Source organism: Bidens hawaiensis, unplaced genomic scaffold, assembly GCF_021521415.1.
Source record: "Bidens hawaiensis isolate Kalapana, Puna unplaced genomic scaffold, B.hawaiensis_p1.1 tig00002924_1, whole genome shotgun sequence".
In the NCBI taxonomy this organism is placed as follows: Eukaryota; Viridiplantae; Streptophyta; class Magnoliopsida; order Asterales; family Asteraceae; genus Bidens; species Bidens hawaiensis.
The window spans coordinates 1367437-1439525 of NW_027491157.1; the positions used below are offsets into that span (position 1 = coordinate 1367437).

Genomic DNA, 72089 nt, shown 5'->3' on the forward strand with positions numbered 1-72089 from the left:
ATGCAACATCTATATGTGCCCAAGATCTAGCAGATTTCTTTGATCTCTCATTATGAGCAACCATACGAACAATACTCGACAGCTTTCACGACTTCCTAGCAACGCCTATGCAAGATACATCAATGGTAGTCGGGTCAATTTCGACTTCATACCTCCATCATCGCTTCCTTTTCTTCCTATGCTGGTTAGTACTATTTTCCCTTTTTTTTTTTTTTGGTACAAATCTGTGAAACTATCACTCAACTTTACACTTTGAGATCTAACTATACTTTTATTTGAAGTTATTGCTAACCTAAATTATTTCCAATATTTTGCAGAACGAAAGTGCTGGGGTTGATCCATGGTTATGGTCACTTCCGGAAAGAAATTTGACTTTACCTTCGACCATGATAAGGTGATCTCTCACTATGCCCAGTTTCTCTCTTCAAAAACACATGCCTTATTGTTCCATATTAAGACGTTTTGGTCCATATTTTACCAGAGTATTGGATCAAAATTAGTTCCATATTTATTTGTCCAATTAGTCTATTTACAAACTGCTAGTTTACTTATCAGCTTAGAATTATAGAATTGATAATAGGAGCAAGTTATCAAAAAAATTGACTCTAGCTTAGGTATACAGAACCGGATTTTTCCCAAAGGGGTTCCGGTTTTGATCAACAAATGTCAAACCCGGTTCTTGTTCAAAACTGGTTTTTAAGTGGTCAAGGATCAGTTGGTGCCAAAGCGGTTCTGGTTCAGTTTTAACCGGTTCAATGGATGGGTCATGGGTTGCCCAATGGTATTAACTCTATAATTTCTTGTCAAACTAGTCATTTTTCCATGCACCTCTATAAAAGCATTGGCAAACTTTGTTAAAAAATATATAATTATAATTATAAATTATACTATAGTTAACTATAAGTTGGATGTTGGTGTCGCAATTGGTTTTTAAGAATATTTTATTTGTTTGTTTTTTGAATATGTTTCTTAAGTATGTTTGTTTTACGAATTTAATTTTTGATTTGATTTTACAACCGTAACGAATCTAACAAATATCAACCGAATTCGTGTCGACTAGCCGCCATAACATCTGGGTCTCACCGTTTTTTGTGGTTTTTTTTAGATGTGTTCGATTTACGAATTTACCTTTGGGTTTAGTTCCGGTATCGAAATGAACCTAATCGATACCGACTGAACTTGCATCGACTAGTCGTTGCAATTGGTTTCACCGATTTTTGTTTTAAACATGTTCATTTTTTTGATTTATTTTTTAGAATTAGTTCCAATACCGAAACAAATCTAATCGATACTGACTGGATTCGCATCGACTAGCCGCCACACCTTTCAAGTTTTACCAACGTTTGGGTATTATCATTTCAGTGCAACGCGACGGGTTCTACCTAGTTAGTATAATTGAGAACTTTGTTTCTACAAAAGGTTTTTAGGGTTATGACTTTGACTATTTATATATTTACTTTCAAGATTTATTCAAACTGTTAAGTTGGTTTAATGGTTAATGAAATGCTTCTTAATTCTTGATATAATAATCGTATCCCAAGTTCAAGTCCCCATTGTAGTAGCCTTTTTTTCGCTTTTGTTATCCATCTATGTATTGATTGTTGTATTAGGTTTTCTTAATTAGGATTTTAGTTACGTTTTATTTTTGTAGTTATTTTAAATATAACGAAATTGTTTTTTAGGTTTAGTTCTCGTACATGTAATGAACCTAATTGATACTGATGATTTCGCATCGAGTTTTCGTAACGCAAATGTTTTTATTACAATGTTAACTTGACGGAACTATTTTTTAGGTTTAGTTCCGAAACGTAACAAACATAGTTGATGCCGACCAAATACTACAACTGTCTTTTACCGACAGAATAAGCGTTGTTTTAAATAATTAGTAAAATTTTGTATCATATGTTATATGGTATCACTACTATTCTAGGTGTTTACTAATTCGTGTTTTGGGTTTAATATATGTACGGGTACGAATATAGTTAATACCAGCAGAATCTGTGTTCATCACCGCAACGTGATGGGTTGCTCCCTAGTTATATATAATACTAGGTTATAAATCCTCATATATTACATGGGTTGGATAATGAAAATGATATGATTTATAAATTTGTAAATGTTATAAAAATGATATAAATCATATTACATGGGTTGTATAATGAAAGAAATGTAAATTTGTGAAGATGTTTTATGATCAACTTAACTTAAAAAAAATGTTTTATAAAAAGAATTGTAGATAGTCATTATTTATATAGAGTAAAATATAATGTTGGTGTCGCAAGTAATCCTATTGGACCAAGTGGCGCACCACCATTGAGCCATGTTAATTTTTTTTTCTGGTTTAGTTTCGATATCGTAACGAATATAACGAAAATCGACTGCTCGCCGCCTAAACACAGAAACCGATAACGCTCGAGTTTTACCAACGTACGAGCTTTACCTATTGACGTCACCTCATTGGTCAAGCTCATTTTTTAAATATTTTTTTGTTTTGGTTCCATAATCATAAAAAACGTAATCAAAACATCGAATTTGCGTGACTCATTACCTCAACGTCCAGGACTAACAACGCTTGGGTTTTATTGACGTCCACGTTTTACCGGCATTGCTTTCGACAGAACCCCCTTCCGATAGGAGAAAAACTTGGACCTTAATAAAACCCAATCGGTGTTGGTCCCGGGCGTTGAGGTAGTAAGTCCTGCAAATTCGGTGTTTCAATTACGTTCGTTACGATACTAGAACTAAAACAAAAAATATATCAAAAAAATTGAGGTGGGCCAGTGAGGTGATATCGAACGGTAAAAGTTGGACATTAGTAAAACCAAGCGTTGTCAGTCCCCACGTTGCGGCGGCAAGTAGTCGATTTTCGTTCTTCTCGTTATAATACTGCAACTAAAACGTAAGAAAAAAAAAGATGGCTCAATGGTGGTGTGCCACTTGGGCCAATAGGATTGCTTGTGTCACCAACATTGTATTTTACTCTATATAGATTTCGTTACTACACTGGAACTAAAACAAAAAAAATACCAAAAAAGTGAGGTGGACCAGTGAAGTGACGTTGATCGGTAAAACTTAGACATTGGTAAAACCTGAGTGTTGTCGGTCCCGGCGTTCAAGCGGCGAACAATTGATTTCCATTACGTTAGTTAATGGTAGCGAAACTAAAACAGAAAAAAGAACCCCAATAACATGGCATAGTGGCGGTGCGCCACTTGGCCCTATCGGATTGCTTGCGACACCAACATTATATTTTACTCTGTAGATAATAAATGTTGTTTTAAATATTTTATTTTTATATGTTAATTCGACAAATTTATATTTTGGGTTTGTTTTGAGACAGTTACAAACGTAACCAATACCTACCAAATACGCGCCAACGCACCACCGCAAAACAACGCTCAGGTGTTATCGACTGAATAATCATTGTTTTAAATATGTCAATTTTTTATATAATACGCTATGCGAGTGCCACTATCTTTTTTTTCAGTTTTCTTTTAAGTATGTTAATTTGGCAAATATATTTTTAGATTTACTTCCGGTATCGCAACGAACGTTACCAATACTGACTGAACTTACATTGACTTGCCACTGTAATGTTCGGGTTTTACGGACCGAATCGTCACGCAGCGCGTGAGTAAATTACTAGTTATTATTTAATAGAAGATAAATGGGGAACAAAAACTTATAAAAACAATTAAAGAAATATGTACATGTATATTAATATTAGAAAGACACGGGAAAAAACGGGTTAGGATGCACCAGCAATGACACGTAGCTTAATACACTCTTTTATTATGCAGAGAATAGAGGGAAATATAGATGGATATACATGTTTTAAACTATGATATCCGTTTTAGTAGGGATGCCAATAGGATGGGTATTGGTAATAAATGTCCATAACCGATAGAAAAAGCGTGTTATATACGCTGGTTAATAACGAAGGATACTTTTCACATAATGTCAGCTCAACCTTTTTGTTTGCCTAAAACGATGTCTGAAAATGAGGTATTGTTGGGAAAAAGTTATCTTGTTTTCATGCTAAATAAATCAAGATGTTATTTTCACTGTTTGCAAATACATAAGTAATGTATTTTCTCACACCTTCCCAGTTCTAATTCAGACATCGCTCAAATCACACACATTAATCCAACTCTCAAAATACAAATGCATAATTATTAAATTTTGTTTTGGAAATTAGGGGTGTTAGAATAATAAGGGCCTAAAACCCTAGCTTCATTTCGCAATCCCTAGAGGCGGCCCTGCTGTCACATTTCAGGCATACCCTCGAGGAACATTGAGTATATATTTTAGTTTTTAAAAAACGAATATGGATAGACATTGAGTTTTTCATATACATTTTATCTACATTAGTGTTTTAAAAGAAAAACCATATGTGGATTTGCAGTTTCCCACGACCACGTATGCAACTTGTAGTGTTCCGCAACAATGTGGCAAACAACAATAACATGCGGCCAAGACCATCGGAACAACGGCAACAACATTCTGAGTTAACCCCGAACGAACAAAGAAAAGCTTTAAAGAAACTTAGGAGAGAGATTTTCAATCCAACTCCCAAAAAGATAATCCAAAGATTAGGTAGGTTTTATAGACAAAATGATGCTACAAAACCGTACGAGGAAGACAATAATGATGATGACGACGACGACGAAAAAAGGTGTGTTATTTGCTTAGAAGACTTTGAACCAAAAGAAGTGGTAATGGTGACACCATGTAATCATATGTTTCATGAGGATTGCATCTTCCCATGGGTTAAAAGCAACGGCAAATGTCCGGTTTGTAGGTTCTCATTTTGTGGAGACGAGAGTGGAGCGTCTTCTACAAACAATGATTACGGGTCAATGATCGGTTAACAAATGGCTTGGTTTCTTTAGTGATGTCAAGGGGTGGTTCTAGCACTATTGAACCCTCTTGGCTTTGACACTATCTTGAGGTTCATATAGCTAAAAGTATGTAAGTGATGGCGTAAACAATTAGAAGTTATCCAGAAATGAGCTTCAAATAAAGTTGTAGGGGTTAACTGAAAAGTTTGGTTTATTTTAGTTATTTTGTTTGAGTTTGAGTTTTAGTAGGATTAGATTTGATTCACTTATTTATCAAAGTCTTGATTAGTATAAATAGAGAGTCTAGGCAGTGGTGGATCTAAACCATAATCTCAGGGGTAACGTTAAAAAAAAAAAAAAAATTACCGTATTTCATACAGTGTAAATGAATTTTTTTTACTGTATTTCATACAATAACCGAATTTTTTTTTTTACAATATTTCATACAATAGTTTTTTGTTTTTTTTTAACTTGTCTTTGGACTGAAATTATCATTTCTTGTAATTTTCGTTTAAAAAGATTGCTAATAAGAATTTGTTGTTTCATCTTCCAAATTCCCTAATTTTATAAGGGAGAAAATTTAAACCATAAATCTATAATCAATTTCAATTTATAAACCCTAAATCCCTAATCAATTACAATTTCCAATTTATATTATCCGAATATCCAACAAACCATAATCATCATTCAATTGCTACCAATGAAGTGGTGCTCTATTGCCAAAGGCAAAGTCTTTAAAACACCTGGGTTTGGAGGGAAGATCTTGCGTTCAAATCCTAGAGACGAAAGAAATAAAAGTTCATTGTTAAAAAAATCATTTAATTGCCCATAAACAATTGCAAATCAACAATTTATACAAACAAATAAACAATTACAATTTTAAGTAGAAGTAGAAGAATATCTAATTGAACAAGTAGAATTCAAACCATTGACGAGGGAGTGAGGGACTGAAGGAGCACCGACCGTTGGCTACTCGGCTGTAGCATGCAGGTGTTTGGGGCAGTGTGGGGTGGAAACCACGACTGAATGAAACTTTGGTTTGTTGAATGTTGATGTCCGACCTAAACCAAACATTTAAGCATAAAGAAAAAAACAAATAAATGGTTTTATTTAGTTTGTGTTTAAATTTGGTTGGGCTTTATTTGGTTTCGGCTTTTAATTTGGTTGAGCTTTAAACAAACAGGGGCAACGTTATATTTTTTTAGGGGTAGTGAAATACGAAAACCGACCAAAACATATAAAATTTGTACTACCTGCGAAAAGTTGAGTGGTAGCCTTATATACTAGGTCTAGGGTTAATTGTAATTTATGGTTTTAATTCTTAATAATATTGAAAGAGTCGCAAGGAGTTCTCACAAACTATCGTGTTCTTGATCCAATTATTCCAGCAATTGGTATCAATGCTCGATCGAAAGCCTGTTGAATTACCAACGAAAAAAACTGAACCTGCGACGGGGTCAAGGAGAAGTTGTCACCGAACCTGCGACCGGTTTGAAGGCTGCTGGTTTGTTACAAATTTGCTGAGATTCGACTTAATAATTCTGATTTATCGGAAACAAAAGTCAAAAAACTATTGCTGAGTTAATTCTTGCGCACGGAAGTGGAGGTAAGAGGCCAAATAAAGAAAATAATGTAGTTTCAATGTGTCGTTGTTACTTCATAGGTTTTTAGCAAAATAGTAGTTTATTAATTAGTTTTGGAGGCTTTGATTTATTTTATTTTATTTTATTTGTTGCTGCAATCGAAAGTTTTTTTGGGGAATATGTTATAGCTTGGAACAAAAGGCAAAGCAAAGTTAAAAATCGTGTGATACGAATTGTGTTCGGTTGTGTGACACAATAAAATACCGAGGAGGGTTGTGTGAGGCAATTGCGGAACAACGATTTGAGCAATTCAGGTTATTTGGAAAAATTGATCACTTGTGACCGGAGTGAAGTTTACCTGAGTGATTCAGGGTGGTACGGTGTGATACCAGTGTTTACCTAAATAATTCAGGTGGTGCGGTGTGATACCGATGAAGAAGAAAATTGTCAATTGGTGATAGATTGATTAGAAATTGAGACCGATTGTGTGAAGCAATCAAAGAACGAGGCGAGAAGTCGGTGTTGCGAAACAACCAGGTACGTTGTGAAAGCGGGTTATAGAAGATCTGATCTGTGCCGAATCAAAGTGAGAAATTAGATGATCCATAAGAAGAAATCAAGGCGCGAAGCTGACCGGTGAGAGATTGATCAAAACTTGTTTGAAACAAGTTGTGGAAGAAGGCATCAAGGATTAACCATGTGAAGTGGATCAATAGAATCGAGGAAAACATGGCAGACGGGGCGATGATGGTAATGCGATTGTACCAATCAAAGAAACGAGCAATGTAACGTTGCAATGCTCAAAATTGACATCGACTAACTACACTGCTTGGTCGATTATGAAGGAGACGATTTTGGCTGTTCACGGTTTGCAAGAGGCCATAGATCCCGTGAAGGGAGGCGCGGTAGAGGAGAGAAAAAGTTTATGGCAAAGGCGTTAATTTATCAATCGATACCCAAAGTCGTACTTCTTCAAGTATCAAAGCATAAAGATCCAAAGGACCTGTGGGATGCACTACGAGTTAGATATTTGGGAGCCCAAAGGGCTCACTTGCAAACACTTCGAAGCAAGATGGAAGTGTTGAAGATGGGGGAGACCAGAACTATTGATGAGTCCGTGGGTAAGTTAAGCGGATTACAATCGAAGTACTCCTTTGGATCTTTACTTGAGGATGAGGTTCTGGCGAGAAAATTTCTAAACTCGATGCCAAAGAAATATTTGCCAGTTGTTCCTTTAGTTGAGCAATACTCCGAGATAGAGAATCTGATGTTTGAAGAAATGGTGGGTCGGTTGAAAGCGTATGAGGATCGGTAAAATCCTAAGATGAAATTGAAGATGCACAAAACAAGTTATTGTTTACACGTGATGGTGAACAAAGAAAACCAATAAATGATAGTGATTATCGTCAGCAAGGTCGTGAAGGTCGTGGATGGGTTAACCTTGATGGTAGAGGTTGTGGTAGAGGCCGAAGTTGGGGAAGAGGAACTGGTCATGAGAATCGACTAGGTTCAAGTTCAAGTAATATCTAAAGGTAACCAAAAGAAGGACTTGACAAGTCATGGGTTCAATGTTATTGATGTGGAGAGTATGGCCATTTTGCATATGAACGCACGAGCTGACAACTAGAAGAGGAGGAGGTAAATTTGGCTCGTGAATATCCGGTATTACATTGAAGATTAAGGATTCGGTTTTATGATTACAGGGGAATATTTGAAGTTAATCCTGAAATGAGCTTAAAATAAAGTTGAAGGGGGTTAAGTGAAAAGTTTGGTTTATTTTTATTATTTTATTTGAGGTTGAGTTTTAGTAGGATTAGATTTGGTTTACTTGTTTATCAAGTTTTGATTAGTATAAATAGAGGGTATAAGGCTAATTGTAATTTTTGGTTTTAGTTCTTTATAATATTGAAAGAGTCGCAAGAAGTTCTTACAAAATATCGTGTTCTTGATCCAATTGTTCCAACATAAACTGACTTATGGTAAATTTTCTCTTTGGTATAAGAGGTGCAAAATGTAGTCAAGTGGTACATAGAATAGCACAATATGGTTCATAAACTCTTAAAAAATGATACTAGGAATCGAATGTACTTAGACCACTCTTATTAGCAAACCCATAGGTTTGTCCTACTATTTGAATTAAAAATAATAATAAAAAAAACAAGAATATATGGCAAACGGTTTGGTACACCAAACTAGTTTGTAATCTTTGGGATTGCCACATGTCACCATCTTATTGATGTTTTTAGTTTATTTTCTTTTTTCTTTTCACACTAATTAGTTTTATCTCTAATCTTGATTTTTTTAATAACTTTTAATGAGTAAGTTTTTAAAAAAATAAAAAATTATAGTCTTGTTCAACTTTTTTTTGTGAACACACAAGTATAAATTTTATAAAAAACAGAGTTTGTTTAAAAATATACTTTTTAATATAAAATAAATATTAATCTTTACCGAACTTTTTAATTTTTTTAAATAATTTCAAATTAAATATATATTGTTTATTTTACATAAAGAAATTATTTTTTTATATTTCTACTCACTTTTAATAAAAAAAAACAACAATTATAAATTTTTATTTATTTAATAAAAAGTAGTGAATGTTAAGTTGTTAATGAGTGTGAAAAGTTTGGTTGGATTGGGTTGGATAGGTGAAAGAGAGAGAAATTAGTTTTATAATAAAGATTGGTTTGCGTTGATTTGTGAATAGGGATAGTCTTACTAAATGGATGAATCTTCACTCAATACACTAAGGGCATGCTCGTTCTAAAGAATGGAATGGAATTAGAATTAGAATTGGAATTTGCATAGTATTTGGAATTGCTAGGAATAGGATTTGGAATCTGAACATTATAACATGAATTGGAATTGGAAGCAATTAAAATCAAATTCCATTCTTGATACGCATGCTTGACAAATGAATTGAAATCTATCACCACAATTGAATTGAAATCAGCTTTTTTTTCCCACGATGATAACGGCGAAAACATTTTTAGTTTTTTTAAATTTTTTGTTTTTTATTTATATTTTGCGTTATGATCTTTTTTTGAATTTTTTAGGGGTTTTCTATTAATATCAAAAACCCCTCAAAAAAATATTTAAAAATAATAATAAAAAATTCATAACACAATATATAAATCAAAAACAAAAAAAAGTAAAAAAAACTAAATGTTTTATTTGTTGTCCCCGTTCATAAAAAAAAAGATCCCAATGAATGTACTTGAAATCCTCCATATTTTGAAACGATTTGGAATCCCTTTGTTTAAAGGAATTTGAAGAAAATTGAATTTCAATTCCAATTCTAATTCTTTGACAACCGAACACAACATAATGGAATTAAGATTCCAATTACAACGAAACGAACACGCTATGTCATGGGATTTGAATTCCAATTTTCTTTGAATTCCCACGAATTCTATGAAACGAACGCACCATAAATTTTGCATGAAATTGTTGGGATTTGTATTGAGTTTTTAAATGCTTGAAAATGAAAGCGACAAGTGTGAACGATTGCAAACACACTAAAAATCCCCCACCATGGATCAAGTTTAAGAAACTCAAACCAAAACAACTAGAAAATATTTTGAGATTGCAGCCTATATATATATAGATAGTGTTAGGAATAAAGCGGCACGGCGGAACAACACACGAACAAGCACACACGATTATACACGCAGTACATAGAAAATATAAACAATAAACACGACATAAGAATTTTACGTGGTTCGGTCCCAGCGAGGGACCTACATCCATGGGCTGCAACTAGGTTATTTCATTGATTAGGTGCACCGATTACAATTACATAGCGAGGGTATATATAGATATAAAACTAGGGTTAAAGGCTTAACTAACAAGAAACAATAACTGACCAAGCTTTTGTTCTCCTTGTCACCAATTTGAGCCTAAGCCCAAAGCCTTCATAAACCCAACAATCTCCCACTTGAAGGCTTTGCACGAACCGCAATAGCCACCCAAAAAAAATCTTGTACCTAGTAACTCCAGTAATCTTTAATAACAGAAATTCACCAAGCCTACAGTTCTAAAAACAAGCTAAAACTTCAACAATGGAAATTCTCCAAGCCTTCAGTTCCCCATGAACAAGCTAAGATTTCAACAATCCAATCCACCTAGTTTGTAAGTCCCGTGACGGATCTTCAATGTGATATTAAGAAACTCAGTGATTAGGCGGAAACTAATCATTAAGATGATTCTATAGAAACAACCAATAATACTAGTAAAACAACGAAGAAGCTACAAAAACACACGTATATTATACGTTGGGTGCTTAAGCCCTTAACAACTTACACGGTCAAAAGATAATGAATGAACAACCCTAAACCGTTAACATATGTTCTATATATCTTACCAACAAGGCCCAACGAAAACTAAAAGCCCATCAAGATCAACAGATCTCGGTTTACAAACGAAGCCCAAATCAGCCAAAACTAAGCCCAAAACTACAAGCATAAACCACAAAATACGACCAACATTCTCTCCCTTGGTTTATTGCTTGACTTTAGCCTTTCTCAAAAATGCCAACCAGAAACGTTTAACATGCTTATATATCTTTATTTCAGCCTTCGGACGTATATAATGTGGCTTGTAAAAAGACACTTGGAGGTTGAGTATTTGGCTTTCCCCAGATCACCCCAATTTGACTCCAACCCCCTAGTGCTTCACCAAAGAAATTTTCTACAAAATAAATTTTAGGCTTTAAGGTTGAACGTTGGACTTACATGCCATCCGGACTTATAAGCCTTACATTCAGGGTGTTTAGGACTTACTTGTATGCCCCACCCCTGTAGTTCCCTGGGTTTGTCAAACCAATAGTACTATTCACAAGCCACCGGCCCGAAGTTAATCACTGTGTTAGTGGGGACACCCAGAAAGTGGCAGTAGGCTTAGGTTGTGATGTTGTTCAAAGTCTAATACTTAAAACCGAACTTGGCTCAGTTTCCCGTTTTTCCAGCAGGGCCAAGTTGCTCGTTTACGCGTTCTGAAAACAGTTTGGGGAAATAAGCTTGGGTAAATGTGTTGGTTAATAAAAATGATTAACTTATAAAGAAAGATCACATATTGGGGTCTCAGATTAGCTACGAGGCCCGTTTCCGTTTATTCAGTATGATTTGAGAAGAAACGTGCACAATCTATCCAGATTGTCCAGGTTTCTTATAAAAAGGTTCGTTTTTACTTATTTAATTCAAAAATATAATTTTTGATCACTCTTGGTGTTCTTATATTCCCGCAGGTTTGTTAATCACGAACTTTTCGGTTTTTATCAGAATTGAATTTGTTTAATTTTTAAATTAGCATAATTAATTAACCTTTAATCATTAAATTATGAAAATTTAGCCACTTATCAATTCAATTATGAAAAATTTCATAATTTTTGAAGTATATTAACTATTTCTCCCAATTAAACTTCCTGATTCGGTAATAAATTCGCGAAATATTCCCGGATGGTTGAAAAATTACCAAATTTGAAAAGGGACTCAATGACCTGGTCCCTAATGTCGCTGCAAAATTTCAAGGCCTAATAATATGCAAATCACAACCTTAACCTAAACAGCCCGTAATCGAGTGATTCGGTATTACCTTAGCGGTTTTGGTTCGTTTTCGCCCTTCTAATCAATTTTTCGGGTTCTTGTGCTTCAACGTAAGCTAGATACAGGTCCTGTATCACAAACCAAGCAAGTTTCATCAACACAACAGCCCCTTAACTTAGGGTTTCGGCTAGGGTATAAAACCGAACTTTTGAACCGTAAAAACGCCATTTAAACCCTCTAATCCGTGTTTATGGCCAAAAAACTTATCAATTCAGATTCTTAACCATGTGTAAGATCAAAAAAAGTTTTTTTTAATCATTTTAAGGGTTTTTACATGGTTAATCATGGTTTTTACTAATCAAATCATAATTTGTGTATTTAAACATGTTATATCAAGTTAAAAATCATCAAAAATTTCATAATTACCTTAAGTTTGGAGTTGAAAGGAAGCATATCAGATTCTAGCAGCTGAAACGAGATATGATTTGGTGAAAATATCTAGTTTAAGTTGGTATAAGTGTGTATATATCAAAAGGAGATAACCTTTTTTTTCTAGAGGCCGCCATTTAAAAGGGGGTCCCTTTGGCCCCTCTTTGACCATTTACCTCGTTTTGCGTGCCCACATGTGAAATCCCGTGTCCAAATTTATTTTGGGTTTGGTTTTTAGCGAAAAAAATATATCGGGTACGACAAACAGTGCGAAAACGAGCGTTTTTCGGCCATTTTAGTGTAAATTTATAAAAACAAACTATTTGTTTGTAGAAATCGAAAATATATTCACGGGTCGCTTAAAACATTTCAAATAAATGTTTTGTAAATCTTTTTCGGCTTAACGGAAGATACAATGCTTGGTTTGTAACTATCTTTCGCGTTTAAATCTATAGCGGGTAGTTAAACGAGCATGTTTTCGTTTAACTTGTTTGCTATCAAACTAAGGTCATAATACTAATATATTAGCTTATTTTAATAGCATATCACTTGTAGATGGCCCCCCGGGATATCTGGGTCATAATCAGACCCGTTCGGTTAATCGTTCGATCGTTACGTAATAAGCGTTTAATCGTTAAATCGGTAACTGTATATTAGGGTGTACATGGTTTTGTCTCAATTCTCCCCCGTTAGAAAATTTTGTCCCCGAAATTCAACATACCAGTTAAAAGCTTCTTAGGAACGAATAAGAATATTTGATTTTGTTTTCAAATGTATATAATTCCCTGTTTTAAGGCATTTTACCGAACTTTGACCATTGAAATTCTGTTGAGTCATAACTGTATGACTTTCCCACCTAATATTTATACGGGTTCTTTACAAAGTTTAGTTATGTGTGAGTTTCTTAGTGGTGCTATCACCGCCTCGTCAATAAGGCATTGTTTCTGTATATAGGAAATTACTAGTAGGACTAAAACTCGACACTAAATATGGTTTTAGTCAATTTGCTATGAGATTAAATTTCAGGATAACTTCGTACGGTTCCGTATATGTTGCTATCAACTTATCAGTTTCCTCAATTCGAATAACACTTTTCAAAGGTCAACAAGTCATTACGTACATCAATATAGTTTTATTTGTGGTTTCCATAATAAAATTGGATTTCAAATTTCGAGTGTTGTCAACTCTCAGTCTAATGAAGTATTAGTTCATGTACTTTCTTGTATTGTATCGGTTACAATGCCGTTTGTATAGTTTGTCAAAATCGATCGTTTGTTTGGGAACCACAGGTCTTGGTTAAATCGATTCGGTTTCTTAAGTTTGTCAGAACATAAACATAAGAGGCGAAACGACTATCTTAGTTCGAAGTAATCGAAATAGACATACGATGTCCCATACTCCAGGTTAAGGATATTATAATTTTTCTTGTGCGTTTTTAATTGTTAGGAAGCGTGTGTTACATCCTAAATCCTTTCGGGATGTATCACCATATATTACAAGATTATCAGCCCCTTCTAGGAGACTTAGCATAGGAGTTTAACAAGGTTTCTGTTTTAACGATTAAAAACCATTTCTTGTTCTCCTTCCTAGTCATAAATTCAATTTTCTTGGGTCGAAAGGGCTTAAAGTTGGGCGATACTAGAAAGTTTACAATGAAGCGCCGATAATACTTAGCTGATTCCAAAATTTGGCGAATTTCTTTTGTTGACTCTGGTGTTTATCCGTTTTGCTCTGGTGTATGTAAACTCTGTGTCAACAAATAACGTGTTCGAAAAATCATATTTATTGTAGCTAGAGTTCATTCTTGAACAATTCCTCTTGCCTTAACGCCTCCAAGATTGATCATAATTGTTGTTCAGGTTTCTTTTCAGTTTTCGAATACATTAAGAGATCATTATTAGTGTTATAATGAATTTGTTGCAGTACAGTTTACAACTCGGTTCGGGTGATTCATGAAAACGGCGGGTGTGTTAATCGGTCCGAAGGCATAACTAAGGGTTAATAGTGATCATACCGAGCTCGAAATGCTGTTTTAGAAACACATTCCTCTTGGATCTTATCTTGAAGATAGCCGGATCGGAGGTCGATTTTCGAGAAGTAATTCGCTCCCTGTAGTTGATTGATCAAATCGTCGCATCATGAGAGGTGATATTATTATCTATTTATTTTTTTAAAGCAATTTTGTGTATTTCCCAGTAATCAACAAACCTCATAAAACTTCCATCATTCTTCTTTACAAACAACGCCGGTGCTCCCGAATGAGGATAGCTAGATCCTATGACATCTTTATCTAATAATTCTTGTAGCTAGCTAAATAATTATTACATTTCGGAGAATGTCAGACGATAAAGTGTCCTGGGTAATAGGAGTTGTTCCTGGGATTGGGTCAGTTCGGAATTCGACTTGTTGGATAGTGGTGTTCCGGGTAGTTCATCAGAAAGACATTGGAGTATTCAAGTACCATAGGGATATCCCATATATGTTTCATCGCGGTTTTTATGGTTACATTTTCCAGAAATGACATACACCCTTGGCGTAAGCGCTTTAATACTTTAAGATGAGACACGAGAGGTGATATTGCACCAAACTTCTCTGCTTGTACCATAATTGCTTCATCATCCAAAAGAGGAATTTTAACTATTTAGTCATCACACACGATATCAGGCTTGTATTTAGCTAACCAATCCATACTGAAAATTACATTGATGCTTCCCAACTAGACCGGGAATAGGTCAATAAAATTGGTTGGTTGTTTAGGATAACAAGATAGTTTTGGAGTATTTGGTTAACAGTTCTAGGTTCACCGTTAGTGAAGTCCATAGTATAAGGATCTATTAGTTCACTAACCGGTACATTCTCTGGGGATAAGAAGTTAGTGGGGAAAGACTTCTATCGGTACATATATCAAGTGAATTCGAAACATATTAATTAGGAATTACAGATGTACCATTCACTACATCTAAGTCTTGCTGTGTTTTATCGGGTCCGATCACTAATCATGGCCTCTCACCGAGTTAGACGTTGATGTTCGTTCTTGGTTTAAATTGGGATAGTTCCTTTTGAAGCGTTTTGTACTTCCACACTCAAAGCGAGCATGAGGGTTTGTCATAGGTTGTGCGCGAATTGATTGCGATTGGGTTAATTGGGAAGGGTGAAGTTAGAATAGTCTGTTTACAGCACTTATAATGGTTCCACAGCTACAGGTATAGTATTCAATCTTCAAGATTTTGTAACATATCTTTATTCAACATTCCTTTATAATGATTACATAACCACACCTTGGCAAAGGTCCATTGTATATTTTTCGTTCAAAAATAAATTTAATTACCGTATCATTTTGAGTTGTAGTGCGCGCACGTTTAATTTGTTGTAGTTATTGTACCCCTGTTTCGTGATTAGTTCTTTTTAAACTAAATGATTCCTCGGGCATTCTCAACGTACCATTTCTGCCCAATTCAAAAGCTACCATACCGGCTTGTGTCACAGCATACTCAAACATTAAGTGGGTACTGATTTAACTAAAGTCTCTATTTCCGGGTTACTAACTAGCGTATTAATCGAACCAGATCGTTTGAACGTTTTGTGTTTTCCAGTTGATCCACACTTACTACTTTCAATTTCTCGGATTCGTGTTCTAATTTCTGGATTTCATTTTTTTTTATTTTGACGAAAATATTTCAATATAAAGGTTTTATGTTTTGCCCAGGTCATACTGTTGGTTGCCTCTTGTTCTCGAATTCGTACAATCGTTATCTGTTACATATGTGATGATCAAATTCTGATATTAATAACAGATTTTATCGCTCCCATTCATTTTACTAAACCATTTGATTCTTTAATACCACTAAAATTTACATGTTTGTATGACTTAAATCGTTAAAACGAGTATTCTCGTCGTGAAGGATCACGGTTGTTACGACTAGTATTCATGTTCGGTAAAAGATTTTTGTTGCCAATGGCATCTAGTGAGGGAAATTATCATTATCGGTAGTAGCATTAGTGCTCGATGGGGGAGTATTACTCGTGACAATGTTCGTATTTATCATCAAAATAACATTTTAATCGTATTAGTATTGGGCAGCGAAATAATATTCACGGCCTTATAAGTGTTTGGCATTTAATTTGTATTCATTGTCGTATTAATGCCGGCAGTGAGTCGCGCTACGATTGTCAGAGTTACTATCTGCAGTTGCCGAACAATCATTTTGGCCACAACTGCCTCAATTCACGTGTTTGTTTTCTTCGGGGCCATCCTATAATGATAAACAACTACACTTCACATAATAGTAATTTTCCCTACAACTCACTACACAGGAAATCACATTAGCTAACATTCAGGTAATTAAAATACTAGACACGTATTACACATACCAAATCATGTATCCATATACTCAGTATAGCACATAGATTTAGCCTAAGAAGTCATTGTTTGAATATATACATCGAAAATTGTCATCCCGTGACAAGTAATTTTAACCCGATAAGGGTCAATGTTTGTACTATTAGATTCAGATCATCCTTCGTATAAGCATAGCATACTATAAAATGCTTTCGTAGAGTAACGGAATTATACACAACAGTGTCATACTATCCTTGTGTATCCGAGCCCACATTATAATAATCATGCATAATTCACAACTTGTATAACAATCATTCCGATATAGTCTCATCATTGGGTAACTGTTTTATCCTGCCTCTTCCGTAAGTAAAGATTTGTTCGTTATAAGTTTAAGCAAGATGTTATAGTCGGGAGGCGTTTGTATACTTCCTTTGACCCTTGGATGTTATTAATTATAATTAGAAAATATTCTTTCACCAGGTCATTCAGTATTCGTAAGCATTCTAGGTTTAGTAAAAGTGGTAATTTACTGGTTGGGGTAAATATGTCCCATTCAGTCCACGTATGTCTTCGATTCGTGATCATGGGGTTTTTCTTCTATAATAAACCGATTGGAATAGCAAAATATAGGAGAGGTTGGAGGTTCTCGTACATAGATAATTCGTAGAGTTTGCTAGTTCAGAAGGTTCATCCGAGTCAATTGTTCTAGTGATATGTAAAGGGAATTATTATTATTAGTATTCCTTTTTGAAATATCTTTAGTACATTATATGTACCGGTAGTCACCGTCTGTTATAGAACTGGGGACTCAATAAGGTAATTATTATATTTATAATTTAAGAGTTCGGGCTCATCACGAGGCATTCTCATAGGAATATTATTTGTTTTTGAAAAACGAAAGCGAAGAAACGAATCGAAAACTGTTTAGTTTACTATTTGAAACAAGTATATATGATAAGATTAGATCCACGTTGAGAAGTGTTGTGCCCTCTAGATATGATTGTATGTAGGTCACACCTCCCACAGTTCTTTCCTGTGCCTAGAATTTAAGCTCGGTCTGTGATTCAATCATACAATAAGGTTTAGTTTGGACTTGATAGAACGTCCCCAAATTCTCGTTCACAGGCAACATCAGTTCTTCATCCGATATGGGGCTACCGATTTCGACATCTTTCAGCTCAACGATTTGTCATAAAAATAGTATTTTTCGATAGTATGAATCAGAGTAAGGGATATTATTACTTAAGGCCAAATAAAATATTTTATTTGTTATGGTCAAGTACCATATTAATTACAATAAAATATAATATTATTTTTAATAAAATAAAATTTTATGTTAATATTTATTATAATCGAATATAATATTCGTTACACGGAGACTTAGTATTAACAATAGCACAATACGTACACGTGTTTGTACACCTTGTTCCAGATAAGCACGTATGTGTGTTACATACAATGGACTTCATCACGGGGTTACCTAAGACACCGACGGGATGCGATACCATCTGGGTGATCGTTGACCGGTTGACTAAGTCGGCACACTTTTTAGCGATTAAGGAATCGGACAAAATGGAAAGACTGACTCGCGTCTACATGAAAGAAGTGGTGTTTAGACACGGAGTGCTTGTCTCAATCATTTCCGATCGAGATTCTCGTTTCACTTCGCACTTTTGGAAGTCACTACAGAGCGCACTAGGCACCCGTCTTGATATGAGCACAGCATACCATCCTCAGACGGATGGGCAAAGTGAACGAACTATTCAGACCTTAGAGGACATGTTGCGTGCCTGTGTGTTGGATTTCGGAAAAAGTTAGGAACCCCACTTACCTTTGGTAGAGTTTTCGTATAATAACAGCTACCACGCAAGTATTAAAGCAGCACCGTTTGAAGCACTGTACGGACGGAAGTGTCGATCACCACTCTGCTGGGCAGAGGTGGGTGACAGCCAAATCACTGGTCCAGAACTGGTACTCGAAACTTCGGAAAAGATTGTTCAAATCCGAAATCGCATGGCAGCAGCACGAGATCGCCAAAAGAGTTACGCCGACAAGCGCCGAAAACCTCTCGAATTTCAAGTGAACGATCGAGTGTTACTCAAAGTCTCACCTTGGAAAGGTGTGGTTCGCTTTGGAAAGCGAAACAAACTCAACCCACGATATGTTGGTCCTTACCGGATAACGGAACGCGTTGGTCCAGTGGCGTACCGGCTGGACTTACCAGCGGAACTCAGCAGTGTATACAATGTTTTTCACGTATCGAATTTAAAGAAATGCCTATCCGATGAAACTCAAGTAGTCCCTTTGGATGAACTGCAAGTTGATGAACAGTTACGCTTCATTGAAGAACCAGTTGAGGTTTTGGATTGGGAAACCAAAACGCTCAAGCACAGCAAAATTCCAATTGTTAAGGTTCGTTGGAACTCGAGATGTGGACCAGAGTTCACGTGGGAACGCGAGGATCAAATGATGAAAAAGTATCCTCACCTTTTTGAAGGGCTGACCAAACACAGAAAATCGCGAAACTAGGCAAACCGTCAGAAATCACCGGAGGTATGAATTAAATTTCGGGACGAAATTTCTTTCTACTAGGGGATGATATGACAAACTGAAAATTTTTCTTACTTTTTCAGACACTCATCACGACTTGTCTCAAATTTTCGGGACGAAAATTCTTTAACATGGGAATGATGTGACAATCGTCAATTTCAGTTAACTCCGTTAACTCAACTCCGTCAATTCAAACTTTAGATCACTGAATCTATAACGCACACCTCATTACATTTAAACTAGGGTTTAAATGACGCTTGACACTTACTACATGTGTAGTCTTTCGGGAATTGCACCGAAACGCAAACGATTAGTGAATAAAAAAAAAACGTCAAAACAATAATTATGTGATAATTATGTGTTAGACATATGTGTTACTTGATTATGTTATGTGGAATGCTAAACATGAAACAAGAACCCAATTAATTAAGCTAGAGATGTAACATTTGGAAGTTTAGGGACTAAAGTGTAACATGTTATTATTATTAATATTATAAAACCCTAACCTCTCCTCCCTCTCCCTCTTCCCAAAACCGACGGCCAAACCCCCCCCCCCCTCTCCTCACAATCGGTTCACACACACACACATACCTCTTGGATTTTGATCTTGTCTTTCACAATTGAAGCATCCTATATCCGTTTCTAGCCATCTCCTACCTTCCTATTGCTTGTATTGGTGCTTTTGAAGGTATAAATTACAAACCATAGGTCCGATTTTTCCTATGTATGGTGTTCATATGATTGTTGTTGATTTGATGGTGTATTGATGATGATTTGATAACTAGTTTTGATATTATTGCATGTTAATTGTTGTGTCTTTGAGTTTGAGATCAAATAAAACCCTAACTATGTATGTATTGTGTAATTGATATACATGGATAGTAGTTATGGTGTCTAGAATGTTATATGAATGATTTGTGGTCCATAGATAGTTAAATTGTTGAGTTTGGATGCAAACAGTTTCTGGACAGATTGTGTTGTTGATGTTTGATTGACTGTAACAGGGTGTAAAATTGAAAATTGATTGAGATAATTGATACTAATGTAAACTAGGTTGAGTCTAGTTTCAAAAGAATATAAATTTGCAATTTTTGGACTTGTAAAAGTTAACTTTTATGATTTTACAAAAACGTTGTGCAAAGCTGAGTTGTTAGACCTACTGTTAGGTTGTTTTGTAAATGTTATATCTCATGAACTACGAGACCAATTAGGTTGGTTCCACTTCTGAAAGTTGACTTGTTGAGTTAGGAACCTAACCCAAGTGGTCTTGCATTTATTGGATTTTTCGTTTAACGGGAATTTCAAATAAAATTCTGTTGCGCATGAATTTGACTGTTATGACTTTGCTGTAATGATTTGATTATTGTGAGAAACCTATGTGGAATAAAAATATAATAAAATATGTTCTGGAAACCTAGGACATATATGCTTTTGTGATAATTTTTGGTAAATTATTTGTGATGCTATGATCGGTGGGATAGACTAGTTTTTCAAGTAGAAATTCTGTCGTTAAGAAACTAGTTGCTGAATTTTGTGAAAGTTGCATGAAACAACGTGATTGCTAATTTATTATCGTGTTTTGACCAAATTGCCCTTGAGGGGAATGATTGCATTAATTGTCGTGTTTTGACCAAATTGCCCTTGAGGGGAATGATTGCTAATTAATTGTTTTGTTTCGACCAAAATGCCCTTGCGGGGAATAATTGCTAAATGATTATCATGATTTGACCAAATTGCCCTCGTGGGGAATAATTGCTAGTTAATTGTTATGTGTTGACCAAATTGCCCTTACGGGGAGTAATTGCTAGTGATGTACATTATGAATACATGACACGTAAATAATTGCTCACACATGTAACGTATCACAAATACACTTGTTAAAGTCACACACGATTCACAAACGAAACACGAAACATGTTGTGTGCATAGGTATTATGTGCCGGGTCTAGAGACTCGATAATATTCCGACACTTAGAAAAATCTCTTTGTTGTTTTAGAACGCTAGAGAGAGTTTTTCCGTGACGCGCATCTTGGTGAATTATTTTGGGAATACTTCGCAAACAGTGAGTTCACTTACCCCTTTTAAACTATTTTCAAACGCTTTTCACTTGGGGGAGATAACATACTCCGAAAACGCATTTAAGATTTGTTAATATAGATTATATATCACTTGTAAAGACTAAGTGGCAAACGCGATAACTAAAGTCCTTCATTTACATCGAACCGTTTAATATTGGATAATAGCGAGTCATTGTTGAGTAGTACTACTGGGTTTGACAAACCCCACCCAACGCTAAACTCGACTGGAGGTCGAGTGGGTGTAATCTTGGCTAAACACATACCATGGTCGGGATAGACCTGGTGGCAAGGCAAATGATAAACAGTCAGCTTCGGTGTCGAACACTTAGTAATACTTGTTTTATAGGCTAGCTACCTATAGATATATAATTGACTTAACACTATCTGGTAACGCAAAACGCTTAACGCAAAACGCTGAACACAAAACGCTGAACGCAAACGCTAAACGCTAAACGCTTTATTTTATATAAACTTGTGAACTCACCAACCCCGTGTTGACACTTTTAGTATGTTATTCTCAGGTAGCCGAGGCGGGCACGCGGTTTAGGATCATGCAATGCTTGAAACACTTTTAATTATGCAAACTTATTTTAAACTGTTATCATTGGGTTTTAAGTCGTCCTGCGTGACGCAACATTGGTTTCTATGGTTTTACGCTTCCGCATTTAATTACTCGTAAACGTTTTCTTGGTTTTAAAACTTTGTTTTATGGTTTGTTTATAACTAATGATTCTGATCCTGTTAGTTCACACCCTCTGACGGTAAAACTCCGTTAGTGGATTTTGAGGGTGTGACAGCTTGGTTTTAGAGTGCCTAAATGGGTCAAACAATGGCAGTATCAGCATCAAAATCACAAAAAATGGAAGTATCAAGAAATTCCTAACCGTAATCCAGCAATTGATGTTACAACCAGATAACCTGTGAACAACATTCTCTTACACCTTTCTATGAAATCTTTCCTTTCTCTCCTCCTGCAAAGGAAACGTACCCTCCATTAAAATTTGAGTGTCGTGTAACTGAGAGATGTCTCCTGTCATGTGCCTGGAACAGCCACTATCAACATACCACGGTCTGATGACATTCCTCCATAGCTGTTCCAGCACATTATGCAAGATTAGTTAGTTTTGGGTACCTAGTCCATAGTAGTTCTGGGTAAGCCTGACTTGGATAATCGTGTTACGGGTTGCCATGACATATCCTCATTATTATCAAAAATCGAACTTGAAGACATTGAGGACTTTGCTACCGGAGACTTGAGCAACCATTTGTATTTCGGTTTGAAGACTTTGTGATTTATACAAGTGATTGTCTTAGTCTATGGTTTGCGGACAGAAAACTCGGTCGGCTTTGTCCTTTTAAACGTTTTCGGTTCAGAGACCCACTTCGGTGTTGGAACCGTAATCAAGTTTCCAGTCCACCTTGGTGTTATAGTGGGCTTGGTCTTATGAAAGCTTTACCCTTCAACCTTGATTCTTCTCCAATTGCCTTCAGAGCGCCTTGTTTCGTAACGCCTTGAATTATTTGAATGAAAATTTTTGTTGGCATGATGAGACATGGTCCTCTGATGGCGTTTATAATATGGAACATATGGGAGACGAGAGCAATTTCTAGTAATGTGACCGGGAATGCCATAGTTGAAACAAGTTTGTTTCTTTACGTAAAAATCATTGTGGCCGATTCCTCGTCTTGCATTGTTGTGTGAGCTTGCCTTTACAACTTTGGACTTTTCATTAGAGACCTCACATTTAATATTACATGAACCTCTTTCTTTCACAAACTTAAGTGACGAATGTTTATTTTGTTTTTTAAGTTCATCAATTTTATTAGAGGACAGAAAACTGTCTTTTGAAGTTCTAGAAAGAGTAACCGAACGATTGTCTTTGCTTTTAAAAACAGAGCCCACACACACATCAGCAGTATTATTGTTTAAAGCAAACAAAATAGGCAAATTTAAAGAGACAGAGGAGTCAATAGGTGATCCATCATCTTCCTCAGTCCAGTCCTCAATTGTTACTTCATCTACACATGAGCTAGACATGTTAGATTCGTTCACCCCTGAGGTTGATTCAGATGCCGAGTCTATATCAACCATACCCTTGCCAGTTGCAGTTAACTTACCATACTGCATGTGTTTTTCCTTTTCTACCTCATCCTTGGTAATAGGAAGACTAGTATAATTATTATTGTATGGAGGGGGAACCATGTTATATCCAATACCCACACCCTTATTTCCTTTCAATTTCAATTGATTTTCTATCATTGATTCAACAACAACACTAGAGACATCAAATTTTTTAAAATTAAATTCAGCATTTTCGAACTTATTTGTAGGTTTTGCAATCTCCAATTTCGATGCTTCTAACTCGGTAGTTAGTTCAGCTATTTTCTTTTTGGCATCAATATGGTGACAACACTTTATGCTAAAATCAGATTGTAGTTTTGAAAAATCTTGTTTTTGTGCCTCTAACTTATCTTTTAGAACCTGTTCAAGTTTCTTAAGAGTTGAGTTTTCATATTTTACACCCTCCATTTCCCTCATCAAGTTACTGTTATGCAATTTATACAATCCTACTTTATCAATGCATAATTGAGAACAAAGTACAGTACTTACCTTAGTTTGTTTGGTGGAGGTGAAAGCCATGAAAGCATACTGAAGATCCATCGCTTGCTCCTCAACTTCATTCTCCTCTTCATCAGCATCCATCTCAATGAATTTGCAACTTCATTATTCAAACTCAGTGCTACCATCTGATCCCCCCAGGAGAAGTTCTGAACCACCAAACCCCGCTCACCCATACTCGAACTAGTCACATTCTCTTCCCTTCCACCACTCATCGGGACCATTACTCTTTCTCTATTTCCTTCTTTAGCCGGGTTTGTGCACTCACGAGTAAAATCACCCGGCTCATGACAGTTGTAACACCTTAGAGAATTCTTATTGAAACCCACTTTCTAATTAGCAGGCACATTCCAATTGTTCCTGCCTGTCCTTTTGGTGAATTTCTTGGCCCTGAAAACAACCATGGCTATTTGCCATGAGATATCCATTTCCTCCACATCATCAGGATGTATCTGATCTAGCTCAGCAGCTACCACGGGTTGCACCAAGTCTCCAGCAACAAAGGCATTATAGCAGTTCATAAAACCTGCCATTAGGGCTATGTTCTCCTGAGTTTCCTTTGAGATAATGGGAATTTGAGTGTGAGACTGGCTAGAGGTGGCCATAAAGGCTTGTGATTTCGGTGCAGTAGGTTGTTGCGGAAAAAACATAGGAGTCCCAGGTGTAGATCTAGGAATAGATTGACTTTGTGAAGATCTAAACATGGAGAAGGTCTGTTGAGGCTAATGTGGTTGAGGTGGCTGACTCTTGAATAATGAGAAGTTTTCTTGAGAGACCATTGCATTATTAGCCGGAGTGTCATAACCTGCAGTGTTATAAGTACTAGCATGATTGATGGCACGTTGCTTGTCATCCATGTCACAAGCCTTGATGATTGCCATAACCTCCGACAGAGTCAATCTGGACAGATGCTTGGTCTTCTTGATGACAGCCACATTCAAGTCCCAGCTCTGAGGCAGTGAGTTAACCAGCTTGTTGTTGATCTCGGCAGATGTGAGATTGATATTTGCAGACCTAATATCCGTGATCAACGAGATGAACCGATGACGCTGTTTCTCCAAAGATTCTCCTAACACATGATTGAACATGTTGAATTGTTGACTTAGCAGATCTTGCCTACTTCTCCTCATGTCCTCATTACCCTCAAACACTTCAATGAGAGCCTCCCAGAGTCCTTTGGCGGAGTTCAACTCTCTAAATCCCAATGCAATTTCGGGTGAAAGTGCCATGGTTAAGGTAGCTAAAGCCTTCTCATCTTCCTCAACAATTTCAAAATCAGCATTAGTATACAACTCAATTGGCTTTGTCTCAACCTCTTTAGAGCCCTCTTTTTGATAGGTAATAGCCTGAGGACCTCTAACTATGCTCCTCCACATCTTTGCATCCTTTGCTTTCACATACTTCTCAAATATGAACTTCCACTCAGCAAACCCTTCAGATGTCAGTAGACGAGGCACACGAGTGGTAGTCCCCATGATGAAGTCAAGTTCTTGATGGAGCGTTGCATTTGAGGACACACTGACACCTGATTGATTCATAATATCCTTAACCGAAAACTTGATGGAGAGACCGAAAACAGCGTATTTTGTCCGAGAACACAGGATGTTGACCGAGAACTGTCAACAATATCCGAGGACACACAAACTTTCCCGAGAACGATGAAATCACCCCGAGAACTTGTAAATCTTCCTGAAAACCTTGAATGCTGACCGAGAACCTTGAAATCTTCCTGAAAACTACGAAATCAACCCGGAACTTAGAATAGCTTAAGATATGGCAAATCTTGAATATTTAACTAAATCCCGAGAATAGTGGGATTCAAATTAAATATGAGATATACCAAAATCTATTCCAAACTAAGCTTTCACCACCCGAAGAACACGAAGAACAGTCTTCTTCGAGATCCAGAAACCTTCAACACAATACACCTTCTTAGATCAGTGACAGAATCCTTGATATCACCAATAACCGAGCCTAGAATAGGTCTATAGGCTCTGATACCAATTGTAAGTCCTGTGACGGATCTTTCAATGTGATATCAAGAAACTCAGTGATTAGGCAGAAACTAATCACTAACATGATTCTATAGAAACAACCAATAATACTAGTAAAACAATGAAGAAGCTTCAAAAACACACGTATATTATACGTCGGGTGCTTAATCCCTTAACAACTTACACGGTCAAACGATAATGAATGAACAACCCTAAACCGTTAACATATGTTCTATGTATATCCTACCAACAAGGCCCAACGGAAACTAAAAGCCCACCGAGATCAACAGATCTTGGTTTACAAACGAAGCTCAAATTAGCCAAAACTAAGCCCAAAAACAAGCATAAACCACAAAATACGACCCAACATAGTTGCAGCGGCCGGCCTTTGCATCAGTTACCCGAAAGGCCCATTGAAGCGCCCCAGCTCCAATACGGTCATCACAGACCCAGTCATGGCAAAACCCGCTAATGACTCATCTTTAATCTCAATCGGCACCTACTTACTCACACAACCGGCTCCATAGACTTCTAAAAGAAAGGACACTCCCCATAATACAGCAAGCACCCAGGACAGAATTTCCATTTGGATCCGGTCTCAAAACATAACGTCACTGTGTAACTGTGCCTGAACACCCTTCGTGCTCCCACTGTTACTAAATCCCCGTTAAAGTTTAAACCTACGAATACGCTTAAGCTGACATCCTTGTGGCTCCAGGATTCATGCTTGCAATATGAACCCACTTAGCTCTACCCAATGTAGCGAGCTAAGACTTTTACAACTCCAATAATAGATTCATCGATGCTTCATTGAAGTAAGTAACAAGAAAATGAAGCAAAATAGAATCTCGAACCCAAGAGTCTTCACTGCCTTCCACTGAGTTCCAATGCATCACCAACGACACATTCTCAGAAGCAAAATTTACCATTTATGGACATCGACTCTAAAGAATGTCCCACACCATCATGCAGCACCACTAAGTCAAACTATGCCCAGCTCCCACTGTCTCTGTTATCCCAACCAATGCCAAAATAACACTCATGAGTTGAATCTCACTCGTACTTCCCTAGTGAAAACCTTCACCCAGTACCAATACAAAAAGATCCTCCTCAAATGTCAAACCATTGATCACCACCGAACAAGAGTAGCTTCACAGTTCCAGACCAGCTAATAGGCAAACGGTTATAACAACAGTCGAGCTTTCAACGGAAAGCAAGCGGTACCAAGGGTTCTATGACCGTATACACCATGATCAGTTAACTCCAACCCTAACCGAAAGATCATCCAAACGAGCAATAGAACACATTACTTGTCACTAACATTTTTTTTTCACTTATGTCGTCACCAGCGCACCCACTAGTTCAATTTTATCCAGGTTTATCCATCAGCAGTACCACATTCAAGTTCCCATGACAAACAAATCAACCGAAATCAAAATCGTCAAACATTTCGATCATATCCATCTCGTCTTCAGTTATAACAATAACAAACAAAAACAAATCGGAAACAGTGAAAAGACACAACGATGGCACGGGCCTGAACTTGACGGTTGTTCCACCGAACACTGTCAAATAAACCTATTTGCTCCTACAATAACCGACAAATCAAGTAACTGTAAAAAAATACCTCATACTATCTCTTGTAGACAAATATAACCCAAATGATGAATTTTCACATAACCCGGTTCCTAATTTCATGGTTGATAACTAATAGTCAAACCCGAACTCAGATAACAAAACCCTACCCCGGTCTTAAACCATAGCCAAACGCTAACAATCACAGTCACAAAACAAAAATTCTAAACAACCCGAACAACACCTGTCGAATACAAGGGTTTTAACCAAACCCTAATCGACTAACTTGCTCAAACCGACGACTAAAATATTGAGTAACAGGCTTGACTTCCGATTGAAACAAAAAACAACCTCGTAGGATCTTAATAATAATTGCTACCGATCTTTATCAAACAAGACATAAAAAAAATACCTTCTTTCTTTTTCTTCATGTGTGACGGAACAAACAAGTTCATAAAAAAAAACTATAATTATTTTTTATTATTTTATTTCCTTGTACGCCAACACAACAACAACAAAAAGGAATATATAGCTTCTATATTTATCCTTGACCGACGCAATCCCAAGAAAGAGTGATCTCGTTTTCTTATTATTTCTTGTACTATCGTCAAAACTCTAGCCGCAATCATCGAAGGTTTTTCCTGGTAATCCAGTCGGCAAACACAACCGACAAAACCAATCCTAAATCACAATCTTTCAATTTTCCGACGAGCGAACGGGATAAACAAACCTCTGCGAATCGTCTTAGTGCAAAACCGTGTGTAACGAGCCAAAGCTCTGATACCACTTGTTAGGAACAAAGCGGCGCAGCGGAACAACACACGAATAAGCGCACACGATTATACACGCAGTAAATAGAAAATATAAACAATAAACATGACACAAGAATTTTACGTGGTTTGGTCCCAGCGAGGGACCTACATCCACGGGTTGCAACTAGGTTATTTCATTGATTAAGTGCACCGATTACAATTACATAGCGAGGGTATATATAGATATAAAACTAGGATTAAAGACTTAAGTAACAAGAAACAATAACAGACCAAGCTTTTGTCACCAATTTAAGCCCAAGCCCAAAGCCTTCACAAACCCAACATATATCACTTGTTGAATAAACTATAGTAGCGGTTAAAGAAACAATATGTTCCCTTGTATGGACATTGTTTCAATATGAAGGTTATATCACACTATATTCATACGTAAGTGGCTGCCCCAAAACTCTCTTTAAGTAATAGTTTTGAATGAGGAAAACTAAGTAGAGGAAATCATTAAGATAAACTTAGAAATAACGTCAAACTTACTAGCACTTATGGACATTTAAATTCCTTTTTTGTATCCTCTTCTTGGTGAATTTGAAAGAAAATTAAAACTCTCATTTGTTCTACGTACAATTGAAATATTTTTAAGACAGAAAACTTATAGGTTCGGCAAAGGGAAAAACAACACACAAAAGAACACATATTAACCAACTATTGGCAGTCGAGCCTAGAGGTGGCAATATGAATGGGTTGGGTTAGATTTGGATGACGGGTTAGGATGGTTTTGGGTTAAGATGGATTTTTAAAATAGTGAGTTAAGATGGGTATGGGTCAAGATGGGCAAAGTTAATCCATCTTGACCCAACTAAAGGTTAAAATGCAAAGGGTTTCAAAAACCGCTCAAAAAATTATTCAAAAAATTTAATAAAAAATTAATAACTCAAAATATAAATAAAAAACATAAAAACTAAAATAACTAAAATGTCTCCCCCGTCGTCCTCGTTCATTAAAAAAAAAAACTTGGTTTCGGCTCGGTTCAGGTTTGGTTTTTTTCGGTTCATTTTGGCTTTTTTTTTTCATTTCGGCATCTATACGGTTTCAATGCTTTCGGTTTTTATTCGGTTTCGATTTCTCGATTTTATTCGGTTTAGGATGGGTATGGGTCAAGATGGGTAAAGGTAACCCATCTTGAACTAAGTAATACAAAAGGTTTCAAAAACCCCTAAAAAATATTCAAAAAAATTAATAAAAAAATAATAACTCAAAATATAAATCGAAAACAAAAAAAGTAAAATAACGAAAATGTTTCCTCCGTCTTCCTCGTTCATTAAAAAAAAAAACTCGGTTTTGTCTCAGTTCAGGTTTGGTTTTTCAGTTTTTTTTTGCTTCGGTTTTGCTTTTATTCATTTCGATCGGTTTCGGTTTCAATTATTTCAATTTCTTGGTTTCTATTTAGTTCCGTGGGTTTTGTTTGAAATAAAATTGGATAACGTTTGTTTTAGTCAATTTTAACCCATAAACAAACCCATTTTAACTTATAACCAAACGTCACTAGCATTTTCTCAACCCATCTTGACTTTTTTACAAAATTCTTTTAATCCATCCTGACCCATCTCAATTTTAAAGGTTATCCAAATTGACCCAAAACAGCCCATTTGAGTTTGTTTTGCCACCCTTACTCGATCCATATCAACCTGATTGTTATACAAGTGAGCTATCTTTAACTTGAACCGGTTCAAATATTTTTACAAACTTGAGTTATTGAAGTAATCATTTACTCCCTTCGTCTCATTAAAAGTGTTCATATTTCCCTTTTTATTTGTCTCATTACAAATGTTCACTTTTAAAATTTATTAGCTAATTTCCAAGTTTACCCTCAAGCATACACAACTAGTATTAATAAACAATATGGTGGCCCCATTTTCTAAGGGCATTATTGTTATTTGGTTAGCAAAAAATGTAATCATTCAATCCACCTTAAACTTTGTGTTTTTTCAAACTAAGACATTTTGATCGGGATGGAGAGAGCATATATGTGTGGAGAGTACAATAGTAGTTTTAATATTTTGAAGAACAAGGAAGAAAAGCTCTTTATTTTGCTTCAGAATTATTGTTCCAAATACTTCAAACTCTAATTACATTACATATATAAATTTAAAATATATATAAATATTTGCATACAAAAATAATCAATAACTTGGAAGAAATGGTAGTGGCAGTTAAATGACTGATGACTGAAGCTCACTTGATCACTTCCAGTTATTAGCAACAATGTCAGCCAAATCAACCACCCTCTGTGAGTACCCCCATTCGTTATCGTACCACGCAATCACCTTCACCATGTCATCTCCCATGACCATGGTCAACGAAGAGTCAACCGTTGACGACACGTCACTGCATCTAAAGTCAACCGACACAAGTGGCTCATCACACACTGATAGAATCCCGCTCAGCTCGTTGTCTGCGGCTTCTCTGAATGCTGCATTGACTTCCTCAGCAAAGGTCTTTTTGGAGACTTGAACCACGAGGTCAACGACCGAGACGTTGGGTGTGGGGACGCGAAGAGCGATCCCGTTCAGCTTGCCTTTGAGAGATGGCAAGACTAGTGCCACTGCCTTGGCTGCACCGGTGGAGGTTGGGACAATGTTTAGGGCTGCAGCACGTGCACGTCTGAGGTCACGGTGGCTCGCGTCAAGTAGCCTTTGGTCTCCGGTGTAGGAGTGAGTGGTGGTCATTGTTCCCTTGATGATTCCTATAATGTATAACAAGCATTATTAGGTTAAACTAACTTCATTAAATCATAACAAGTTATATTTTTTGAGGGCTACTAAAAAACCTACACACTTATGGATGTCAGACAATTAAGAGTTTTAAAAGAGAAAGAGTGACAGTCACATAAACATTTTGTGTATCACATTAATTAAAGAACACCCTATAAGGGTGTTTATGGTTTGGTATGCAACTATAAGACTGCCCAAACAAGTAACCATTTTTGTTTCTTGGTCCGCTTTAAACCTTTTTCATTGATTGGATTATGAATTTTTGAATTGAAGCGGATGGTTTGGTCTACGGTTTACACTCAAAATTCGGTCTGAGAAAATCGTTAATAATGGTTTGGTTTATCTGATTTTGATTTCCAGCGGTTTGGTTTTGGTTGAAAATGATATAAAATCGTTACTAATGGTTAGGCTCAAGGTATAACCTAACAACCATCAAAACCGGACAGTGAAGACATGCCCCTGACCCTTTGCATATATAAACAAGTGAAGTTGTAACGTAAATATTATATACCGAATTTTTGGTCGATGACTTTGACGAAAGGAGCGAGGCAGTTAGTGGTGCAGGAGGCGTTACTGATGATGTCCTCGGAATGGTTGTAGAGTTCTGCGTTGACACCGACAACATAAGTCGGGATGTCACCTTTCCCTGGAGCAGTGATGAGAACCTTCTTGGCTCCAGCCTGAATGTGCTTCCCAGCCCCATCTCGGTCCACAAACACTCCGGTACCTTCAATTACCAAATCAATGCCGAGTTCCCTGTACACATTCATGTCATAACTCGTATGAATATTTCAATTCCATAAAAAACTAATCAATGTTTTCATAAACAAACTAATCAATTTTTTCTAAAATCAGATGATAGTAAAAATATTTTAAAAATTAAACTATGTATGTTACTAAGTTAAAACAAATATGATACTAGTTTATTCTACGACATGCGTTTACAATTTTAAATGTAAAGCAAAATAAAATATAATGTTTTAAGTAAATCAGATATTTTATAAGAAGAAACTAATGTTTTTGAAATCCCGTTAACTGATTTAAAACAAAATATGAAACTATCTTGGATTTGCAATGTTTACATAAGATGGTGAGTTCTTATATAAATAAAATATGAAATCTTCAGAAAATCATAGATTTTGAAATAAAAATTCTCTCAAAATCCTATCACATGGTCCAGTTCTCCGTTTCAACCGGTTTAACCGGCAACCGACCAGCTCAAACAGAATTATACAAATACACTCAACCAAACTTGTTACATGGACCATGAGACCAATCCGGTTCTAAAAGCATTGTAACACATAGTTGAGTATCTAAAATCAAGAACAATAAACCATACCCCCATGGAAGGTTAGATGGGTTACGGTCAGAAACGACTTTGATGAGCTTGCCATCAACTGAAATAGCGTTGTCACCGGAAGGTTTCACGTCGGCGTCAAAGATGCCAAGAGTGGAGTCGTACTTAAGAAGGTGGGAGGCTTGTTTGACACCTCCCGTGTCGTTGATGGCGATGACATCGAGTGGGGAGTCCTTTCTTCCGTGCCAACACCGCAAGAAGTTCCTTCCTATGCGCCCAAATCCATTAATGGCAACCTTTAGCTTGGCTTCCACCGGTCCCTTGGTACCTTTGCCTGACCCAACCTAGTGGCATGCCAAACGTATTCTTGTTTTATAAAGTAAAACTAGAAACAGATAAATACGAATTTTAATACTCAAATCCATGTAGAATACTTTTTCAAACACAAGGGTTCTCGTTTAACTCCTTTCTTAAATGGGTAAGTGGGTGGACCCATTAAATTAAACAGGTAAACTCGAACAGAACCCGTTTATTATAAACGGGCAGCTCTATATAACCTTTATAGTTTATACTGTATATATATAAACTATGTAAAATAAAAGTAGGAAAGTTGAGTATTTACAAACGAGGTCTGGAAGGCAACCCAAGACACCAAATCATCGGAACCTTTCCTTCCAAAAGGAAGAGATGCAGATGCGCTACGAAGCCCGGAAAATTCAGAAAACCCTTTACCGTTCACCTGTAACAAGTACCAACTTAATTATTGATCAACAATTATCCACAAAGAAAATGTTTGTATGTATGTTTGCGTGTGCCTTCCTTTTTAGAACCAATAATTTATTGAGAACTATCCTTTCAGACATAAACATAAACCGTTACTTAACCGTTATGTATATCACCTTCAAGTCAAAAGATAAAGTTGCTTTAAGCGGTTATCGTGATTCGATTAGTCTAAAACGAACGTACGTGTATCTGTATGTACGTATGCATATATGTACGATGTACGCATGAGTTAATAAAAGTAACCTGGAGAGAAGAATTGGCCATGGCGAAGGCAGCGGAAGCCATGGTGTGTTACTTTCTTTGCAATGGGATGTAATGTTTGGGGGTGTTTGTAATTGTAAGCATATAGTGTTAAAGAGGAGAGTGGATGAGATTGGTGATCAAAGATAAGCCTATCATCCAATTTTATGGTTGTGGTTGTATATCATTTTTGTGTGTCCAATCTTTAACTATTACTTTCTCTCTCTTCCCATATCCAAAATGGTGGCCACAATATGCTTCTTATCTGCCATTTTGCAATTGTGTGCATTATATTTTGCAAAGACTCCTGGAGTTAACATATTGCAATACAAACATTAATCAAAATAAAATCATTAAATAGTTAAACTTTGTTAGAAAGTCTAGTTAGCAAAGTTTAGGTGCAAATTGAAGTTAGTTAATAGTTTGTGTTAATGTTTTAACTAATTAGAAAATAAACGAAGCGTTGCGTTGTATCAACAAACCATTGCGACGGTTTGAACATATTTCAGGAGGCCTATAAATGGAGTCGCGCCATCACCATTGTAAATGATCTATTCTTCGTGGATTCATCACAAAAAAATCGTTTTATTTAATTGTTGTTCGTGTCTTATTTAATTTATATTAGTTTATTTAACGATTCTATTAAGAAGGCCCCATCAAATACAAGGATTTTTAATAAATTTATAAAAGTAAGTTGCGAATGAAAAGTTGTAAGGTGTTATAAATTCATATAATGCATCATGGTAAGTAACTAGAGGTACTTGGATATTGTAGATCGAGTATATTTGGTTTCTTGGCTTGCTCAATCCCGCATAAGGAAACCCGGCCACGGGTCAAAGGCCACTATGATTAGTGGAAGTTACTCTCACTCTCCTCGATCAATTAAAGTGACCATTTATAGATACTTAAGGAGGACCTTCCACCTTTCCACATTTTGGCAACTATAACTCATGTTATTTGTAGCCATATGATATGTACCCAAACGCCTACATAGGTAAAGAGAGGTTACACACATCACCATTACCTCATATCTACATATACTCATATTTACATTTACATATGAATTATTCATATAAATATACTTATATCCTTATGATCTGAGACATTCAACTGACTTGGGCCTCCGAGTGTCATGCGACTTCAAACTCGTGACTGTCTAATGTGTATTCTGTGATTGCAGCTTGCTTTTGGCGTGGAAAGACGGGATGAGACATGGCATGACCATCATCGAGTCAGATCTGAATTGAAGGACTTTCCCACATGGCAAGTAGGATAGATATTATGTCCAATATCCCTTATCAAGCACAATCACCAAACATTGTGCAGAAAACTCCCTACAAAGAATACACTTCACAAGGAAACACGACTTCGAGGATGAAAAAAGACATGAGACGATATGAATTAAACATAACCCTCGTTTCCAAAAAAAAAAAAATAAAATAACTAATTAAGTTGAATTCAAAGGAATTTATTTTGTGTATTGAACAACTTGGGAAGCCGATCCACTTGAGTCTATGAAGGATATCATATATTTTCCTTACTATGTTGTGCAATGCATCTTTTGAAAATTCAACCGTTAAGAATCACTGAAAATTCCATTTTAACATTAATAATTTACATACATTGAATGCCACTTTAAGACTAATAGTTTCTCCTACCGGTACAAATCATAAACTTTGGTGTAATTTTGTATTGGTCCTAAATAACAATATAAAAACGGTATCGATCCCTTACTTGCTTAAGGGAATTAGTTTGAGAATTAGTAAGAGAAAAGAACAAGAAAGCTTATCAAATTTCAATGTCATGTATTGATACAATATCACACAAGTAAGAATCACCTATGCATAATTACTAACGCTGAAGATAGTTTAACAACTTTTAATGTCATATATTGAATACAATATTAAACAAATAAGAATCACCTATGCATAATTACTAACGGACTGCTTTAGTCGGTAATTACCGAATACTAGACCATATTCTTGTTAGTGATAAATTAGCAACTATTGTATTACCACAATCTTATATAACTTTATAAGATTTAATTTGGTATCAGAGCTTAGATTACAACCAATCAGAAAAGCCTTTGGCGTGGCGGTCGGCCACTCAACACTACCCACAACGAAATCTAAAAGCATACACGGCCTAAATCCCATATTTTACCCATTCCCCTGATCCAACTCATATTCCACACTTTCCCCATTTCCGGAGAGATGATGTTTCCATTTCTTCTTGGATACAAATTTCCACCTTTTTCCCCGTTTTAATTTTCTCTTCTTTCATTTTCCTGGTTTCTAATGAATAGTTCCCGTTTTCCCCCACTTTCAATCCCTTTTTCCTTCACCTCATCACTTTATACCATCCCCCTCAACACCTTCCACCTCCTTCTCAACTCCCATTCCCCCCGGTCCCATTCCATTGTTCATGGATCCGCTCCCTATGGTCTAAATTAGCCACGACCACCTTTTTAAATCTTTGAAAACAAGAACCACAAATCAACCACCACCAAAATAACAACAAATGCCATTATTCACCACCACTAGTCACTGTCATTATACCCTAAACAGCCGCATTTGTCTCTTAACACCGTTTTGCCCTCATATACAACCAAAAACCCCCGTCGCCTACACAACACAACCACTAAATGTCATACCCTCAACTTTCGAGTAATGGAGTTTTATCGCGAGGAGTGTGACATACCAGGATCTAGCCACGCGTTATACTGAAACAACCATTTATTAATGTAAAACATGCATTTATTGTTACTCATTAATTCGAGAATTATTGTTACAACGTATGTTGGTTTTGCGGAAGCATAAAAACAAGTAGTAGTTCCAAAATACTAGATTACAATTTAGACACTCAGACACTACAATTCATGAAACCCAAAGCATGCTTAGTTGTTTGATGAAGTCTATGAAACTATGATGCAGTCCTAACTTTGATGTGTCTTAATGATCTGAGAAACACATGCTAAGAGGGTTAACACAACGGTTGGTGACTTCACAGGTTTGTATCTAAAAATAAGTTATTTAGATATGCAGATAATGTAAATGGAATCTTTATCATTAGTTAATTACTCTGGTATTCATGATAAAATAGTGTAGTGTCCATTTCGACTGAAGCTGACATGTTGTTTTGTGTCTCCCACCAAATCTTTACCCTGACTTGGCAAAGTTTAGGCCAATGTTACACCTATTCGACCTTGAGTCAAGTTAGAGCGACTAACGCGGGTGGGATTTGTCAAGTCCAGTAGCACTACTCAATATTACCTCGCCAGTTAACCTTAGTTAACGATCCAATGTGTGTGGGGACTTTCAGTTGATGAGTTCACTACGTATACATGCGATAAAAATAACCTTAAAAGATCCAAAAAGGTTTGTGCAAGCTTTCTTCCCAAAGGAGTAAGTAAAAGAGAGGGGTCTTAAAACTCACATTGAATGCGTGCTAAACAAAAAGTCAATAGCTATAGCAAAGGTCTCGTACAAATATCCTAAAGTATACAAGTATGTAAGTAAATGTATGATGGTTTCTAGAACCCCTAGTATTCAAACAATCTCATTATTTATTATGTTTGACCAAAGTTTGACTTTTATTGACTATGACCAAAGTTTTGAGTTTTATTGACTTTGACCAATGCTTGACATTGTTGACTTTTGACCAGAAGGTCTAAATTTTGTTGGCCTCAGACCAAAAGGTTCGACTTTTGTTAACCATTGACCAAGATTTTGAATTTTGCTGACCGTTGACCAAAGTTTGACCGAGTTAACCAGACGACACGTTGGTGATATATAACCGAGTATGTTATCTTATAACAGCTAAGTTTCATTTGTTTGTATGTATGTATGTATGTATGTATGTATGTATGTAAGTATGTATGCATGTATGTATGTATGTATGTATACACACACACACTTGTCAATAACGCATAACATGTACACCAAACAATTTTTCATGCACTATTCATATAACAACCAACTTTTCACCACACTCGATATTCCAATCAAGGCTAATATTTTTAGTCAAAATAACTCTTAAGTGTCAAATCATGTTCTAATAAGTAATTAAGTCAACTAGTGAGCAAATAACCACACATCTCATCAAATCACACACAAATCGATTATGAATTCACAAGACAGATTTTAACCTTTACAAACATATTTTTGTAACTCATCAAACCATTGAGTTAAATTCTGAAATTTTTACCACAATGAACTACAAGGTTTAGGTTTACCAACTATTTTTGTTGTATTTTTTTTAATACACACAAAATCATGAAAATTCATACAATACAGCAACGCATGTGCAACTATTTCAGTACGCAATATAAAGTTTTAATTTGGTTAAAATTCTATACTTAACCAATTTATGCAAGACAAATGAGCTATAATCCTAATTCAATTGAGTATCTTTAGAAGTGGAATTAACGAAATTGACTTTGTCAAACTCTAGATATATGGTTGAGAATCTAGACTCGATTACAAGATCCCGAGACAGCCTTGACATGTTAACTTGTAAAATCATAAAAAATATCAGGCCTAAGTCTAAAAATTATAATTTTGTTTTCTGGAAACTAGATTCAAAGTACTATTTCATAGAATGAAGAATCGACCAAAGATACTATTTTAACATCAATTTACAATCTCATTAAGAAACAAAAACGAATATGATTCATTTCATTTATAACTTACGCAAATCATGGTTTCAACATACCTATGATTCTAATCCACTAAATAACAAATACACATCATCATGATTATAACATATTCTCCGTAATACATAAATATCATTGAACCAACTAGAGTTTTTATGCAAAACATCGAACCAATGGCAACTCAAAAATTAACATGATCAATCTTTCAGTCTTTCGTTTTTTAGTTATGATTTCACTGATTTGTCATTATTTGTAAACTAAATCCCCATATTCTCAATTATAAAATATGAACAACTCCTCTAAAATATAATAATCACTTAGTTGCTCATGAAATGTAATTACTCAATCCTTCTAGAACCTTGATTAAATTCCACCAAATGAGAGACGTGTGTGTGTGTTTGATGAGAGAATTTTCAAATCAAAAATGTACATGTGTGTGTGTATTAACGAAAATAGTAGAGAAAGAAAGGAATATTTTTGCAATCCAAAATCCTTACACTTATTTCTCATAATGTTAGTAATAACTAACACATGAATGTTATCTTTTAATGAGTTCCTTTCACTTATATCTAACCGACTTATAATAAATTTTCTAATAATACCATGTGACATGTACATCTTTTATAATGTTTACTATTTTCTAAGTATAAACATAGCATAAGTAGGTTATACACATATATGTAGAATTGTAACAAATAAAATTCACATCTAAACATATAACACACATATATTTAAATGCATATTATTACTATTATTAATTGTGACTTATTATTTCGCTAAACCAACAACGTTCGCGAACAAACTCACACACACACACACACACACACATATATATATATGCTCACGTGACACGCGGCATGCATGCGTGTTTTCTAACGAAGTTAACAAAAATAACAGAGTTTAGTTAACGAAGTTAACCTAAAAATATCGGGAGTCAGGTGTCACATCGTTCCTTTGTTGAATGAATTTTCGTCCCAAAAATCAATATGTATAATCAAAGTGAATTTAGTAGAATTCTCGTCTAATGTATGATCAAAGTTAATTCAATAGACTTCCCCTCTATATGAATGATCAAAGTGACTTTAGTAGACGTCCCGTCTATATGTTTGTGCCACTAATATTTGGACAGTGTTCTATTTATCACATCATCCCCTTGTTGAAGAAATTTCATTCCCAAAATTTTGATTATGATGTTTTGAAACTATAACCATAGTTTATTAATATTTAAATCATCAGAATGAATGATAGAACAAAGAAGTTGAAAGTGCTTAACATTAACGATTATGATAATGTTTGAAATCAAATGCGGTTCAAGTATTCACGTGATTAGAGATTTTAAAGATTATAATTCGAGAGGTTTGCTATTAGTGGGACTTTCCACTGGGTATGATTGATTGATTGATTGATATAATTCGAGAGGTTTTTCATAAGAGTATCCAGTCGATGCTTGTAAAAGTTGATGCACTCAACAATAACTTTTTAGGAGATTTAAGAATCCATTATAATAGATGTTGAGTCTTGACAGTTCGATCTCTTTTCATAAGTAAATTGCACTTCATAACATGCCTTGTAGCATGTGCAATTATCATTACATAAGTGATACTAATGTTAAGGATCTTGCAAATGAATCTACTATAGCTCAAGGAGACAGTGGTATATCAAAAATAAATTTGTATATCAGAGTTTCAATTATCGATCAAGTCAAGCTATCGAGTGAAGAATACCGATATGATAATTTTTTTATTTAGTTCGAAGCATAATTTGTATTCATGGAAGCTCAATAATGAGTAACCTTCTAATGGTGTATGATAGCCACATGTGTTATTCACAAGAGTCAGGCTGCTGTTTTGTCGATTAGTATTGGTTAAGTTTCTTCTATAGCCAGTTCCACACGTGGAACCAATACGATAAATATTTCATGATCTATTAAACTACGAGCTAGAAGTCTATTGACTTTTGTTTGGACCATGGGGGCTAGTGCTCCTATCGTCATGGAGGCATGACCAAAGTATATAACATGTCGGGGATGGTTGCTACACAACACACGGTTAAGGTGGAGTTCACACACTTTGAATATTGAGTAAAGTGAAAAAGGCAATGTTTTAGTAATTATGGGGTGATTTGAATATTTAATAGTTAAAACTTTAGGAAGCACGTGTATCCAAAATGTATTTTGGGGTTTTCCACATGGTCATGAATGACATGTGTCTTGAAACGAAGGGTCTATGAGGTAGATCGTACCATAATTTCTTTGAAGATTATTTGTTAGAGCCGAAATTCTCCAATTCCTAGGATTACGCGAGTTTGAGACACCCAAGGAATTACCTAAAGTGATTGAAGTGGAAGGAGCCAACATGAGTGTCCAAGACATTCGTTGATAATTGGTGCCCCCATCAAGGGTCTGAAATGGGCTAGTCTCTACCAACTAAGAAAAACAATGGTATCTTTCTGAATATGGATGAAATTTTATTTAAAACAAACAAGATGAGTAATATAATCAGTTAATTGAGTTGTGTTGTTTATTCTAGAAATGTTGGGTCAAAGATGATTGAAATATTCTTAACTTCCCTGAGATAAGAGAAGCATAAAGCCTTGAGTTGATACTCGTCTGCCGAAGACATTACATACCGAAGAAATGACTAAGTGTTGTCCCGATTACATCACTATTACCCGAGTGGATGATCATGATTGAAAGCATACTTAGCATATGTCCTGAGTAGTATGGTTAAACGAAGACATCAAGTGTTATCTGAGTGAAAGCCACGGGTGCTTTACTAATGCTGAGTAGATATGCTGCCGAGTACTACTATTTAGTGTATTCATAGGGAGTTGCTTGAATGTTCTAAGTTATACTCCTTATACATGGATACCACAAATTAATACTTGGAGTCACGAGTTCATGCTACAAGTCATGAGTGCTTGTAAGGTTCGAATAAAACATGAACTGGTTGGATTTTGGCTAAGTACAGTTTGACTTTTCAACAAAGGTTCATGAGTGCATGGCCAGTGTTCAACTCGTGAAGAACTTGTCTAAGTGTGGATGTATTCGTGAACACAGGTTCATGAATACATGGTCACATATTCATTAAAAATCTTCAACTCGTGAAGGATCCAATCGGCTCGTGAACAAAGTCTCCACTCGAAGGTATGGTTAGCTTAGAACTCATCAGCTCATGAAGGTTACAATGTATTCGTGATATGTTATTAGTTCGAGAAGAATATATCAAGTGATGAACTTGTAAATAAGTGTCCATATGTTCGAAGACTTCTCATGGAATGTTATGAAGAATCAACTTGTGAGAAAAGCACGCGTTCGATGCTGAAGACTTGGTGAAATATTGTAATTGCTGTCTAGGGTTTACGTGGCAATATGTCAAGCCTATAAATAGAAAGCTTTAGGTCATAGCTAGATACGAGTTTCATTCACTAAGGCAAGCAAACGTTGTAACAACCACCATACGAAACCCTAGAAACATTCCTTTGCATTTATTTTTCTATTCATCTTCATCAATGGAAATCCTTTGAGTTAATCTTGTTAGTGTGTTTCATTTAATGCTTTCCTAAATTAGATATTTGATTGTTTTTGTGGATTCTGGACGCATAACAAACAAAATCATCACACGGTTAAGGAACAGTTGTGTTTGTGAGTCTTATATTACGGGACCTGACCAGTGGTATTAGAGCACTTGAGCTCGATTAGTGCTGATTCGAAGTCGATAATCACATTCAAGCGACAAATCACCAATTCGTGGCTGAATTTGAAGTTATGAGCTGAAAGTTGAAGAAACCCTTAGTGACGTCAATTGAGCACTGCTCCATTAAAAGATAACGTAAGTAGCTGCAGTACTTGTTGATTTTAGCATGTTTAGCTAAGTTTTGAGATTTAAAAGTTTTCTATTCTTAGATCTAGTTTAATTTCATAGCTTTTTTTCATAGATCTTGACCATAATCTGTATTTTTCAAGCATGTTTGCTTCAGATCTGGTTTGCTCTGTCCAGATGTGACTTTGTTTTCAGATATGCTTTTTACCTTTAATGTTTGTGCAAACTTAGTCAAGTTTTTGGTTAATTTAGTTGTTCTCTTAAACAAAAATCACAAAAGTATTTTCATTTACAAAATTCCAAAAATATGAATCCTGATCAAGAAGTGTCTACTAACATGATTCCCAGATTGATATGACATTACACTCAATGGAAAGTTATGTTTGAGGCTGCTGTTTGCTACAATAATTTTGATGCATGGACATAAATTTATGAGGGTCCTTTCAGAAAGGATGCAAATATTCCCATAGACACACCCTACACTACTGCTGACAGAGTACTAATTAAGAAGGACATCAAAGCAGTTTAATGATGAAATTAGGATTATTTTGGGAAATCCTAAATAGTGTCCAACAACAAGATTCGACAACGGGGATGCAGTGGTTGCTATGTTTGAGGGAAACTTGGAGTTGAAAGAAATGAAAAGGACATGTTGAAGCAACAAATAGACATATTTAAATACAAGCAAAGTGAGGCTCAGCTCAATTCTCTAAAGATTTGTGACAATAGTGAATGAGACAAGAGCAACTGAACTTATCATAACATATTTTGATATAAGCAAGAAGCTTCTTTCCTCATTATCTAGTGAATGGTACACAACAAGCAAGTTTATTAAGCAGAAGCCTAACTTCCCCACATTGAAGTTATGCAAGGTGATATCTCTATTAAAAGTTGCTGAGTTGGAGATGATAGAGAACATCATGATTTTTTAGGAGAAATATAGTTTTCCTATTGCCAATACCCTAATTACATCAATTGGTATGGGGACTGGGAAAGGATCAAGGCAACAAATTCTTATTATTGAAGAACCTACATAAACTTTGGAAATGCCAAGGCCTTACTTTGTGGCTCAGAGTGCTAGTAGTGGAAGTTCTTCTGGAACAAGTTAGTCCATGTGTAAATGATAGAAGAGCTAGAGCCTGTAACTGCTAAGCATGCTCAAGTATCATTAAGTTCAAGGATTATCACCCTGCAGAGAACATAATTGGAGACCTACATGAAAGAGTCACCAGAAGTGCATCTGAAAGAGCAAATATCTGCATGTATGCCTGTTTTCTACCCCAAGTTGAACCAAATAATATCAATCAAACTTTAAATGACAACAGCTGTGTGGAAGCTATGCAGGAGGAATTAGCTCAGTTCAGAGACTTACATGTGTGGGACTTGGTGGACAAGCCCAGAGGCAAGTATGCAATTGGTACAAAATGGGTCTTTAGAAACAAGAAGGATGAAAGGGGGATAGTGATTAAGAACAAAGCTAGATTGGTAGCTCTAGGGTGCCTACAAGAAGAAGGAGTAGACTTTGAAGAGGTATTTGCTCCTGTTGCAAGACTAGAGGCTATCAGGATTTTTCTAGCATATGCAGCATCAATGAACATTAAAGTCTATCAGCTTGATGTAAAATCTGCATTTCTGAATGGAAAGATAGATGAAGAAGTTTTTGTCACTCAACCTCCTGGATTTGAAGATCCAATTCATCCAAACAAAGTCTACAAGGTCAGCAAGGCACTTTATGGACTACATCAGGCACCAAGAGCCTGGTATGATGAGCTGTCTAACCATCTGTTAGAACATGGTTTCTGCAGAGGGGCCATTGACAAGACTTTTTTTTTACAACAGAAAAGGAAAAGATTTGCTACTGCTGCAAGTGTATGTGGATGACATCATTTTTGGCTCAACAAATGAACAAATGTGCAAGGAATTTGAACAAGTGATGAAGTCCAAATACAAAATGAGCTCAATGGGAGAAATGAATTTCTTCCTTGGACTGCAAGTGTAACAGAAGACAGATGGAATTTTCATCAATCAATCAAAATATGTTCAAGAGATTCTCACCAAGTTCAAGTGCCAGACTTCAAGACAGTGTCAACACCAATGGACACACATGAGAAAATGGTACCTGATGAAAAGGGGGAGCCAGTAGACCAGCATGAATATAGGGCCAAGATAGGATCATTGATGTATATCACAGCATCTAGGCCAGATATTATGTTTGCTGTATGTGTCTGTGCAAGATTTCAATCTAACCCCAAGGTGTCACATATGCTAGCAGTGAAAAGAATATTCAGATACTTGAAAGGAAAACCAGACTTGGGAATTTGGTATCCAAAGAACCCTTCCTTTGATTTGATGGCTTATACTGACAGTGACTATGATGGTTGCAACATGAGTCGAAAATCAACTTCAGGAGGATGTCAGTTTCTTGGAAATAGACTCGTGTCATGGCAATGCAAGAAACAAACCACAGTGTCAATCTCTACTACTGAAGCGGAGTACATTGCTACATCTGCCTGCTGTGCATAGGTTATGTGGATTCAAAATCAACTGCTGGATTATGGTCTGAGTTTCTTACTCACACCTATTTTAATTTATAACACTGCTGCTATGTTTATAGTTTAGAATCCAGTCCAGCATTCTAAGACTAAGCATATTAAAATTAGGCATCATTTCATTAGAGATTGTCAAGAAAAGGGCTTAATAGAAATGAAAAGGGTAGATACATCTGAAAATTTGGCTGATCTGTCACCAAACCTTTAGATAAAACCAGATTCCATTTTCTGTTAAAATGCCTAGGAATGATTAATGCTGATGAAGTCTAATTTAGGATGTGTGCTAAGGTGAGGTGCTAATTGATCATCTATGTTTCTCACTGTGAATGTTTGCATGATTGATTGCTGTGCTTAACTGACTATTCTGCTTGCCTTCATCATGTGTGTGACTGTTTATTCTGTGCTGAGTGTGACTAAATTGTCTGAAACATATTGATTTGTGTTTTTACAGCTATTGATATCTTGACTTGTGCATACATGATAAATTTCAGGAGTCTAAGTACTTCGAGTATGATTCTGTGCTCAACTGTGTGCTTATTGCTCCTCGAGAAAAGGCATTGAATCTTAAATGTCAATTTCATGGAATTCGAGCACAGACAACATAGCTCAGTTGATTGAGCATGGAAACTTTGAAACTTTGATTCTAAGTCTACTTGTTTATTCTAATCTGCTCGAAAGGATTTCGAGTATGCTGTGTAACAGTTCTGAAGTGTCTGCTAATCAATTGTGTTTAAAAGACAACACTATTTTCAGAATCTAAGCTTAAAAATGACCTGTTAAAAGAAATGATTTTGAAAATGTAAAATGTTTTATGATAAGCAACACTGTTTTGGTGATCACACAAGAGAGATGATAACATTATCCAAGTTCCTAATCCGAAGTGAAAATTGTTTTTGAAGTGGAGATTGAATCCAACTAATGATGGGAAATGATAGTATATTGTCTAATCTCCTAACTCATGGATTATAGGTTTAAAAGATTTTTGCTCAGTAAACTGACAATTTGTGTGGCTTCTTCTCATGAGTGTAGTGATCTATGTGATACAAATACTATAATCATGCTAAGTTTAATGTGGTGATTTATTTGAAAACTAAGGTATGTTTCCTTGCACATCTCTCCGAATGATAGGCAGAAAGGCAATTATCCAGTCATACAAGAGCTTGTTGATGTTTTTGTCTAACAAAAAAAAGTCCTCAAATTATGAGCAGCTACTAAATAGCTATATATATATATATATGTGAAAGTTTATCAAAAGAAAATGAAGCAAATGAAAAAGCGTGAAAAAGAAAATGAAATATGCTTCAAAATCATTAATGATAAATAAATATGTCATGACCTTAAGGGGCACAAAAAAAAACCTTTAAGAGTGGGGCATTCAAATAAGTCCTAAACACTCTGAATATAAGGTATGTAAGTCCGGATGGCTTGTAAGTTCAACGTTCAACCTTATGGTCTGGTATCTATGTATCTTATTATTAACTAAACTGCTCGGACAAATAAAACTACGCATCAGGGGGTTGAAGTCAATTCGGGGTGATTCGGAGAAAGCTAAATAAGCTTTGAGAAGAGATAAGGAACAACTAAAGTCTAAAATGTGACCATTCTAACTCAAGCAACTAATTGAACCTTAAGAATATCACAAAAAGTCATAAGAATCATGCTAAGAGCATACACCTAGTGTCAGCCTGACTTAAGTCATAATACGGCTGAAAATGAAGTGGTGTGACAGTTATTGGACAATCTGATCCCATGTTTGAGATCTTTCCAATGAATTGAAATAACTTTTTGAAATAGATTTTGATCTCTTGTTCACCTCAAACCCAAGCTTGAGCAAACGGAATGATTTCATTAACTTGTAATCTTAATTATTGCAAAGTTTAAGTGTGATCTTTGTCTTAACTTCTAGGAAAATGATATTAACTTAACCAATGTTATCTGTGAGAACTGAATGATAGGAAACATCTAAGTTATTCGAGCAAGGTCTGTGCTAGGTATCTTAGTGAGAGTTTCGAGCGTAGGAGAGATGAATCTATTGCTAAGTAATTTTCGAGCACGGTAAGGTACCAGATTTGTGAGTTAGAGTACGGGATTAGGAATTAAGTTTGATAAGGCTTTTGAGCACAGTGTACTTCGAGCATATTGGGATATAGATGTCTAAAGCCAAGTTCACACAGGAATGCATCTCGAGCATAGGGAATTGACATGATATATTTCGAAGTATACTCGAGTAAGAATTGTACAATGTCCTTGTGTACAGGGGGAGCCAACTTTTATTTTGGCTGTATACTCGAGCAAGGGAGGTACATGTGAGTTTGAAATTAAATGACAACTGTCGTGTGCTAGACGACAAACCAAGGTACTATACCACCAAATCGTTAGGTATAAAAAGGGGACTTAGAAAACTTTTCACACATTTCTCTAATTAAACCTAAACGAAAGCCCTCTTGCTCGTGCTATCTCCCTCTTGCTCGCTGGTCTATTATTCCTTAATTTCACTTCAATAATAGCCATTAGCTCTGTTTCGACTTTGGTAAGACATCACTGTTCGATAATCGTCGCACCGATTTTGAAATTAGGGTTTCCAATTGAACAAATTGACTAACTGTTTACTTGTTTTGCAGGTATGCATATTACTACAGAACAGACCTAATGGCCCTTAAATTCGAAAAGAGGCAGAATATGTGCGCTCAATTGGAGCTCGATGATGAAAATATGGAACTAGAAGTTATGATAAACTTTCTACGAAACTCCAATCTACGAGTGGTGCTGACAGAGAACCCCATTATCTACAGGAACCATCTTACAGATTTCTGGCAGACATCAACTTATGTCAGTGATCTAAACGGACAGAGAATCGAAGCATCTGTGCTCAACATTGATATTGAAATTACAGAGGCATCCATTCGAGCTGCTTTGGACTTGAATGACAACGTTGGGGCTTCGCAGTTGTACTCGGTTCCTCGGTTACTGCGTATCTTTCACGAGACCATGGGATAATAAGGAGATGTCAAGGATGGTCAATTTCAGAAGGGGAGTTTTCTTTTGGTCTACCGATTTTTGATTCATCATGTAATTCAGTCCCTATCTCCTCGGAGAGGGACTTGGACTTTGCTTAGTAGAGAGCTTGGGTCTCTTACTGTAGCCATACTATATCGACAACCCTTCAACTTTTCAAGACTTATTTTTCAAGGGCTGATCTCAAATGCAGAGAAGAATGTTACTCAACGATTTCTGATGTATCCAAGGTTTCTTCAAATCTTAATCAACAGTGCTATACATGATATTCAAAGAACAGGTCAGGTTTTGAGGTTGCAAGACCCAAACATCTGCAAACGCATGAAAGATGCCAAAAGTAAGTTTGTTGATAATAATGAATGGAATATTCTGCCATGGCTGCTTGTTCCGGCACTTGATGCCATTGATGTACCAACTACTCCGGGAAACAATGAAGATGAGGCAGATGTTAATGATGGTAATGATGATAATGATGATAATGATGTTGCCGATGGAGGAGATGAGATGGTTATTGACAATGCTGTTGATGCACAGGTTGTAGTTGACGAGCCTATGTCTGAAATTGGTCAAGAAGCAGTTGCTGCAACTGTTATTCAACCAGACTCTCCACTTTCTCTAATTCACACTGATAATGCTGCTGATGCACAGGAAGGTGGTTGCGAAGACTGTGTTTCCAACACCACTTTCTTCACCGTTGAAAGTTTCCCCTACTCATGATACTAATCCAATTCTACCGACTCAACCAACAACATCTCATGAGCCATACAAAGTTCCATCACCTGAAACTGAAGATTCTGAACCGTTTTCAGAACCAGCTCCAAAACCATTTGATGAAACTCCTATGTCCAGTCCAAACCTCTATGACACTATTTGTGAAAATGCTCAACTGGAGTTTGAGAACTGTAGGTTCCCAGCCGGATCTACACGAGATATCGCGTTCTACGTAGGTGCGGAATCCCTACGTAAGACGTTACGAGTATAGAAAACAATACGAGCTAACACACGATATGATAACCAAACACACGTTGTATTCCAACTGTAAACACGTGATACTATGACCACTGAATACAAAACTCTGTGACTCGAATACACAATCTTAATCTATACTATAAGCCGTATACAAGATAGCTTATATAGACACGACAACTTTGCCTGGCATGTTCAGGCGAAGTTGTCCCTAACTTCGCTTGTCTAACAAGTTCGCCCATATAAGCGAACTTGTTAGTAACTTCGCTTACATACAAAACTCAAATCTAACTAACACGATTACAGACACTCGACACTGAACTACTGACATCATGCACCAACAGACTCCCCCTTGGCAGTAGCTTCATCTCTTTAGCTTCAAACACGTGTCTTGTAATCTTCAATCTTCTATCTTCAAGCATGTACTCCTTCTCGAACACAAACCGAGACAACTCCTTGATATTTCCTCGCTTCGTCTTTCCAAGCAGGAATATAAAATATCTTCTTGTCATTCAACACCTGCAAATCAGCTTGTGATAAGTTTACCAAGTGCATCGGATCGTACACTCTAAGCAGCTCTTGTTCATCTTCGTCTTCCATCACTGCCTCAGCTGTCTCACAATCTACAAACCACCACTTCAGGTCTTTAAGCACATCCTTGGGCATTAGCTTCATCGGTACTTCTTTCAAACTCCGGATCGGTTTATACTTCATAATCATCCAAGGCTTTCCATCAGCTCTCAAACCTCTATCCTTGTCTTCAACAAGTTTTCCCTTTTGTGGCTTCAACAGCTCAAATTTCTTCTCTTTTATACTCTCTTTCCACACAATTTTCCCAATGACTCTAGCCATATTATCGTCACTTCTGTTTATCAATCCCAATCTGGCTAAGTCTTTCACTTCACATTCTGGCAGTGTATTCAACGATCTTAACATCCTTCTAAAGTACTGAACACCGTCATACATTTTAATCACGAAGAGTCTCAACTGCTCATCATATATCCAGCATATAATCCCTTTCTTCGCTTCAACATAGCCTTTAATGTTGTAACTCTTCTTAAACATTGTAGGGACCGCCGGTTTCTTCGTTTTGACGAACCACTGAGCATAGCCTTCCTTCCATCTAGGCTGCTCTTCCCATTCAGACTCATCACTTGCCATCTCTTTACTCATATCTGCTTTCTCAACATCTGGAATGTCATGCTCAATATTTTCCTCAACTATCTCTCCCTCTTCTATTTCTGTATCAATCACAATCTCTTCACCAATTTTCTCTATCACATCACTCGGTAGTACATCATCATCACCAATCAAAACATCATCCATCTCCTCTACATCCACCACCACCACATCATCACCACCAACTGCAGTTGTCGACTCCCTCTGAGTTGTGGAAGTTCTAAGAGCTTGATCAGTTCTTGGCAACTCACCACCTGCATCTTTCGATGCATTGGGATCATCGTCTCTATCATTTCGTCTCTTGGTCCTCAACTCGTCGCCTTTACAGCTCGTCTCCCCCTGAGATGCCAAGAACTCCTTGAAAGCATCTATGATTTTACCATGTTGTACCAGCAGGGACGACTGCATCTGATTCTCTGCAACTAGGCGCTGAATAGCCTGGGTCTGGATAAGATTAATCCTTGACTGCTCTGCCACGACCCGTTCCAGTGCTGCTATTCGTTCAGAGTCTGATAGGGTTGCATCGAAATCGAACCTCATATGTGATATATCTTGAGTGTACTGAGGAGGGATTTCCGATGTCACCGGGACCCCAGAAGTAGAAATAGACGTAACCGCAGGTGGTATCGTCACCAATAGACCTGCAGTGGCCACAACAGTCGACTCTATAAATTGTGCCACGACCTCCGATGGAGTAACGGTCGGAGGCGGCAATGAAACGATCTCAGGAGTCGAAAGTTGGAAGGTAGTGGGTGGGAGGCCAAAAGTAGACGAGGTAGCCACCACGGGAACACCCGTAGCGCTTGGCCTTGTAACCTGTAGTGATGAGGGAACCATTGTCATACCGGATAGTGCTGGTGGAGTGAAACGTACCACCCTAGAGCTCTCACCGGCTCCTGATCCTGCACCTATCCGTTCCCTTCTTGACCTCCGGATCAACTGTTGTACCTCTTCCTCATAATCAGACTCGCTATCATCAACAGTTCTCTTTCTCTTCCCATGTAGTCTTTCTCGAGTTACCATAATCCTTCTTGCCTCTGCCAATTCATCATCAGAATCAGAACCAGCCACCGTAGCAGCTGTCCTAGTAACATTCACAGTCGAAGCACGTTCAACCGGGACCTGTACGATCTCCTCTGGATCCACCCGATCCATATCAAAGAAGCCTTGACCACCAAATTCTGCATCAAGGTCCACGTTCTCCTCCGGTGACACAACAGAAGCAGCAGGTATAGCTTGAGGTGCTCCTGCCTGTTGTGGTGCCGGGTCCCTAAACTCGTCCCCTCGTGCAGGCACATACCCCGGGTTGATCAAGTACCCGAAGAGTGGAGTATGTCGAGGACGGAGCTCAGGTTTGCTCCTCGCACTGGAGGATCTACATTGGGCGAAGATCCGTTTGTTCACACTCTCAACGTATCGGATCAGACGGCGCTGAGGAAGCGTTGGAGCAACATGATTCAAGATCATTTGTAGGAATCTTGGATACATGATGAATCGCTCACGCGCTATCGCTCTTCTTTGACGATCAATCTCATAAAAGACCATCTGACTAAAGCTGTATCGCTTGTTGTAAGTCAGAGCAGTCATCGCTGACTGCATGGTCGCGCCCATGCCATCAGTGCCCGCCTTTCTCCCTGACATGCAAACGATCATAACATGCATGAGAAAGCGCCACTGGTCAAGTAAAAAGCCTTTCCTCCTCTGCGTATCCCCCAAGGGACCAGAGTATCCCATCCTCAAAAACGCTCCATCACGGAAAGGAGCTACAAACTCTGTTGGGTCATCCCTTGTCTCGTTCCCAAATCGTAAAGCCGCCCGGATTTGTTCAGAAGAGAACTGAACAATCTGATTGTTGACTGTTGCGCGCATCACCGGGGGCTCGACTCTACAGTTGTATTCCACTGTCTGCCAGAAATCCTCAATATTGGGTAAGGATATTGGCAGAGTTGTTGTAATCGCGTGGAATATCCTCGAGCGTAAAAGAATGTGATGATTTCGCGGAAATCATCAACTCCGCTCGCCTCCGGGTCTAATGTTATGTACATGTTGTGACCCGGGAAGAACTGTCTCTGGTGATCACCTCCGTCATCACCGCCTGCACCACCTGCTCCAGCAACAGCAGCCATATCTGCAACAAACAGGTTAAGTTAGATAAACTTCAAAGCGAATCACAAGTTCGCCTGTTACCATGAGCGAAGTTGTGATCAATTCTGTATAGGCGAAGTTAAAGGTGAGGCGAAGTTGGGAAACAACTTCGCTTCAACTTGAACTTCCTCTGATAATAGTTAAGTAAAATGGTCCAGGCGAAGTTACGGATAACTTCGCCTAATCACAACATCGCCTCATAAACTGTTTCAAAATCAATAATCAGGCGAAGTTAAACCTCAGGCGAAGTTACGGATAACTTCGCCTAAACTGTAACTTCGCCGAATTCGAATCGGCAACAGTTAAGATTTACGAACGACGTGTAGATGATGATTTCGGAGATCGAGGACTCCGAAATACATGATTTTATGAAGTTTTAGACGTTCAAGTAGTTTACTATCACGTAAAAACAAGTTTGAAATCGGGTGTTTAAGGTTTCGAAAGACGAGGTCGAGAATCGAGTCGAAACGACCTATGTTAAACCTCAAAGGACATTGATAATATGATAAACAAACCCTACACACCTTGAATTTGATTAGAATCGAAGTAACAAAAACAGATGATTGATATCGATAAGTTCGCTAAGGTTTCGGAGGATAAGTTCGCTGAAGTTTGAAATAATGGAACTGATTGACCTATAAACTTCTTTATATAGGGTTAAAGTTAGTACAGGCGAAGTTATCGATAACTTCGCCTATTCTAGGCGAAGTTATGAACAAGTTCGCCTGTATTTACAAAACCAACCCCTATACTTTTAACAATTTTCAATAAAGTTTCAAAAACATCCTTTAAAGCGTTAAATGATACGATCAAGACCAAGTAACCAGGTATAAAATCAAACAATTACAAAAGTAACAAAAATTTGGAAAAATAAAGTACACGGGATCAAATTTCAGTCTCGACAGGGACTACCATGTTTTAGAAAAGATCCGAACAGGAATCATACTAATTTCGTGACTGTCACCCAGATCCGTGTTCAGCTGTATTATGACATAAAGAAACATGTTGTAAGCAGGTAATCTACTTAAAATGGTTTTCATCGTTTCTGTGATACAAGTTAGGTTCAATTAAGCTCAAAACTTAAGTGGGCAACAACTCAGAGATTATGATGCATCCTATCTATTCTCAAGGCGTATTAGGCTTTCCCCAAGTCACCCCGAATTGACCTCAACCCGTAGTGTCTGATTAAGTAGTAATTACTCTTCGATCTTAGACTCTGTTTCCCGTTCACCTTCTTGTGTCTTGATTGATAATCATTATCATTATGAACTCTAGAATTTTTTTTTTTAATCTAACATGTATATACACAACTTCAAGTAGAAAATAACTGCAAGTCCCGAATCTGGATCACTGCAGCGTCTATCGGTGACGATACCACCCGCGGTTACGTTTATTTCTACTTCTGGGGTCCCGGTGACATCGGAGACAACTATATCTTCGCCGAAACCCTACTAACAGTGACGGCAACTTCGCTTAACCTTATAACTTCGCTTAACCTTATATCTTCGCCGAAACCCTACTAACAGTGACGGCAACTTCGCCTGATGAACACGAACTTTCTGCAGATTAGATTTCAGGGTTTTTCGAGGTTTGTGAAGGTGTTATGGGTTGTTTAAGATTGTAGGAGGAGAGTATAGCACAAAAGCTCAGAAAACTCGTCCCGCGAATAGTCGAACGGAACGATTTCTATACCCGCGTGATAATCCCGAACCACACAATCGAGCAAATGCTCTGATACCAATTGTAGGTTCCCAGCCGGATCTACACAAGATATCGCGTTCTACGTAGGTGCGGAATCCCTACGTAAGACGTTACGAGTATAGAAAACAATACGAGCTAACACACGATACGATAACCAAACACACGTTGTATTCCAACTGTAAACACGTGATACTATGACCACTGAATACAAAACTCTCTGACTCGAATACACAATCTTAATCTATACTATAAGCCGTATACAAGATAGCTTATATAGACACGACAACTTCGCCTGGCATGTTCAGGCGAAGTTGTCCCTAACTTCGCTTGTCTAACAAGTTCGCCCGTATAAGCGAACTTGTTAGTAACTTCGCTTACATACAAAACTCAAATCTAACTAACACGATTACAGACACTCGACACTGAACTACTGACATCATGCACCAACATGAACATTATGCTAAGAGAAAAGAATGCCATTTTGGCTGCAAAGAACTCAGCTCTGGAAGCTGCACTAAAGGAGGCATTATTGAAAATTCAAACTCTTGAAGGGCAGTCTGAGGTTGAGAAGACCTCAGATGCACCAAAACAGGGGGAGAATATTGATGTTGAAGAGGAGGTTGGACCATCTGATGCACTGAACATGATAAATCAGGTCTATGATGATGAGTCAGAGGTTGAGGGGGAGAAAAGTGGAGAAGATGAATCTGAAAGGGAAAAGTTAAAAAGGAAAGAAAAGGGTAAAGGGATTGCCCACACAGATGATGACTTACATCCTATACCCACGCATGCAGTTCAGTCTGATGATCTATTATTTAAGGAAGATGTTATTGATAAAGACATGGCTGAAGCTGAGTCAGTAAAAACAGCGATAAATCTAATGAATGAAGAGCTAGAGGCCCTTGAAAGGGAAGAAATGGTTGAAGAAGAAGAGGAGATTCCTCAAGAGGTTATTGAAGCATTGATAAACATGAAAGACAAAGAAGAAGAAGATGAGAGGAGGTTAAGGGAAGCTGATGCAGCAATCAAGGCTACAATTGATGCCTTGAATGAAATTCTGAATAATGATCAACAAGAAAAAGAACAAGACAAGGCTGCAGAACCTATGATTATTGAGCCTGAAGAGCCTGAAGTGGCTGAAGAGCCTGAAGTGAATGAAGAAGAACTGGGACTGGGACCTGTAATAGATGTAGAAGATGAAACAATTGAGGTCTCAGCAAGTACAATGGTCAAATTGATAATTATGAAGGATCTTACTCTGATCCTGAATAATCCAGAAAGACATCACCCAGAGATTGTAACAGTAGCAAGAAAGGCACAACAAGATTTTATCAATTTGAATAAAGGAGAACCAAGATTTGAAGAATATGTTAAACCAAGTGAGCCAATCATTAAAGAGGTTATTGAAGAAACTCATAAAGATGAAGCGGCTATTGAAGAATCTGAGTCAGTTGATGAAGAGATTATTTTAGAAGGACCAGAGGTTGAATTGCATCAACCTTACTCTCCCACTCAATCTCAATCATCTTTGAAAAGAAAAGACACTGATGAAGTTGAAACACCCAAAGCTAAAAGACAGAAATCCTTGAAGAAAAGGGTGTACAAACGAAGGTCAGATATGCTTGAATAGAAAAAGAGTGCACAAACAGAAAGAAGTGAAGAACTCATGATTGATGCTCTTCATGAACTTGAAGAAGAGGTTGATATGGATGTGGAAAATGAGGATGAGGAAGGTGTAAAAGAAAGTGAGAAAGCAAATGAAGATAATGAGTATCTTATCAATTTGGGTTATGATCCACTCTATCTCCAAAAGCTATCAAGAGAGGACGTAACAAAAGAAGCTGAGGGTTGGAGAGTAAGGAAAGGAAAAAGGGAAGTTTTGATAAAGGCTGGTCACAAGCCTGCATACCTTAATATGCAACCTTTTGACAAGATTGACAGGATGTACAAAAGGGCTCTGATAGATGATGCTTCTGGCAAAGTAAAGAAAGTGTCTAAAGAGAATGAAGGGGAGAGAGTGACAACTGAGAGAGAAGTGAACAAGAAAAGGAATGAAATGAGAGAAAGCAATAAAGCAGAATATGAGTCCTTGAAGGGAAAACACAATGATATAAAATTCCTTCAGCTGTATGGCTACAACTACAACTTCTTGATAAATCTCTCTTCTAAAGAATTGAAACGAAAAATTCAGCTTTTGAAAGACTCTCACAAGGACAAAAAGAGTCATGAAAAATATGAGAGAGAACAGGAGCTGAAAATGAGGATGCAAAAAGAAAAAAAAGAAAAAGAAAAGAATGATCAAGAGGCTAAGAAGTGGTTTGAGGACCCTCAAAGGATGGAAATGTTAAAATCTATTGTAACAGATAAAGGGATATCAGAAGAACAGTTTCAGAGCATGCCTCTTGCTGAACTAATGGAAATCTATCACAGAGAGCAGAGGATGTATCTTGAAACACAAAGGAAACTACAAGAAGATAGAAGGAAGGCTGAAGCTGAAGTTCATGCTGAAATGATGTATGCTCTCCACAAAAAAGGAGTAAAAATGTCAAGACTAATGATGCAAACAGAAGATACGATCAAGAGATGGTATGTTGAAGAAGGTCTTGACAAAATAAAGAAAGTTGAAATGGGGAGCTCAATCAGAACCCCTAGGTCAGAGAGTGTGAGGCATGTGCAGCCAAGAAACTTGAATCTGCCCACACGTCTCTATTTTGACAGAAGATCGAAGACCTTAAGGGTTGTAACTGAAGACAAGAAAGAACATCTCATCATCTTCAGAGATGATTTGAGAAATTTTACAAAAGAACAACTGACCAAGATGGATGAGCTGACTTTATATGACAATCAAGTAAGGAGTTAACCATCTGGTCAACTGAGGAATGATCTCTCCAAGTTTCTGACAGAGCAAGCAGAAAAGGGATTCCCATTTTTGCAGCAGAAGAAGAGAGAGATCAGAAGCCAAGCAGAAAGAGAGAAGAGGAAGAAGAGAATCAGCGAAGTACACATTTCTGAGCTTTCCTTCTCTAAGTCAAAGAAACAAAGAACTCTAGCAAGCAGCTCTCACAAGAAAAGGAAGACCTTAAAAGAGTGCTTGGCTACGAGAGAAGTGATGAAGGAACCCAACTCAAGAGTACAACAATTTGGAAGAATCACATACATAACATACAATCAACATGATGATTCGACCACTTTGAGAAATGAGTCTGGGATACCTATTGCAGTCATAAGGGAGGATGGAGATCTACATTAATATGCATCCTCAAGACCTACAAGATTTAATTAATGCAAGATTCCCAAGTGATGCCTCTGACTCCTCAAAACTTGACATGCTGAAGCAAAGAGCTGCATATGTGAAGAAACTAAAAGAAAGAGCTGAAGCCAAGAACAGAGGAAGAAGATAACAGAATGGAGCTAATGAATGATTGATGTTTATTTCTGTTTATCTTTATATTTAGTTTGAGTTGTAAAAACTTTAGTTTGTAATGCCCATGTGGCAGAATTCCAATTATGTAATGAAATGACATGTTCTTAAATGATTTATCTAGAAATCTGATATATGTGTAACTCTATGCAGGTATGTTTTGGTGCATCTGAGCTTGTTCCAATCTAGGGGGAGATTGATGGGTTGGATTTTCTACAAGGAAGATTGGAATCTTCTCAACCTCCTCAGAAACGGATAAGTATGGAATTCGAGCAAGCCCAGACGATCGAGCATGGTTTTTACTACTTCGAGCAAGGTTCTGAACCTTAAATGGTTGATTCTTTTAAGTGTTAAAGGCTTCGAGCAAGCTACACTTCAACGAGCAAGAGTATTCTTCTATCGAGCATGGATTGCCAATCGAGCAAACAGCTTGATCATACAAGTTCTAGCCAAGTGTTACGAGCACAGGATGATCGAGCACATGGGGACGAGCATGGATGCAATAACAGTATGTCACGTGAATCAAAGCAAAGACTTTGAGCACAGTTCAGTTACCGAGCAAGATTTACATCCGAGCATGCTAAAGATTGCTGAATAAGCAAAGCTGAAGACATCAAGAAGAATGAGCTTGCTTGATGGACTTATTTGAGCAAAGCTTGAACAAGTCAAGATGAATGAAGCTTACTCAAAGGGAATATGTATTCTTCGAAAGAGAATATATTCCAAGTAAAGTCTGCTCGAGGACATTCCCCGAGAACACCTAGTATAGGAAGTTTGCTCGAGCAAGGTATGTACCTTGCTCGAGGACCGCAACACTCGTAATTTATCTTTCATTATGTAATGACAAGGACTTCTAGAAGGAATGTCAGGGTCTATAAATAGACTTCCTAGGGTACCTTTAGGGTACGGATTTTGGAGACGGAACAAATGCTGGCACGCACTGATAACGAAAAACATTCCATTTTGTTCATCGTACAATAGCTGCTGCCGTCACACAAAACCCTAGACATTCCATTCACTGTTCCATTGATGTATCATTAAATATAGTGAATATTTGTCTATGAAATAGCATTTACTGATTATCATTTACTGTTTTGTGTTTGATATTTGTTTAAAATCCTTCATTCTCAATTATTGGATATCCTGATTCAGCCGGGATATTCAATCGGTCTTTGGGTATTCGAGTCGGTGTGTTCTTGTCGAACCTTTGCTAAGGTTTCATCCGACTGATGGTCCTGACAGTGGTTTAATATATTTAATCGACTCGATAGTCAAAATTAGCCAATCAAACATAGACAGACTCCTTACTAAGAACTAAATCTAGAAAGCTTGAACAACAAAGACCTATCAATAATTTAGCACCTTACAGCTATTTAGATTAGCAACACACTTAGGTTTATTGAAACTTAATTATAAACTAGTAAAAAACACACAGTAGATGACCTAATAGCAACCTATTATATGATAAACAATCACCAAGGCAACTATGGAATAATAAAACTCATCAAACAATCCTAAGCACACATATGTATCAACTCAATATAATTAAACCTTTTACTAGTTCATAAAACCATAATGTTAAACAAATCCCAAATCAATATCAAACTTCAATAAAGGTTCATCACATGCCTAGATAGTCTATGAGTATTAGCCAAAAATGATAAAACCCAACACAATAATCTCAAAGGAATTCATGGTGAAAATAAATGAAAACAGAAGAAAATAGATGATAAAAGCCGTGATCTTTGTCTTCAAACAATAAACACTTCATTGGCTGATTCCTAGCCTTCAGACTCGCCAAAAAACGGAATCCTAAGCTCCGGGAAACTCTAAATTCGGTTCTGCTTCGCATGGTTTATAAGGTTTAAGGTTAAAGGGTGTTTATAGAGTGCACGGGGCCCAAAACCTGACATTTTCGTAGAATTTTCTGGAAAAGTGGTGTCTAGGCGCCGCGTGACCATAAAAGATGGTTGTGGTCGCTCGGCGTGGTGTACCAAAAATAAGGGATGCTGACCAGCCCGGTCCGGTTCAATTCTGGTGCGTTCCGGTTTGTCCCTGATCCCTCCTGTTCTCCGTTTTGGTTTATTTTAGCTCGTTTTTCGTCCGTTTTAACCACGATCAAGTGCCGGAACCTACATTATACAAATATGTTAGCAGTATACAAATTCTAAATAAAAACCAAACAAAAACTAATAAAATATTATATTAACTATAGAAGGGAATTATATATATATTTAGCATTATATCAATGCCGCAAGGGGGCGGTAACACCAAGGTAACTTTGATGATACTAGTCTACTACAACGAGATGGAGACTTTGATTAGAGCAACCATCCAGCTGGTATTGCTCAATCAAATTGTGCTTTCATGGCCAATATTAATCTGATGCAGAGTCATCCAGCAAGGTATCTCTTAATTCATATACTTTTGACTGTGAATTATTGTTGAATATTCTAAAATTTGAAAATTGTAAGTTGAAAGGAGAGTTGGAACGTAAGATTAAAATAACTGATGTTCTTGTGTCTAGTGAGAAAATCTATGAAGAGCAAATCAAGGTTCTTGAGAATAGTCTGTTGAATCTTACTACATGCAATCACAACATAGAACAGAAATTGAAAAGATAAAGAAGATGCACACTGATGAGAATCTAAGATCTATTGACTTAGAGATTCTAGTTGAATTACTCAAGAATTTGGTGTCAACTTGAAGCATTGTTGGCAAGATGGTAGAGGTTAAACCTGAAGACAAATATAATAGGTGCAACCTTCATTCAATGATAATAATACTTAGAAGATTGATAAAGAGTAGAGGGAAGCCTATCTAAGTTAATTTAAGACCATCTTTGAAGATAGAAAGAGTTTCTAGAAACATATGAAAATGTGGTTGTTGATGAGAATGGAGAGTTTTCATTATCTGAAACTGGTTTCAGTGATTCCAAAACAAAATTTTTAGATGAAGAAAAGGAATCAAACTCATCAAAAGACAAGAAGAGTGGTGAATCTTCAAGAGATGAGAAGATGTGTGAAAGAAAGAGTTCTAGTTGTGGATACTCAAAAAATAAAACTCAAGCCAAAATAAGAAGGTGAATGATAAGAAACCTCTCAAGAAAATTCAGACTCATCCAATTTACCATGTAGTCTTTAACCATGAAGTTATATATATATGTGAGCCACCTTCTAAGTTACCTAAGAAAGACAGAACAAGGAAGATATTGTATGATAAAAGGAATGGGATATTTCAATATATTTCATAAACTAAATTATAAATTGTATGATAAAAGGAATGGGATATATAACGCAAATCAAAGTCCTTAGCAGAATCAAAGGTTCCAGTAGGGTAAAGTAGTTCAAGAAGAATAAATGAACTTCTCAGCACCTATCAAGATTGTCAGGACCGTTCATCTGGTGTAAACCTAAGTAGGTTGACAAGAACACACAGATCTAATAACCCAAAGGCCTATCGAATATCCCGGCGGAATCAGGATATTCAACGGACGGGAACGAAGGTATGATATAATTACAAACGAAACAATAAAATAATATTCATTAAGAACACATTCAAAGATAAAGATTCACTGCATTTAATATGTAATTTAATGAAACAGTGAAGGAATGTCTAGGGTTTCGTGACGGTGACGGTGGTACGAGGAAACAAATAGAATATTCGTTTGGAATGTTTTCTCATATTCAGTGCGTTGCCAGCCTCGTGCCTAAAATGGAAACCTAGGATGCTATTTATAGACCCTGACATTCCTTCTAGAATCTCTAATCATTACATAATGAAAGACAAATACAAATACAAGTGTAAGAGTCTTCGAGCTTGATATGTATCTGGCTCGAGCAGACGGTATGCAAGGTATGCTCGACGAGTGTCTTCGAGCATACTTTACTTAGAATATTTTCACAGAAAATATTCTCGTCTAGCAAGCTTCATTCTTCATGACCAATCCTTGCTTTGCTCGAACTAGTCCATCGAGCAAGCTCATTCTTCTTGATGTCATCAATCCTATCTTAACTTATTGAACAATCTTTAGCATGCTCGGATGTAAATCTTGCTCGGGACTGAACCATGCTCGAAGTCCATGCTTTGAGCATATAACATCTTCTTATTGCATCCATGCTTGTCACCATCTACTCGGACATCCTGTGCTCTGATCACTTGGTTAAAACTTGAATGATCAAGTTATTTGCTCGATTGGCAATCCATACTCGATAGAAGAACACTCTTGCTCGTTGAAGTGTATGTTGGTGCATGTTTTGTAACAGATGATCTTTTGTGTTTGTTAGAATTGAGAGCAACGGTCAAAGGGGAGACTGTTGGTGCATTTTGTGCCGGCGCTATGCAATTCAGACCAGCGGAACGCCACAGGCGAAGTTAGCACAACTTCGCCTTAGGCGAAGTTAGAACAACTTCGCCAACGGCGAAGTTGTAACAACTTCTGCCTTAGGCGAAGTTATCACAACTTCGCCATAGGTGAAGTTATGAACAACTTCGCCTACTGGCCCAAGCCCAAGCCCGAGAAGATGTTTTGTCTATATATATGTGTGTCTTGTTTAAGTTTTGTATCCAGAATTTAGAGTATTGTGTGTTACAGTTTGTTTGTTTAGAAAGTGTAAGAGACAAGGAGAGTCGTGTGAGACGACCCGAGGTAGAGCTCACCTCGGGTCAGTCGTGGTTTCTGTTTATGTTCTGTATGTCTCGTGGTTGATTATAATATATAAGAATCTGCAGATTTGTTTATCCTGTTCTTGTATTTGTTCGTGTACGTGTTCGTGTTCTTCATCTTTACACCAATAAACGAGTCTAGGAGGATTCCGCACTCCTAGACCTCGTGTGGATCTCGTATCGATCGGCGACGCCCCGGGGGGACCTACAGTGTAGCTTGCTCGAAGCCTTCAACACTTAGAAGAATTCACTAGAAATGGTTCTGAAGACCATGCTCGAGGTATTAAACCATGCTCGATAGTCCAAGCTTGCTAAAAGTCCAAACTTAGCCTATTTCTTGAGGAGGTTGAGAAGATTCCAATCTTCCTTATCAAATATCTGACTCAAAAATCTCCCCCTAGATTGGAATAAGCTTAGATGCACCAAAACACACCTGCATATAGTTACACATGTATCAGCCTTCTAAAGATAATCAGTTTAGGCGTAAATATCATTTCATTATATAAGGGAATTCTGCCACTTGGGCATTACAAATCAAATTCATACATTGTTCAAATTTCAAAACAAAATACATAATGACAAACAAAAACAAAGATAAACATGAAAAGATATTCGATCATCCTTAAGCTTCATCCTTTTATCTTCTTCTTTGGCTCCTTTCAATAGCTTTTCCTTTTTTTCAGTTTCACAAAGGCAACCTTTTGTTTGAACATGTCAAGCTCCACTGCATCAAGAGAGTCAAAAGGAAAATTTGCATTGATTATGTCTTGTAAGTCTTGGATGTGAATGAAGTTTAGATCTTCATCACAATTGTTCTTCCTGATGCATTTCTTAGTGAGATGGAGTCTTTTTTTCGGTTGTATGTGATATGGGCTATCTTTCCATTTTGTTGCACAACAGAATTTGGCTCCATCATTTCTCTTCTCATGGCTAAGCACTCTTTCAATGTTTTTCTTTTTTCAGTGGAGCTACTTGCCTGTTGAGTCTTCCTTTTATTTGAATCAAACAGAGAGAGCTCTAGGGTGTGAACTTCATTGATCCTTTTTCGTCTCCTCTCTCTCTCAGCTTGGCTGTGTACTTCTCTCCTCTTTTGTTTGAGAAATGGGAACCCCTTCTCAGATTGTTCTTTGATGAATTTTGAGAGGTCATTTCTCTGCTGCCCTGCAGGTTGGTTTATATCTTGATTGTCATACAAATCTAGCTGAGCCATTTTCTTTAGTTCTTCCTTTGAAAAGCTTCTTAAGTCATCTCTGAAAATGATCAGGCTTTCTTCATCGTCTTCGGTTATCACTCTTAAGGTCTTTGATCTTTTATCATAAAAGAGATGTGTGGGCAAGTTTAAGTTCCTTGAAGGTTCAGACCTCACAATCTCTGACGTTATTAGTGTTCTGCTTGTACTGATTGGTTGATTATTCTTTGCCTCTTCAATCTTAGATTCTCCAAACCATTGTTTAATAGTATCATCTGTTTGCATCATAACTCTGGCTGGATTTGCACCTCTTTTACACGGTACACTTATCATGTAAGCCCTTTCCTCTTCTTGCTTTTTCAGTTTTGCTTCTCTCAGTCTTCTTTCGGGTTTCAAGGAATAACTTCTGCTCTATGTTATAGACTTTAAGAAGTTGAGCATGAGGCATATTATTGAATTCCTCTTTTGTCATTCCTTTGTCCATCACTGTATCTTTTAAAGTTTGCATTCTTTGTGGATCCTTAAACCACTCTTTGACTTTTGCTTCCTTTTTTTCAGCCTCCTCCTTTTCTTTCTGCATCTGCAACTTTAATTTTCTTTCCCTCTCACAATCCGCAGTGCTCTTTTGAACCTCATGGGAATATTTGACCATCTGTACTTTTCTTTTCAGTTCATCCAGAGACAGATTGATCAAGGAGTTGTAGTCGTAGCCATGTACTTGCAGAAATTTGATGTCTTTATGCTTGGCTTTTACTGACTCATACTCTATATCATTTCTTATCTCATTCTTCTTGCTTACTTTTTCTACAAAATTTGCAATATCATCTACAAGAGCATTTTTGTATATTTTATCGATTGAGTCAAATGATTGTAGATTTAAAAAGGCAGGCTTATGTCCAGCCTTTATCAAGAATTCTCTTTTTAATTTTCTCCTCCTCCAACCTTCAGCCTCTTGTATAACATTTTCTTTTGACATTCTCTGTAGATATTTCTCATCATATTTCAGGCTTAGAAGGTAGGCTCTATCTTCCTTTTCTTTATCATCATTTTCCTTTGTTCTTTCTTCTTCTTCTTCTTCTTTTTCATCACTTTCCATACTTTCATCCAAGTTATGAAGGGCTCCTATCATTGGTTCTTCAGTTTGAATTATTTGAGGCCCCTCAACAACTTCAGGTTGTGTTTCCCTTCTCTTGTAAACATTTACAGATTTTTGTCTCTTTGGTTTGGGACTGCAACTTCAGATATTTCTTTTCTTTTCAACATTTCCTTTACTTCAGGTTCAGACTCAGTTATTATTGGTTCATTAGTTTTTGTTATTGGCTCTTCATTAAAGATTTCTTTAATTATTGGTTCCTTGACATGAGTTTCTTCATCAAGAACTTCATCAACTGTTGGTTATGGTTTGTCTTTCAGAAGGAGCTGACTTGCCTTCCAGTGTTCTTGTCTTTGTTCTTCTTGAGCCCTCTTGGCAGCAGCTATAGTTTCTGGTGCATAGTCATCCGGATTCAAGAGAATCTAATAATTTGTTCTGAGCATGACCAATTGAGAGATAAATTTCACATACACATTCCATGGCATCTTTGGCCCATCATCTCTCTTAGGTTCTTCTCTGACTCCCAGACTAAGTTCTGTTTCGTTTTTTTCAGGCCCTAGCTCAGGCTTTGTAGGCTCCGGCACTTTATCTATTTTCGCAACTGGAGTTTGTTGATCCATCTGTTTTTCTTTTAGAGCCTCCAATGCAGCCCTTATAGCCTCATCAACTTCCTTCCTCATTCTCTCTTCTTCCTCTTGTTTCTTCTTCATCTCAATGAGTGATTCAAGAACTTCTTGATCAATATCCTCCTCTTCCTCTTCAACCAACACCCTCTCTCTCTCTCTCTCTCTCTTGATTTATCATTTTTATTACAGTTTGAACTGATTCAACTTCAGCAATATCTGGATCAATTACATTATTTTTCTATTGTATCTCATCTCTGGATTTCAAAATTTGTGTAGACTTGGGATGTAAATCTTCATCAGTTAAAGCGATCCCTTTTCCTTTCTGCTTCCTTTTCTCCATCTGTTATGGGGTTTCTTCTTCTTTATCAGACTCCTCCTCTTCCTGTGTCCCTTCAACATATTCTTTATTGATTATATCAAGGGCATTTGATGTTCTAGCATCTGCAGCTTCATCACTTGAATTGGCATATAAATCTTCAATCAATCTCAAGCCACCCGCATCTTCAATATTCTCCCCTTGTTTTGGTGCATCTGAGGTCTTCTCAACCCCAGAGTGCTCCAGGGTTTGAATTTTTAATAAGGCCTGTTGCAGGGCAGTCTCAAGAGCCTTGTTTCTGATCTCCAGAACTGCATATCTCTCCTTCAACATAATGTTTTCAAACTCCAACTCTGCATTTTCAGATATAATATCATAGATGTTTGGGCTTGATTATGTGTTTCTTGAGAGGGTTTAGGGTCTGGTTTTGAGAATGGTTTGGGTGAAGAGGTTTCTGGTGAGGGTAGTTTGTAGGATTCAGGTTCTGTGGATAAGGGTTGGGAAGTTTGAACGGTCTCAGTAGGTATAGGTTCTTGAAAGTGTTGGATTTTAACCAGATTATCAAAGTCATAAAATCCCAATTTTATGAAAAACACAGCGGAAATTAGTTTTAAATCTTGTTAATTTCATATGTATAAAACCAATTTTACACATGCAAAACCCAAGTCTGGATCCAAATACGAAATACATACTATCAACCACATGCATGTCACTATAAGTCCGTGCATGTTAAAGCTACCTTTCAAATCCAAGGAAGAGGAAGGAGATGATGATGAAGAAGGAAAGAACTTGAATATGAAGTTCCTCAAGCTAGCATACCCCAAGCTTTCCAACAAACACCACTTGTAGCTAGGATTTGGTAACAATTGACAACACTTCTTGGGTCCCTTGCTCTTGGCCGTCCAAAGAGAGGAAGAGAGGAAGAAAGAGTAGAGGATTTTTCCTTTAGTCTTGTGTTGTATGAATGTTGTGTTGTGTAAGCTATGAAAGATGAATGAAAGAAAGAAATGTTGTGTTGTATGAAGGATTTTTACATAAGTCTTTCATAATTGGCACCTCCCATGGAACCAATGGAATCACTTGCATGCCTCCACTAAGTGGAGAATAATAATAAAATATTGAAGAGAGAAAGAAGGGGGGGGGGGGGGGGGGGGCGGCCACCTCTCCCTTCTCATGTTCAAAATTTTAAAAACCCTTTTATAACATAAAACTTTGTTATAAAAAATGTTATGTAAACTTTTATAATTAAAAATTATACAAGTTAATAAACATGCAAGGTTAATTATGTTTACATATTGTTATTTAACCAACTTAAATAACACTATGTAATGTTCTCTCATAAAATATAAATCATCCATATGATTTATTTATTACACAAGTACATTCTATTTAGAAACTCCTTTCTAAATAACATAAGTGTCAATATTTATTTACTTATGATCATATCATTTATAAACAAATATAATTGGTGTTTGTCTAGCTTGTTATTGGGTATGACCCGACTTGGATCATGACATACTAGCCACATCAATTATAATATGTGTCTTGGGCATACCGAGTCCAACAATCTCCCACTTGCAAAAGATACATAGAAGATTGATGTAAGTAGCAAATACCGCATAACTATGGTTTACTACCCCTAATACGCATGACGAAGTGCCATTCAATAACATCATCCCCTTCAAGTCCCTTACTTGAAATGATTTAGGTACATCTATCATTTGCCTCAGATGTCATGTCAAATCCAGAGACACAGAGTGATCATTCTTTGTTGATTTAACTTTCAGGCCTTAGACATCTGACTCTCAATGAATAAGAGGGACAAATCCCCTCTTGACCACATACGTCTCTCACAATCACCTCGTACTATACCTGATCTTAGACTTATGTACCGTCATGTTTCAAAGTAGCGAAGAACTAAGTCAAAGTAGTATTCGGTGAATATCAAGACCCAATATGTATCTCAGGTCGGAGGATACTATGATATTCACCTTTACTCAAATTTACTTACAATCAATCACAAGGATTCCATGTAGTAACATTTGAGAGCGGGTCAGTCCAATATTTATATCCATAAATATCTATGAACCTTGGCAGCAACCCTTGCTCTATATTCATATCCCATGAATATCCACCAATCCAAGTTCATAATAGCGTTACCTTCATATTTGTTCCCACAAATATGAGCGACTACGGACATTTAGAATAAGTAACTTATTCATGGATTTAAACATGCTAAAATGGAACATAACTCAAAATGTCATAATCATAAACCATAATCATATGAATGAGTCAAAATAACAATTATTCCGAGATCCAAATACAAAATTCGATCATATCCAATCACTAGAATACCAAAGTCCTAAGGCACAAGTATGACCCTCATGCTTTGGCCTTTCAAGGAGCTTCGTGAGTGGATGCGCAATGTTTTGATCGGTGTGAACTTTGCGAATACATATCTTTCCCTTTTCAACTTCAGCTCTTATGTAGTTGAATGTCCGCTCAATGTGCCTCGTCTTTTGATGTGCATGAGGTTTCTTGATTTGCACAATCGCACCCTCGTTGTCACAAAAGATCTCTAGAGGGTCCTGAATGGTACGGACTACCCCTAGGTCAGCAATGAATTTTCTAATCCACGCAGCTTCTTGAGCTGCCAATGAGGCAGCGATGTATTCCGATTCCGTGGTGGACAATGCTACCACATCTATTTTGAGCTCTTCAAAGAGAATGCCCCACCATTCATAACGAAAATATATCCCGATTGTGATCTGGAATCATCTTGATCGGTTTGGAAACTCGCATCCGTGTAACCCTTTACAACGATTTCCTCCTCACCCGAACCGTATATTAGAAACATGTCCTTAGTCCTTCTATGGTATTTCAATATACTCTTAACCACCATCCAATGGCTAGTTCCCGGATTATGTTGGAATCTACTTGTCATGCTTAAAGCGCATGACACATCCGGTTTAGTGTATACCATTGCATACATGATGGATCCAATAGCCGATGCGTATGGGATTCCATTCATTTTCTCTTGCTCATCTTTTGAGCTTGGACATTGAGACCTACACAATATCGTTCCTCATTGAATAGGTATCAAACCTTTCTTAGAGTTCTCCATCTTGAACCTCTTCAAGATTTTCCCAATGTATGCACTTTGGTTTAAACCTATCAACCGCCTTGGTCTATCCCTATAGATCTTTATTTCCAAAATATAGGCGGCTTCACCAAGATCCTTGATTGAAAAACGACTTCCAAGCCATGCTTTTACACCCTCCATGGTTGGAATGTCATTCCCAAATAGTAGTATGTCATCAACATACAATAATAAGAAGGTAATGATGCTCCCACTAGCTTTCTTATACACACAAGCTTCATCACCATTCTTGATGAACCCAAATTTCTTAACTTCTTCATGAAATCGGTGATTCCAACTTCTTGATGCTTGTTTCAATCCATAAATTGATTTCTTTAACTTGCATACCTTGTTAGGATGATGTGGATCGACAAAACCTTTGGGTTGAACCATATAGACATCCTCCTCAAGATGCCTATTTAGAAAGGCGGTTTTGACATCCATTTGCCATATCTCATAGTCATAATATGCGGCTATGGCAAACAATATCCTAATAGACTTTAGCATTGCTACGGGAGAAAAGGTTTCATCATAGTCAACCCCTTGAATTTGAGTGAAACCTTTTGCTACAAGTCTTGCTTTATAAGTATCCAAGTTTCCATGCATATCGGTTTTATTCTCGAAAACCCACTTACTTCCAACCGGTTTGGAATTAAGAGGTGGTACAACCAAATCCCATACTTGGTTGTCATGCATGGATTGCATCTCAACGTCATGGCTTCAAGCGATTTGTCACAATCGGATTGTGACATTGCATCACGGTACGTGGTGGGTTCATCCGAATCTACCACATAGCATCCATCCATGAAAAATCCATATCTTTCGGGTGGATGACTAATTCTACCGGACTTGCGAACGTTTTGTGTGTCTTGATAAACCATTTGAACATTTTCAACAACCTCTTGTTGATCGTTAGTATCAACCAAACGTGTATTGGCTTGTGGTTTTCGATCCTCCTCGAGTTCCACCGTTCTACTAGTACCTTCCATAAGGAACTTAGTTTCCATGAACTCGGCCTTTCGAGCAACGAACACCTTTTGCTCGGTTGGTTTGTAGAAATAATATCCCATGGAGTCGTTGGGATATCTTACAAAGATACACTTAGTGGATCGACTTTCAAGTTTGTTTTGGGTGTTGTTCTTGACATAAGCCTCACAACCCCATACCATTAAATATGATAATGATGGAACCCTTCCATTCATATTTCAAAAGGTGTTTTGTCCACTTTCTTGGTTGGGGCCATATTTAGAATACGGGCCGCGGAGAGCAAAGCGAAACCCCAAAATGATAGAGGCAATGTGCTTCTAGCCATCATAGATCGAACCACATCCAATAGAGTTCGATTCCTCCTTTCGGACACACCATTATGTTGTGGTGTTCCGGGTGGAGTAAGTTGTGAGATGATCCCACAACTCCTAAGATGATCTCGGAAAGCATCAATTAGGTATTCACCTCCTCTATCCGAACGAAGTACTTTGATGGTTTTATCGAGTTGATTTTGTACTTCATTTTGGAAGACTTTGAACATTTCAAAGGCTTCATCTTTGTGTCTTAGCAAGTACACATATCCATAACGACTATAATCGTCGATAAAGGTAATGAAGTATCTTTCACTATTCCTTGTCATTGTCTTAAAAGGACCACATACATCCGAATGTATGATACCCAATAAGTCTTTTTTCCCTTCATTTGTTCCACTAAAGGGGTCCCAGGTCATCTTTCCAAGTAAACAAGACTCACACTTATCAAATGAATCATCTTCACTTGATTCCAAAAGAACATTCTTTTGAAGTGTATGTATGCGATCTTTGTTTATATGACCAAGGCGATAATGCCAAAGATAAGTCTTACTCAAATCCATTTTGAGTTTCTTGGTGCTTGATTGGTACAACATGTTATCAAAGGATGTGTTATCATGAAATAATTCATAAATGCCATTAGACGGCATTGCTTTAAAATAAAAGACATTATTCATGAAAACACAAATACCATTGTCCACAAATTCAAAATCATAACCATATCGTCTTAACAAAGAAACGGAGATAATATTCCTAGTCAAACTAGGAGCAGAAAAAATGTCTTTCAAAATAACTTCCAAACCATTTGGAAGGTTCAATGTGTAGTCTCCTCGGGCTTCAACAACAACCTTTGCTCCGTTGCCCATGAAGAGACTTGTATCTCCTTTCTTAAATCGTTCACTTCATTTGAACCCCTGCAACAAATTGTAAATATGAGTCCCACATCCGGTATCCAATACCCATGTGTTGGAAGAAACAATGTTAAGATCAATGTGAATCATGAAAGTTGTACCCGAGGATTTCCCCGCATCCCTCTTAGCTTTCAACTCTTTGAGATGCGTTTGATAATTCCTCATCCAATGCCCAATCTCCCCACATCCAAAGCATGGATCCTCCGAGCTAACCTTTAGCTTCTTTGGTTTAGGTGGTTCCACTTTTCCTTTTCCCTTGAACTTACCCATGTGTTGTCCTTTGCCTTGGGTTCCGGGTGATGCCTCTTCCTATTGCCTCCCTCATTGATGGTGAGAACGGGTAAAAATTTTTTACCCATTCCCGTCTCGGCCGTCTTGAGCATTGCATGAAGCTCACCAATGCTCTTGTCCCATCCATTCATGTTATAATTCATAACAAAAGTCTCAAATTTCATGGTTAGCCCATTTAGGATCAAATCCGTGGCTAACTCTTTTGAGACGGGGACAATTAAGGCGCTCGAGATGATGAATGTGGTTTTTCATCTTAAGCACATAAGATGAGACCGATTGGGTTTCTTCCATACGACATGCATGAAGCGCTCGAAACATTTCGAAGCATTCCACCCTAGCTTGTGTAAGGAACATTTCCTTAAGTTGGGTGATCATGTCGTACGCCCCATGAAGTTCAAAATCCTTTTGAATCTCGGGAATCATAGTTCCCAACATGAGGCAAGCAACTTGCACCGAATCCTCATTGTGCTTAACCCAATCGTTATGGTCTTGGACATCGTCAACACTAGGTTCATCAGTAATAGGATCCTCTAATATGTAGTATTTCTTTTATTGCTTGAGAACAATTCTTAAGTTTCGATATCAATCCATAAAGTTGGTATAGTTTGGACGATCCTTGTCAAGAATAGATCTTAGTGATAGGTTATTAACGGGTGGAATAATAACGTTAGGTGGATTGTTGATTGCGGCCATCTACAAATATAACAAAGCTCAATTTTGGTATTTTCGATATCAGTTATTTTAATCGTTAATACCCTTTTATGTCTCCAAGACAATTAATTATTAAAATCTAGAACCCAACGTTACATTCAAATAGTAGTTAGGTGACCTTTATCCTACTATTTAAATTAACAAGGTAGTCAATGTTTGACGATTGCAACCCTTTTCAATCTCTAGTTTTATGGGATCGGTTAAACATCTTATGTTTAGTCGGCATGTTTAATCCCATCAACACCATTGTACACCATGCTTCAGTGACCCTATTCACATGGTTTCCAATTTAAGTCGTCCTACTTACACACACGTGTGAGTTTACACATACAAGTGGTTTGGTGACCTTTATCCCACAAATATGGCAAACCTACCCCAAACTCACAAGTTTACTCTGATGCGGTTAAGTGACCTTTATCCCACACCGAGTTCCCAAGTGATTCAAGTGTCATATAAAAGGATGTTGTTCAACTTATTTATAAAAGAGATTTTAGTTTTCAAAATTCTAGATTGGAAAACCTTTTACGTACCTTTCATTCACATGCATTCAAATGTATGGTACTTTGTTGAAAAGCCCATTTTTCAAAGTTCCTACTACTAAAACCCATTTTATTAAGAAACCATTAGCCATTAATAAAACCAATTTTTATTACCTAATGATTTCTAAGGAACCAATTTTATGCTAGTTGATTTTAAGTTGTTAGCAAACCACATTGCAATAACACAAACAAAAGTAAATCAACTATGCAAGCATAAAATACACATCCACAAGTTCATAACCATAGCCTCCTAATGTTGACTACACTTGTTGACCTAAGACGAGTGTGTCAAAAAGTCTCTCTTAAGGGATCCAAAAGGACATGAGCTTGTGTCGGTGAGTTTCCACTTGATCCCGCATCCAAATGCTCCAAGTGTTTACCCCCGTGTTGTGGTCTCCTTCATTTTATTTGGGCCTCCTTCCTTGCATCTTCTTTTACAAAAATATATC

General features: G+C 37.1%; 2 protein-coding genes across 2 annotated transcripts in view; one reads left to right on the top strand and one right to left on the bottom strand.

Annotated features, from left to right (window-relative positions):
• The window catches only part of LOC143621654 (uncharacterized), a 5120-nt gene extending 187 nt beyond the window's left edge, over positions 1-4933 (top strand). Inside the window, exons 1-3 of the mRNA XM_077093010.1 lie at positions 1-184; positions 318-394; positions 4406-4933. The exon at positions 1-184 is cut by the window's left edge and continues 187 nt beyond it. Of these exons, the coding sequence (XP_076949125.1) occupies positions 53-184; positions 318-394; positions 4406-4871 (675 nt within the window). The 5' untranslated portion in view covers positions 1-52 and the 3' untranslated portion in view covers positions 4872-4933. The remainder of the gene's footprint in view (positions 185-317; positions 395-4405) is intronic.
• A 25434-nt stretch (positions 4934-30367) lies between these two features.
• Positions 30368-33610, bottom strand: LOC143621667 (glyceraldehyde-3-phosphate dehydrogenase A, chloroplastic). Its single transcript, XM_077093023.1, has 5 exons — positions 33415-33610; positions 33011-33127; positions 32431-32732; positions 31603-31847; positions 30368-31063 (listed from the first exon to the last, which is right to left on the bottom strand). Exons 1-5 carry the CDS (start codon positions 33454-33456, stop codon positions 30561-30563), a joined length of 1209 nt encoding a protein of 402 aa, XP_076949138.1. The 5' UTR covers positions 33457-33610; the 3' UTR covers positions 30368-30560.
• Positions 33611-72089: the final 38479 nt, after the last annotated feature.

What these genes read in the sequence shown, in the direction of transcription:
- LOC143621667 (XM_077093023.1), bottom strand. Translation starts at nt 33,456, where the DNA reads ATGGCTTCCGCTGCCTTCGCCATGGCCAATTCTTCTCTCCAG. An exon ending in CCATCTAACCTTCCATGGGG is followed by an intron (nt 31,848 to 32,430) that starts GTATGGTTTATT and finishes GAATGTGTACAG; the next exon opens with GGAACTCGGCATTGATTTGG. An exon ending in AGTCATCGACCAAAAATTCG is followed by an intron (nt 31,064 to 31,602) that starts GTATATAATATT and finishes TATACATTATAG; the next exon opens with GAATCATCAAGGGAACAATG.